The 72,089-nt window shown below is 28.1% G+C and overlaps 2 protein-coding genes, 1 long non-coding RNA gene and 1 other non-coding gene across 4 annotated transcripts in view; 2 read left to right on the top strand and 2 right to left on the bottom strand.

The window, feature by feature from the left end:
* The window catches only part of LOC100209283 (ribosomal RNA small subunit methyltransferase NEP1), a 30,291-nt gene extending 22,926 nt beyond the window's left edge, over positions 1-7,365 (top strand). The window contains exons 5-6 of the mRNA XM_065808077.1: positions 6,851-6,945; positions 7,019-7,365. Of these exons, the coding sequence (XP_065664149.1) occupies positions 6,851-6,945; positions 7,019-7,132 (209 nt within the window). The 3' untranslated portion in view covers positions 7,133-7,365. The remainder of the gene's footprint in view (positions 1-6,850; positions 6,946-7,018) is intronic.
* A 29,068-nt stretch (positions 7,366-36,433) lies between these two features.
* trnae-uuc (transfer RNA glutamic acid (anticodon UUC)) lies at positions 36,434-36,505 on the bottom strand. The gene has a single exon. It is a non-coding gene; the product is annotated as a tRNA-Glu (tRNA).
* Positions 36,506-50,043: 13,538 nt separating this feature from the next.
* Positions 50,044-55,942, top strand: LOC136085985 (uncharacterized). The gene is made up of 2 exons (XR_010641302.1): positions 50,044-50,411; positions 53,821-55,942. It is a non-coding gene; the product is annotated as an uncharacterized LOC136085985 (long non-coding RNA).
* LOC105850977 (uncharacterized) overlaps positions 51,412-72,089 on the bottom strand; it is a 28,657-nt gene continuing 7,979 nt past the window's right edge. Inside the window, exon 5 of the mRNA XM_065808076.1 lies at positions 51,412-51,841. Within this exon, the coding sequence (XP_065664148.1) occupies positions 51,658-51,841 (184 nt within the window). The 3' untranslated portion in view covers positions 51,412-51,657. The remainder of the gene's footprint in view (positions 51,842-72,089) is intronic.

Genomic DNA, 72,089 nt, shown 5'->3' with positions numbered 1-72,089 from the left:
ACATTAGGAGGTAATAAATTACAAGATAATTTTCTTATGTTTAGTTAATTAATTTTATAAAAATTTAGTTTTAATATATAAAACATTTAAATAAGTTAATTAAAAGTAAGATGTTCAAAATTATTAAACATCTAAAATTACTTTGACGTTGACAAAACTCACTTTTTAATCAAAACTCTGTTTTTAATCCGCGCACATGAGCTATTTTAGAATAACGGGAATTAAATAAACCAGTTAATTGAAGCTTTAGTTATTTACCTTAAAACTTTGCTGTGAGTTTTTGTTAAAAAAAAGCAATAATTTTATTTAAAAGTATGTCATAAGTAGTACTTCTACAAGTATTTTTTTATTTACAAAGTTTAGTAAATGTTATAGAACAAAAATTAAAACACCAAAATAAAATTTAATTGATCGACAATAAAAACTGTTGATGTGTGTGTGTGTGTGTGTGTGTATATATATATATATATATATATATATATATATATATATATATATATATATATATATATATATATATATATATATATATATAAATATATATATATATATATATAAATATATATATATATGTATATGTATATCAGGCCTTCCCAGGAGAGGCGTGCGGTCGCACGCCTTGAGTGAACACGGATATTTTTTTTTTTTGGATAACTCGGCCATGCTTTTTTAGCATACATTAAAAATAACGCATTTTTAAAAAGGCGCTGAAAAAATCAAATTAAATTCGTTGTATTATTTTGTAATGTTTTTAATAAATTTTTTAATTTATTCTTTTCATTAATAAGGAAATAATAACATAAAAATTATATATATTTTTTTTTTGAATTTTTTTTTCTTATAACAAAATTTTTTTTTTGAATTTTACATATTTTTTCTAATTTTAAATTTTTTTCGCATAAGTATGTCTTTCTACAAAAAATAACTTCTAAGTTCTAGAAGAATTATTATCTACAAGGTTCTTGATAAGGATATGAACGTTTAGCTTATTCGGTTAAGACATTACTTAGCGCCGCGGAGACCTGGGTTCGCATCCCGCGTCGGCAGAGCATTATTTTCAAAATAGATTAAAAAAGTTTTCGGTCACATTTTCTGTTTATTTTTTCGACTTGTCTCAAATATCGTTGCTGAAAAAATCAACACCTAAAAATATATTATAAATAATTATAATATAAATAAATAAAAAATAAATATAAATATATAAATTTTTTTTTTATGTTTACTAGACATTAAAAAAAAAAATTGTAATAAGAAAAATTTTTTTTTTTAAATAAGTATAAATATATATATATATATATATATATTTCATTTTTATGTTCATATTTTTATATTAATAATAAGAATAAATTATGAATAAAAATAATAAAATAATACGACAATTTAGTTAGGTTTTTTCAGCGCCTTTTTAAAAATGCGTCATTAATATATGCTAAAAAACCGTGGCCAAACTCTCAAAAAATATATATATATGCGTGGTCACTCAAAGCGACCGACCGCACGCCTCTCCTGGGAAGGCCTGTATATATATATATATGTATATATATATATATGTATATATATATATGTGTATATATATATTATATATATTATATATATATAATATATGTTATATATATATTATATATATTATATATATATATATAATGTCCGACATAATGAGACATTAGTCTCGTTATGTCGCATATGAAGAAAATGGGTTCCAAAAAATTTTCGTTTTTGGGGCCAAGACCCATGGTGTCAAACTTATTAGAGTCAACAAAAAAAATAATCGTAAATTTAAAAAATATATATGTGATACAAAAGAGCTTGTCAAGCAAAACAAAAATTATGTAGAAACCATATGCTGAAAATGTTTTCTTCCCAAGATATAACACCTGCAGAGTATATAGATTGGGCACAATAAGACAAAAAAAATAGATTTTTCATTCCAATTTTGATATATCTAGATGAATTTTACTTAGAGAATTTTTATTAATGTAAATTTATATTCAAAGCAATTATCTAATAAATATATGCATGAAGTTTTAATGGAATTTGAAGTTGTTTAATTTGTTTGATATTTTATATTGATTAATGTCATTTTAAATGCTTTTTATAAGCAAGGTAAAATTGTATATATCTTTTTTAAATAAAACTCATGGCATCACTTTTATATATTTGTCAAAAAAGGAAAGCCATGTCCTCCCCAAATTCAGGCAAAAAGTGGTTTGAAAGAATTTGTCCAGTAAAACAAAAAAATTTGAACATCTTTACAACTTATTAGATATAGATAAGACTATTTTTTACAAAAAGATCATTTAAATAACACAACACACACTATTAGCGATAAGTAAACTAATAAAGTTTGATAAAAATATGCTAATAAATATTAGTCTTCTATATTGGCTGTATCAGATTCTATCTCTAGCTTCTCGTCCCTTCAATCGTGAATATCATTTACACATATCCGTCCGGGAAAAATTGTTTTTATAAACCTTGTATCTCTTTGTACTGCAATCACTACTGCATCTACAAACACTCAATTCATTTAAACCCAATGGAGCAGGAAAATAATTTGTTAATATTGGATCAAGGGGTTCATCATTGATCTCCCAGCCAAATCCTTCAGGAGACAGAAAATAGGTGTAACTGTGCAACATCTTGATGATACTTTGAGAAGAGAAACCATTATAGTTTAACCAAGTTTGATATATTACTGGGCATATTTTTTATCCATATGTGTTGTAGTAAGCAACCGGGGCCCCTGCCCTGGATAAAAATGACACTTTTTGCAAACCCAGCTCTGGCAAAATTATAAGATTTAGCAGGGGTTGATATTAGGGGCTAGAAAGTTTATAATACTATATAACAATTATAATAATTATTATATAGTATTATAATTTTTACTAAATACTAGCATAAATTTATATATTTTAAACTTTAATTTATTTCCAGCAAGATTGCAAGTAACCACTATTAAGTTATGAGTTACTTTAAAGTAGAGAATAAGTTAAAATACTAGGAAATGGTTAACTGAAGACTTAAAAAGTTGTAGGTTGTATATAAAAAGAAAACATGAAGGTGGGTAGGAATTATAAGGTTTTTTTGATGTGCAAGGATAAAAACTGGATTAATAAAAGTTTTTCTAGCTTGAAGGGACAAATACAGTAAAAGGATGTAACTTGTTGAACAAGAAACAAGCGAGATTGTGTTTTGGTTTATCGTAATAGAGAGGATAGCTCGTTTGAGCATTGATCATGATAATAATTGTAGAAAAAAGAAAAAATTACAATCTTACAACAATAGGAGAGTGGCTCAAGCTTGGCATATAAAGCAATGTACTTTTAGACTTTGTCTGAGAATAAGAAGGTTGTTATTCGTCAATAAAGGAATGGCAACATTGCAATTTTTTTTTGCAGTAAATAAATGAGTTTTGTTGTCTAAAAAAAATTGTGAAGTCCAGAATATAAATCCATAAGCCACTGCAAGGCTTAGTTTGTTACAGAAAAGAGATCAGATTTAAAATTGGCTGCTTGTTCTAAGCAATTAACAAGTGAAGATTTTTAGTCAAGACAAGAGTATAAAGTTGAGTCGTCAGCAAATAGAGCCACTTAAGATTTCATGAAGATTGTTATTATAGATAAGAAACAATACAGGAACAAAGACAGAGCCTTGTAGTACCCTTAAACTTACTTGAAATAAAGTAGAGGATAGGCCTTCAAGAATAACTTTACTACTTCAGTTAGAAAGAAATAATTTAATAAGCTTAAAACCTTTATATAAAGAAACAGAGTGAAGACTAACCATTGGATAGTTAGTGAGGTGAAAGTGTTTTCTAGAGTTTTGAAAAAGTTTTTCTAGAGGCTTGACTTAAAATTGAAGAGAAGTCATAAATGCTTTCAAACTTTTATTCCAGAAGTAATAAAAATTTCCAAGATGCACTTTATACATACATATTATGAATTTATACATATATGTTTGCAATTTATTTAGATGCTGTCATACAAAATCCTTTCATTGTTATATAAACTTCAGTATTTATATGGTGTAGTATTTGCCAAAAGAGAAGATGATCAGATGGGTGTGTGGTGTAACTCTAGTAAGACAAAAAAAAGAGGCATAATCTTAGACAGATTAGTAAAAAAGGTATCGAACAACGTTTGTTAGAAAAGAATAAAGTAATTTAGGTATCAGTATGTAGAGAGGTAGCAGCTTTAGTAGAAAATGGTAGTAGTAGAAGTAAGAAAACTTGAAGATAGTGCCTTACATATTGTATGAATGAGCTTTAGTTAAGGAAAAAAATGCTCTAGATTGTTTATATTAGAGAAAAAGCACAAAAGAGGAAGGCTAAAGCCTGATGATGATGATAATGATGATGATGATGATGATGATGATGATGATGATGATGATGATGATGATGATGATGATGATGATGATGATGATGATGATGATGATGATGATGATGATGAGGCTTAAGCCTTCCTCTTTTATGCTGTTGATGATGATTTGGATCATCATGTTGATCATAATAGTGTTTATATATGCATATTTATACAAAATATAACATGAGTTTTGGATTAAAAAATATATACTTTCGGATGTATAAATGTTTATGCAGCCCCAGTCACAAACCCGGTCCCAGCTTTATTTTATCAAACCCGGCCCCGGCTATATTTTATCAAACTCGGCCCCAGTCAAATATCAACTGCGGTCACTTACTAATGTGTTGACTACTAAATGTTCAATACCTTGAAGAGTAACCTGATTCGGCAATGGCTCCGTATCGTCCAACATTGGTAATGCATACCGAATCTTGTCATCCACAACCATGAATGACTTCCACCATGTAATTTGGATTTTCCCATAGATGCGGCTGGTCTGGTCACATCCTGTTAGCACAAGTAAAGTTTTTAAACGTTTGGAACTAAGTGCCTCAAAACAATTCTTGATACTGATGTCACGTTTTTCCTTTTCCAGGAAAAGTACATCTGTATCTGGGGAGAAAACAACATTTTAAAAACGGGTTACGTCTCACAATATCAATGGCAAGGAGTACAAGAAGAGTGTCCGCCTTTTCTCTTAGCAACTTTATATTAAAACTGGAGATATTTGTAGCTGCTTTTAATTCATATGTAATTGAAAAGTATATTCTTTGATCTTATAGTGCATCATAAGTATATTCTGAAAGGTTTAAAGTTGTAGCGCTAAGTTTCTATATTTGATAACAAATCTTTTAAGGACAAACTGCTAATATCTCCTTTATCAGAAACCTTCTACTTTATATTGTTTCCAGATGTTTGCTTCAATCTTGTTCTTGTTTTAAAAGACTGACTGATACAGCAATCAAATACAAGTCTAATTTCGTTGTAACCATTTGCAATTTTCAATAATGATATAACAAAATGTTTGGCGAAGTCTTAAAAAAATAACTATAATGACCACTCTTCCTTTTAATGTTTAAATCTTAAATAATTCTTTTATGTTTTATTAAGTAATATGTCTTTTTTTAATAATGTTACTTTTAGAATAAAAAGGGTTTGCCTTCCACGTTTTTATTTCAGCACCTATGTGAACTCTGTTTACCGATGCTACTCCTTCAATAATGATTACTCTCTGGGTATTGCTTGTCATATTGTGGTTAGGTGCTACTGAATGCTTTTTTTTTGATAACGGTGCAGTATTTTGTATTAATCTGTGGTAGGCAGGGGCTTAAAATCTTCCTATCGGTTTTTTACCTTATATATTATTTATATAATTCCAAAATAATCAGATAATGATGCAAAATAAACTTGCTTCATTAAAAAAAAAAATTATTCGCTTTTTGAGGAAAGTTACATAAAACATTCGTAATGAAAAACATGCCAACAAAACAACTTAAATTCCCGTAGAACAAACTTTTATTCATTGTATACAATAGATAATTGCAACCCTCGTAATTAGGGTTGGCATTCGGCAATGCCGACCAAACTGCCGACCTAGAAGTGTTTAAGGTCAACAAAAAATCGAGGGCTGTAGTTGCTTTTTATAGAAAATTCATATCAATAACAACTCTTTTAACAAAATGCATCATTGATATAAAGCAAACCTGGAATGAAAAAACCATTTTTTTAATCTTTTTATGCGATTCTGTAAACTCTGAGTCTGTGTTTTATACATTCTTAAAAGTGATATATCTTGGGAAGGAAATGTTTTCAGCATATGGTTTTTACATATTTTTTGTTTTACGTGACAAGCTCTTTCGTATAAGATAAATATTTTTTAAATTTACGATACATTTTTTTTGTTGACTGTAAAAAGTTTTGACGTCATAGGTTCCAGCTCCAAATGTAAAAATTATTTGGCACCCGTTTTTTTTCTTAGTTTTAACCTAAAGAACAAGTTAAAAGCAAAAAGTTGCTTTTAACGCGTCTGTGCACACGAAAGTCTTAATCTTAACATAGCAGCCCTCACTATTTCTTTTATTTCAATTTAATTGTTTTTTTTATCTTTTATTCAATTTTTTAGAAATTAAGGCAAGTTAGGAAAAATAATATTAGGGGTCCTCCATAAAGAACGTCATTCAGAATTTAAATACTAACGAGAAGTAGAAGTTTATTGGCTCCCTTCCGCGGAGATTTTTAATAAACATAAGGCTCTATAATACTCTAAAAATCTCAACGCACGAGACCCAACATTCTCCGAATTCTTGCCATTAGTTAAACTTGGCGTGACGTCCTTTATGGATGACCCCTTAAGAGTCTTTATATTATAGATATATTATATTATAAAAGTCTTTATATTAAAAGCCCTCACTAGAACTAAAAATATTTACTTTATGAAAGTTTTTAATTTAAGTTAATATTTTAGCAGCATTTTATATTTTTACTTTCAGTTGCCACTTTCCAAGCTAAAAAATGTGTAAATGTACGAGACATTCCTAAAGATGAATCGGTCGTAATTGTAATTGGTGCAATGGCTCATGGAAAGGTTATAGAATAGTTTTTATTTAAGGATCTTTGCATAATTTTAAAAAATAAGTTTTTATTTTTGCTGTACTTAGGTGGAAGTAAATTACGGTGAAGAGGAGATAGCTATCTCTGAATATCCGTTATCAGCAGCTTTGACTTGTGCCAAAATTTGCTCTGGTTTTGAAGAAGTTTGGGGCATAACCTAGTACAATATGTTTCGTATGGCTGGTTTTATTATAGAACATCCTTATGCGGATATTAGTGGATTGTCGTTATTACTTTCACGTATAAGTAACGACCTATATAAAACTTATGTTACTAACTTCCTAATTTTTTAGGCTTGTTATATAAAATACTCAAATTTTTTGAGTGAAGAAGTTTCGTCTAATAATTTGTTATTATTAAATTTACATAGAAAAGTTTGCTGAACAACCTGATAGTTTTTGTAGATAATTAGCAGTGTCAGCTCAAGGGTATAGCGTCGCAATCGCTGGAAAACTACATTTAGGTTCTTTATAAGTTAGTAGTTTTTTATTGCAATCTAGTTCCAGTATTTTTGGGGTATAAACGTGAACTAGGTGATCTAGACTTTTATCAGGAATTTTCCAAAGCGTATCGGGTTCTTTGTTGTTATTCAAACTCGTTCCTATAATTTCACCTAACTCCTCGGGCATACTTTTTTTGTGACAATTTAAACGCATTATAGCGTTTTTAAAACCTTCGCGATGAGATTTAGTAGCGCATCTGTTTGCGTCTGTCTGGCGATTATCAGCAATAATTGACTTTACATGTATTACAGGGAACGATTGAACAGCGATTTTGGTATTATTCAGTTGCTGAAACCATTCTGTTAACAATAATAATGCGGTTTTCTTTCTTGTTTGAAGTTTACGGTGTTTTATTTTCCATTCAGCGCACTTTTCAGAGTGCTTCTTTATCAAAGTTTCTATGTGGTTATTGAAATTTGACAGTAAAGACTTTTCTATATCTTTCATATCTCTCTTCATTTGTTGAATTTTTGTAAACGAAACGTATTGAGTGACAAGTTCTATAAACTGTTCGTTAGTTATATCTTGTATATAATCGATAATATCGTTAGCAATACTAGCTTCAGAATTAGCGATCTGATGGTTTTCAAAAAAGTCAAGCATTTTATATTTAAGTTCTTGTGACGATTGACTCGGTATTTCTTGCGCAAAAATTGGTTTGGCGTCTTTGTGATTAATTAAATCGTTTGTTATCTTATAAAAACTTGTATTACTAATGTGTTGTAAAGATTCTGAGACATGAGAGGGGTTCTCTAAATAAAGCAGTTCTTTAAGTACTTTTTTGTATTCCTCACTTAGCATTGTATTTTTAATTTCAACATCTTTTGCAAATTCTTGTTGTACAGAGAACGCTTCGATTATTTGTTTTAAGTACGAGCGATGATGCTGCAGATCTTTGGAAAACTGTAGTTTATCGGAATTGGCGTTTTGGACAGATTGATTTTTTTTTAAAATCAAATTACAAATCTTGCGTTCTAAATCCACCAAAATTTCAACGGCTGTTTTAGATTCGTGGCCATATTTAGTTTCGCATTCAATACTTTGATCATATTGAAATATATCTGATGTGTCGTCATATAAAATCTTGTAATCCTCGTCGCTAGAGTCTGTTAGTCGATTGATAATGTGCTGAAAATGAACGAGTGCTTGAATTATTCTTGAGTTGACGTTTTTTAATTGATCAATTTTAACATTGTGTTCTAAGTTCGTTTTTCGCAAAAGAGCTTCGAATCGATACTGTTCGTTAACGATAAAGTTCCTTAATGTTTGAAGCTTTTTTTCGTACTGTAATTTAGTCTGAATAATATTACGATCAAATTGCTCAGCAGCTAATGTTTGGTCGTGCTTTTCTTTTATTAAATCTATATGCTCATTGGAGTTGGAATAAATATATGTTACATTAGCTTGTCCAAATATTTTCTTTTTACGCTTACGAATTTTATTTTTTAAATCTTTTTGCTTTTTTTCACTCCCATCCTTAACTGTATTATGATGTTTTGAATTTATTTTTTCTATTCTCTGTCTAGAAGTATTAGATAGTAATGTTATATTTGGTTTTGAACTAGAGTGTAAAACTATGTTAGTTTTACTGTTGGATAACTCCGTTTCATGTTCTGATTTTATTTTACTGACTGATTCGGTTTTTTTTTCTTCGTTATATATTTCTTTAGGTGTTTCAATTTCTTTTTTTAATAAATTTGAAGTAGACCTATTGGCAATGTCTTGACTTAAGATTTTTATATTTTGTAAACTTTTCGAGGGTGTACTTGAAGGAATTAGTAATTTTTGATATGACGCAGATGGAAGTTCTTCTGTAACTCGATTTTCTATCACAGATATTCGATTTTCGACCATATTATTTGTGGTGGTTTGACCAAAAAGTTGTTTATTTGACGGTTTTGTTTTTAAAGCCGTTTCTTCTCCTACGATTTGATTCAAAACTACGTTTGGAGGGCTTCTTAGTCTATATTCTGATAAAACATTTTTTCGATCAGACAATCTTATTTGGTTTTCTAATGAATCTATTCTGTCTTTATGGTCGTTAATTTCATTCTGTAAATCATTTATTAGAAGCAAATCTTTTTTTGACTGTTCATGAAGTGAATTAATAATGGATTCTTCGACTGTAGCCAGCTTCAATTTTTCTATTAGTTCTTCATTATGTTTCTTTTTTTGTTCCAAATGGCTAGAAACATAGTTAAATTGCTTTGAACAATATGTGAAGTTATTTTTAGCGTGCTTAGTAGATGAAGTAGAAATAGCGTTATCTAATACAGCATTTATTGTTTTTATAGCCACTTCTAAGTTCTTAGAAAACGCCAGTTCTTTCTCATTATATATCCTTTTAGGGACTTTGATTGTGTCAATTGTGCCATGCTCTAAAGAGTTAGATGACTTTGATATTTCTATTGTTGTTTCGGCTAAAAGTTCATTTTCTGCATTTCTGTTATCTTTCATAAAAATACCATTTTGGATAAGTTTACTTAAACGGTTCATTTTTGAAATGGAATTTCTAAAAGCTTTGTTAAGCTTTTCAAAGCTTTCTTCTGCTATTTCTTCTTCGTCAAACGTATTTTCACTGAGTAGATTTACTTCCTCTTGAAACGTCGCGAACCAGTTTTGTAGATCATTTATTATCACGTTTCTTGACAGCCTCGAGTTTTCCAAAAATCCAAATATCTCTGACAGAGTTTGGCGCTCATCTTGTTTACTTTTTTCTTTTTCGATGCTAAAAAAGGTTTCCTTTTTTATGGCATTATCTTCAAACCTTATATTGGAATGTTCTAAAGCAATTTCTACTCGATTCATTATTTCGTCAATTTTTTCTTGCTTAAGTTGACTTTCTCTTATCTTTTCGGCGGCATGAAGGTTTTGTGTTACTGCGTAAATTGCATCAGAATCATCAATAAGTTTATAGCTATCCAATGGATCTTTTGTGAATATGCGATTGCAATACATGCATTTTTGGATCGGCGAATCGTCATTTAAATGCAACATTTAAGTAAATTAATAAATTTGCAATTGTCTAATTTATTATTAACTATTATGACACGTAAAAAAATTTTATCTTTATAAAAAGATATACTTTGTTTGAGTAAAAACTGTTTGTTTTTTAATAAAAAGTATTTGACGTCAAATATAAATTAACTTACTAATTATGAAAAAACGTAACGTTTCAGAACTTTACATTACAGTGAACAGCGGTTTCTACCGTTGTTCCTTACAACCACCCCCCACCCCCACCCCCACCACCCTACAACAAATAAAAAGGTGATTTTCATGTTATAGTCAGTTTTTTTACGAATTTAGTCGGCTAGTCGGGTATTTGACACAATCCAGTTGGGTAAATTTTAGTTAAGAGGACTTTTTTTTTTATTTTTTTTTATTATTAGAAGCCAATCGAGTACTTTTTACGGATTATTTTATTCCCCTTATTCCCCCCTTATTTTATTCGTAGAATAAAAATTCGTAGAGGGGTAGAAAATCCGTGAAAAGGGGTCGCCTTCGATTGCATTAAAAAGTTTATTACTCTAATTAACATACCTTTACACTATAAACAATAAAAAAGATATAGACTCAAATACAAAAGAATTTGCAAACAGTTTTAAAAATCGATTAAAAACTAAAGCATTCACACATAACTTTACAAATTTTAAAGCTCCACCGTATACAAAATTTAACGAGGTAGCAATATCAGATGAAAATATAAAAACGACTTTTTCTCACCTAAAATTAAACAAGTCCAAGGACGTCTTTGGAATTTTAGAAGAACACTTAAAGAATGCGAGTTGTGAAACACTTACAGAATGGTTCAGAAAATTCTTTAACTTTTCAATCATGGACAAACCCCAAAATTAATGTCTACATGACTTATTATACCACTAAATCATATAAAAAGTCATTAGTTGATCTAAATAACATAAGCATCATCATAAGCATCATACTTATCTTTACAAAGTTAATTAAATATCTTATTTTAATAATCTTCCCAGAAATGAAAAAGCTGAAAAAACTGTTTGATGAAAAAACTGTCATGGACTAAATCTAGCCAAGATAATGCAAAGCAAAAAAAAAATTAAAATTTTCGTCTTTAAAAAAATAATTCCCGAAAAGAATTTTCAAGTTTTAAAATCTGCAATTAAGTGCTGGAACTCAAAGGAACAAAGAAAAGTCATCAATCATATTCAAGAAAATATTCCAAGATGGTTATATGATGTTTATCTTTAATGTAACTTTATTTACTATACTTGTATTATATAGTGGGTGTTTAACAAATATTACAGTATAATAATAATGATAATAATAATAAATTTTCTTGCCTACACCGAAGTATAGCACAGAACAGAAATTAAATATTTTTTAAAACAAGCTGAATAAATATGTGTGCTTAAATAAAATGTATAAACAAATACTTAGAAATGTAATCTTAACAAAGATTTTGATTTTATATAAAGTTAAGAAGTTAAGTTATATTATTTAAGCTAGAAATTGACAAATATATTTTGACGTTGCATCAAACATAAAACATAAAAATAAAATATCCCGAAGGAATACAAGAATATTCTGATGTAATACACAACTTCGATGCTCTTTAACTTGAAGTAAAAATAAGATTTTTGTCGTAAAATAAATACTATATTTTACAAAAACAAACAAACAAGGCTTTTGAAGGAAAATCATAATGATTTTATAATTAGAACTTTTATAAGTTTAAAATCAAAATAGTATAATAAATCATACTTTAAAACAATAAATCATACTATAAAAACTGAAAATTATTTTTTTAATACCAAAACGTCGATATTTATAAAGTTTTGTCAAAAAACTCAAAAAAAGTTTAAATTTTTTAAAAACTAAAAAAAAAATTATAGGATACAACGTAGAGACCTAGATGACTGTTAAGGTACCCGAGAGCTCTTCTGTGGAACAAAATAGTTTTAACAAATTTAGATTTTTACCAGAGTTGGAATTTTTCTACTTTCAAAAATAAAGTAAAAAAAAATTATTTTATCAAAAGATAATATATTCAAGTTCTTTTGATCTCGTTTCTCTTTAATAAGTGTTTTCTAAACGTAATTTAAAATATTTAATTATATATTTTTTGTATTATAAACGGTGTTTTATATTTGAGATACCAAATTTTATTGTATTGTTTTCTTAATCGGTATTTACTTTTCATTTTATATTTTTTTGAAATAATTGGTTTATTATTATTGTATTGTTAAACGGTTTTGGGAACTGGATCTTATAACCCCCTTCGAGTTTCCGTGTTATATACTTATATACTATTTACAACGACATTTCACCAGAAATACTGTTAAAAGTGGTCTGATACAAAAAATATATTTTATATGAATCGAACAAGTTTGAGTTCTATAAAACGGGCTCCTCAGGTGAGACTGTCCCCTATTAAATCTCTTGCATAGATAATAACTACTTTAAATCTAACTGTAGAATATTGTGCACCAGGCCATAACCATTTAAGAAATTCAACCAAAAAACATTTTTTTGAATTATTTTTGTTTTAGAAAAAAAAGTATTTACAAGGACTACTCTATAGCCGTTTTTCAAAACGCCTTAAGGTAAAAAAAAATCAAAGTTGACATTTTTACAAAATAAGCTAATCTTAATGTCTACAACCATTACTGAATCAATATTTTTAAAGAATTATAAAATATTCAATTAAACCGTTAGTTTCAAAAAATGTTTAAAAAAGAGTTTCTCCTATTAAATTTAAATGAATTACTATTATGGGTTTGTGTATTATATTAAATGTATTATTATAATAATACATTTAATATAATAAATAATTATTTATATAAAAAAAGTTGCTCATTTTTTAATATGTAAACGGATTTAGTTGTCCAGAACCACCCTCCAAACATGTGACAGATACCACCCGATCATACCTAATTCACAAATAATAGTTTTAAAACCAGTGAATTAAAGTAAACAAATTTTTTTAATAACTAGTTTAAATAAAAATAAAAAAAATAAAAATTAAAAGTTTAAATAAAAACCTTAACAAAATGTTATTAGCTTAGATAAAGGTATAATAATATGGGAATCAAATTTGATGATACATCGTTCTTCTGGTGGTGGGAAACAATATCTTGCAATCCGAGTCAATCGCTTCGGTATATTATGATAGATATTTTGCAAATGCAATATTTTCACTCAAAGCATGTTTTTATAGTATTTAAAGTAACATAGCTTCTTTAGTTTAAGCTGTACATCAAGTGTCCGGAGTTACCCGCCGTCCGGGACTACCCGACTTTCCCCTATGCACTCTATAAAAAATCCTTTAAGTATCAATGGAATAACTCTGTTGACAGTAAATCCGTCAAACTCCTGTAAAGTTTTCGGATGAAATTGTTACAAAATAAGAAAATAAAACAACGAACTACACCGCACAGTGGGACAAAATCGGGTTTTTTGTGCCAAAATTATTTTCATAGTTTTTTTATTAAAATAGCTTTACTTATATATAAAATGCATAAATAAAGTAATAAACATGTAATTATATAATATAAAAAAATATATGAAAAAAATTAATTATTTTGGTGAAAAATACGAAATATTTTTAATGGACATGACAACTTTTATCAGTGTAAACATTAAAAATATTACTTTTTAATGCATGTATTTGTCATAAAATATCTTTTTTAGATTTATATTTACAAAATTTATATATTATAACAGTAATGAAAGATTTTGTAGGTATTCTTTGTGTACAAACATCTTTTTTACGTGTTCAGTATTTCTCATCAACTGACCATTAACCGAAGACCAATCTTTTGTTATAACTTTTTTTATTGCAAAAAGTTGTAAAAGATCTATGATTCAGGCTATTTACATACATTTAGCATGAGATTTACATAGTCAAATGTTTGGAGGATATTGGAGAATAGTTTATCTGATACCTAATAGTAAAGGTTAGTAGCAAAAAAAATATCGAAAACTGTCTGTTTTCGATGCATAAAAACTAATGATTACATTTACGTTAAATTGTTTTTAAAAGCCTGAGCGAAAAAAACATTCTTAATTAAAATAATATATTTTAAAATGAAAGTTAATAAAGTTAATTTAAAACAATAGTAGCGTAAGAAAGTTGATAAATAAAAAATGCAAAATAGCGTTTAGGAACACAAGTCAAATTAACGTGTAAATAACCGTATAAAATTACGCTTAAATTAATATTTAATATTTTTTTAACTAGATATTTCTTCTAATGAAGATGTCTTAACCATTAGGACAAGTTTTCACCGTGTAATGCTGATATTGATTTTTTGGTATTTTGGCACACTCTTACTCACTGCGCACCGTTAGCTATAATATAACAGAAAACCTTTGTTAAGTTAACGGAGTTCAGGCGTGTAAAAGAGTTCACAATGTTAATTTCTTTGAACACCTAATATTAATTTAAAGCTTAAAAATTATTTAAAAAGTGTTTTGAATTTTAATTAGTGAATATTATCATGTGTGTTTAAGGTTAGTTGTTTTCATTATTAATGTCATTTCTTCATTAAGTTAAAATTTAAGTTACATTAATTAATTAATTGTATAATTTAACGTTTTATACATTTACAGAATGTTTGTGCTGATCAAAGTATGGTCTTCTGATCGAATTATTAATTAAGTTAATATTAAGTTAGTTGCCATCAACAGTAGTGAAGGTTTTGCTGCTAAAGGTGACAATACTATAAAAGCATTTTAAAATAAACATGGAATTTTTTAAATACTCAAATTATTTTGCAGATTTATTAGATCTTTTTGGCCATTTTCGAAATTTTCATGGCTTAGCTACGAGAGGATCTGAATTACGCTGTATGTTTAATAACTGTCCAAGAGTATTCCTTAGCTTTAGTAAGTTAAAAAAGCATTTTGAGCACCATCATTTTGTTGTGCCAGATCAAACTTTAGGCTTCAACAATAATGGTAGTTGCAATAACAACTTACAAAGTGAGACACAGGAAGATGCATTTGACACAAATTTTCCAAGTGACCCACACGAAGATTGTAATAATGCCACAATTGTTAACTTTAGTTCTATAACAAGAGACATTATTGAAGTATCTGTTATGAAGTTTGTATCGAATCAATTTGTTTATGATGCGATAAATGATGTCATTAGTATGTTTAGTATTTTCAATAAAACTGACACTGTATATAGAAGAAACAAATGTCTAAAAGAACCTGAGTACTATATTGAGGCAACAGAAATATCACTAGGTATACATAAAGAGCAACAATACTCTATGGCATTGCAATCAATGCATTCTGTTTTAGTAGAGGTCAAATGCTATGTTGTGCCTATTGATATCCTACTTGCCAAAATAAATGAAACAAGCTTCATCAAGGATTACTTTCCCACAGTGCACACCACGTTCACTTCCAAATAAAGTACAAGATTTTGTTGATACACGTACTTTTAATTATCATTCATTCCTTCAACGGTACCAAAAAACATTTTTGCTTTACTTTTTTATTGATGCGTTTTGAAGTAACAAATGTGTTTGGGAGCCATACACATGCACATAAACTTGAAGCTTTATATATGATGATATGCAATATTGCTCGTGAGTATCAGTCTAAGACTGATAGCATTTTTTTAGTTGGTTTACACAAATAAATACTCATATTATCCAGTCCTTCATAGTGTTGTATCTTTATTGCAACAGTTGGAAAATGAACAGGGTGTTGTTGTCAAAGTTAATGGAGTGGTAGACACTATTCATACCATTTTAATTTTATTTTCTGCTGATAATTTAGGAGCACACACTTTGTTTGGGTTCATGGAAAGCTTTAATGGAAAATATATTTGCTCATTTTGCAAGTGTGCACATTGTGATATTTAAACTTTATTCAAGGCAAAAACCTTTGATAGGAGGACTCGAGCAGAATACGATATGTGTGTATCAGAAAGTAGAAGCAATAACTACAATGCTTCAGAATCTGGCATTAAGCATGGTTGTCCTTTCAATTGTTTGTCACAGTTTCACTGCATAGACCAGTGTGCAGTTGACTGCATGCATGATGTATTAGAAGGTGTTTTTCCTTTAGAAATATGCCTTGTTTTGCAATCACTGATAGAAAAAAAATATTTTCTACTTGCAGATGTCAACAATGCAATCAATAATTATAACTATTTATTGAGTGACAAAAACAGCAAACCCCCGGAAGTTAACTTTAAAAATATTCACATTCAAGCTGCTGAATTATGGTGTTTGATAAGAAATCTGCCTTAAATGATTGAAAACCTAATTCCAGAAGGTGATGCTCATTGGAGATTTTAACTAATGCTGCTTGATTGCATGGATGCAATATTTGCTCCAACTATAACTGTTGGCCTCATTTGTCAGCTTGAGTTTAATTTAGAGGAACATCATGCCCAATTTAAAACCATATATCCTGAAAAGAGACTTATTCCAAACATCATTTTATGCTACATTATCCAGAATTTATGGTAAAGTATGGGCCCTTTAAGCAGATACTGGTGTATGCGTTTTGAGGCAAAACATCAATTTGCTAAAGAACTTGCTTCTGGTGTTCTCAATCTCATCTGCAAAACTATTATGCATTGCAGTCAACTCAAATAGCAAACACATTAGTTTAGTGGGTTTTTGTATACAGAATATGTACAAATCGGCATGTGTGATACAGTAATTGTAGGCAATTTACAATCAGCAGTATCGAATAGTTTGCGCACAGTTTTAAATGTGGAAAATTGAGATGAAATATATGTTGCTCATTCAGTTAGATTTGGGTGTTATGAAATCAAACCGGATTGTGTTTTGTGTCATGACATTGTGGACAAGTCATCCTCAGATGGGAGAGATAAAGTTTCTCTAGCAAAACAAATATATTTTGTATGCTATCCATTTGAAACATTGCATTTTCATAAACATTTTCATTCTTTTGAAGTGAAAAAATCTAGCAATCCAAATATACTGCTCGTTTTACATATAAATCAGCTCAAGAACAACTCAACGCCATTAATGCATGTACTGGAAAATACACGAATTTTGCGTTTTTATAAAAAAAATGTTTGTTATCAACAGAACAAACAAGACAAAAAAGTTTGAGAACTTGCATTAACGGCGTTAAGTATCATCCATACAATATCATATGTATTGCCGGAGAATACGGCAATACGGACACTTTGTAAATCTGAGATACACGAGTTTTTAGAATAAAAATTTAAATTAGAAACATTGATTTTTTTTTTACATTTATGCATTACAAACTGAAAAATATATAAATCTTAATAGTTATTAAATATGTATAATTGTTTAATTGTATATGAAGTTGGTACTGTGTATTCATACTTATTCACTTTAACTAGTCTGCATTTTTGTCGTGTATACAAAAAGCTAAATGACTCTGTATTGTTTTTCCAGTGCGTTGCAAGTTTGGTTTAACATCAGATAAAGTTGGCTTTGTCTACAAAAATGATGGCACAAAGGTCGATGAAGTTGATTTTGAAATAATAAAGCATTTAGCAGAATCAAATTCTCGTTCTCCTCATAAATGGTCAGCAGTGGACCAATTTGGTAAATTAATTTAAATTACTACTAAAGACGGCTATTCAGTAGCTGTCTTTATTTGTAATATAAATGAATTTACCAAATACTGTTTACTCTTCAAACACATTAGTAATGTGTAAATTGTTTATTAAACCTTTTTTTTATCATAAATTCTATCTAATATTTTGAAGTTAGCATTTATTTGTGTGTTTTAACTTTATAAACTGTTTTAATATATAAATTATTTTTTATATTATTATATATGTATTATTTTTTTTTTAATACAGCCAATATCAAATTCACCATTAGTATTGCCTTCGTTGCAGCCAAATCAAAGTACTTTACTTTCCAGTATTACGTTTTCGGAATCTAGTGTTCACACCCTGTAAATATTGGACGTTAATACTTTTGGAGAGCACCAAAAAAACCCTTTTGGGGTCTTGTTATATACACATAGGTGACTTACCTGGCAAATTTTCAAAATCTTTTACCGACGTCCAAGGGAAAAAAAGCAATTTGAAGTTTTTAGTAAAAATATCCAAAAAAGAACCAAAAATGTCAAAAATCATTTTTGTTTATTGGCATTAATTTTCTTTAAAAGTGAAATTTTCTTGTACAATGATACCAAATATTACAAACACAATTAATTAAAATAGTTTTACAATTTTGTGCCAATAATTTCAAATATTGCTTCTATCAGAGTTAAGAACTCATTGTTTTTAACACTTGGAAACAAAATTCTCTGAAAATTCTTTTAAACATTTTTCTGAAAATATTTCTTCTAACTTTTAAGCATGTTTGCTGTTAAATTCCACAACACAGTAGAAGCTGAGTTCCATACTCAGGATGTGAAGGGCTTCGCTTGAATCTTTGCCAGTGAGTCTTAAACTTTGAATGCATTGCTTCAGTTGCTTGTTCATTGAACAATCCAAGTGCAAACCCATGTCAATCAATGAACTCGGAAATGTGATAAAAAACTGCATGTGGCTTTGGAGTCACTTTAACTGGCAGAGAGAGAAAAGAATCTTTGAACTTTTAAAATTTTTCTTTGAAGTCACCCTCAAGTGACTTTCCAAAGCAGGAAAAAACAACATCTCTAAAATTGCGAAATGTTTCAATGAAACCCCGAGCTTCATAAGCACAAGCTTTTTCAGCCAGTCTTTGAAGAATGTCAACATTTTGCAAAAGTTCGTGACATTCATTTCCAGCAAATTGTCCCCCGTGGTATGGCTGAAGTTGAATGTGCAACAGAGCAGGCCATTGTTTTGCTTCTGACCAAAGTTCTGAAAGATTTTTGAAAAGATAATTGACAATTCCTAGTAGCAAATGTAGTTCTATTGGTTGAATGATGTCCAAAATATGTCTTAAATCCTCCATGTTGATCAAAGGAGGATGAATTGTGTTGTCAAAATCTTTAGCCATTTTGAATTTGGAGCCAGCAGATACAAATGCTCTGTAGCTCTCTTGTATTGAACCAAAACTTCTGGAAACTCCACATTCTGAGAGGTTGTCTGAATCGATGTTACACCAACAGCAGGGGTGTTTACATGAATGAGACTGAATTCCACATAAGATGTTAGTAATTTTGAGATCACAAGAGATAACAAAAGAGACGTCTTCAACATGGATTTAGTCCATCATCACCTTGACAGTCGCATATGTTTCAGGCACATCTTTCACAGTTGCAACAATGAGTTGACGCTTCACACCTGTATCACGAGCAATTGAGTTTGTGAATAGGCGTAAACTTTTTTGTTGAGGACTTTTTGACTCACCAACTTCTTCTGTGCTTATAATGCCAAGACTAATTTTCAGAAATAAACCACCACCATCTGTTCCCAGCTTGACTAAATGCTGAGGGGAGTAATCTCTTGAATGCAAAACATGATTTGTTAGGTCTTGCAGGTTTTTGCAGTGAACCATTGATCGTTTTTCTTCTTTTCCCTTTTCCATGGTAAAATTTGAAGCTGACAAATTTGAAATCTGCAAGAGTTTGTCCAGCAGCAGCAAATTTTTGCTCAAAATATGGCTCAACTAGTCGAATCCCAGTGGATTTGTTTAGCGTTGATGCTAGAAGTCTCATTCCTGTATTGGAAAGTCCAGTGTTTAGTTGAACATTCACTAAACTTTGTGTTGTAAGAGGTGTGCTGTTTACTTTGTGAGCAATGGAAGAGCCTGAATAAAAAAAAAACAAACAAGTTCATCTCTTTCAAAATAATTTCACAACAAAATCTAATTTTTCTAGATTATCGATATAAAATTCAGACCATTGTATTGGATGGTTCTCTATTGGTTAAACAAAATTCAAAGAAGTTACAATAATAGAACTATTAAACACCTAGTTTGGCCACAATTTTTATTGCTCTAAATCAAAACTATGTTATTTTATAGTATTTCATTGTATTGTAACAAGTAATGTGGTATAAATAAAAAACAGCAATGCAAAATTAATTTAAACGGTATTATTTTTTAATGTGTTTACCTTGCATAGCGGACAAAAAAATACTAAAAACCAGAGGAAACATATAATACAAATCACTGCATATTTTTGATATGTAAAGAAAAAAATGCCTCAAATCTAAATGTGTACATGACAGTTTCCAGTAGACCAATTTGAAATGTATGCTATTAACATTGCCATTTTGCATATTGCCATTTCAAGAAGTTTTAGTGCATATGTATAATATATTATAGTATACAGCAGCAAATTTAATGTGCAGGGGGTCAAAATGATGTGTCTATGAGATGAACTTCTTTATTCAAATGTTACCTGGTGTAACTGGAAACAATTTTCCACCAGTTCCTTGACTGAGTTTAACTGCTCCATGATAAGAAGCTTATTTGTTGCCAATGACAGATACTGCAATTTGCTCTGCCTCTTTAATGTCATCTTACACCAATTGCTGTAAATTACTGTGTCTTATTCCAGGTGTGCAAAAATGTCTGTGACCTCGAGCTATGACTGACAAACATTGTATGCACCTTTTTTCTGCAGATGGAGGTTGTTGATTTGCACTTGATGTCCCTGGTGTTGCAATAGTTTGTTCCTTAGTTTGTTGCTTAGATGAGGATTGAACGAAGATTGGATGCTGTTGATTTAAATTGAGCCTACTGATTTGGCAAATGAGACATTCACACCTATATGCTGTTCTTGTAAGAGGCTTTATAACAATGGAGTCAAAATTGTAAAGTGGTGGTAGTGGACTGTTCAAACCACCATTGCCTCTTTTTTGCAGAAGAATACGGCAAGTGTTGCAAATTCCTCTTCGAACTCTTTTATCCTCAAATTTCAAATCACTTTTTACAAATTTCAGCACTCGTGCAATCATAAAGTCAGTTAAATCTCTGTCACATTTTCTCATGCACAAAAAGCAAACAGTCTTTCTACAAAAATTCATAAGTTCTGCCTTTGTTTGGCATTTTGATTTGTAACAAAAACGTTTTTCACCACCGTAAACAAAAAACTTGATATTTATATTTTCCTCAGAGTTGTTTACTTTCTACTTTTTATATTCTTTGGAACCTAAAAAGAATTTTTCGGGAACTAAATTACTAAATATTTTTTAAAGTTCAGCTAGACTTCTTATAATTTTATTCAATTGATAAATACATTTACTTTTAGCACTTTTAGCCACATAATCTCCACATAAAATATATTTTATAGAAAATGGTGAAATTTAATTTAAGAGGTTGAATTCCTTGCTTTTACACTCAAATACTGATTAAGAGCAATTAAAATAACAAAATTACAAAAAGAAACAAAACAGGAACTAAATTTTTCCAGACACTAAGCAAAGTACAAAAAAATTAGCAGTAACTAAATTTAGTTCTACCATAAATAAGTTCCAATCCTAATTTTCAGGTATTGTTTTTTTGTGTAAGGGTGGTAGAGGGAATTCTTTTTAAAAGTGAGGTTATCCCTATTTTAGAAAATTTCAAAATATTTTAAACTTAATTTTTACAAAGCAGGAATTAAAAATATATCACATTATTTGTGCTAGTCATTTTATTCATAATAATATGGGTAAAATAATATTTCGATGAAATTACTGTAAGATAAAAGTAAAACTATTCTAATTAGTTGTGTTTTGTAGTATTTTAGTATCATTGTACAAGAACATTTCACTTTTGAAGAAAATTAATGCCAATAAACAGAAATGATTTTTGACAATTTTTGGTTCTTTTTGGATATTTTTAAAACTTAAAACTTCAAATTGCTTTTTCTCCCTTGGACGTCGGTAAAAGATTTTGAAAATTTATAAAAGGGTTTATTATAATTATATAAGGGTTTATTAAAGTTATAAAAGGGTTTTTTCGGTGCTCTCCAAAAGTATTAACGCCCAATATATACAGGGTGTGTGTTTCTGTTAACAACAGTCATCTAATGAAAGCTGCAAATGAGGAGTTTGTTTCAGCTTATTCGATTAAAGCATTTCTTGCACAGCACCCTGTAAATAGAATACTTAAGTGATTTTTACTTGCTTTTATATAGTTGCAGTTTACTTGATTTTTAAGTAATGATTTTTGAAGTAATAACTTTACTTTACTTGGTTTTTCAGCGATAAAAGTTTTTAAGGTTTTGTGAACAGTAATTTTTTAATAAACAACAATATCATATATTACTTTATAGAGTACTTGTCAATGTACTGAAGAGGTTGATTCTGGTAAAGTTTCAATCTCTACTAGACAGCACATTCGAATTGTTATGCACAAATGATAAGTGCTTATGGTAATTATCCTGATTGGTATCAAAAGATTTTGGTGGCAGCGGTGCTAAGTGAGGCACTTGTACTTCCAGCATGCATTTTTTATGATTCTACTAATCATCATGGCTTCCTGGAGAGAGGATTGGAAAATGCTAGAAGAAAGTTACCTGGTGTTTATTAAAATTATTTAAATTAATTGAATATAAATTTTACTGTAGATGCTTACTAACTTTTTTTTATATTACCAACATGCATTGTATTTCCCTTGTTGTGTGTCATTGCATAAAATCATTCGGATATGCAGTGTAAAAAAATATTTTTTAGTTGATTTACAGTGCGCGTAAGTTTAAAATTGAAAACAGCAAAAAATTATAATTTATAAATATATAAATAAAATTTATAATAATATTATGACGGATATAACAACTAGTTTCATTGCAAATTTAAGCTGAGCATGGATTGTAAGATGTTGCAGAAAAGTTGGAGTCCCCTTATCCGGTGATATTAATACAGGGGGTCGAGGGAGAAAAAATTCTTTCCATAAAGATTGCAAATGAAAAAATTTTGCTTGAAGCCGGCACATCTATTGTAGAAGACATCGATCGTTTATTCAAGCTTTTTGGTGCTTTAACATCGAATACCAGCCATCAACAATCATGTTTCGGCAGTTTCTGCAAGGTATTTATGGGCTGCAGTACGGTTCGTTGTCTAATGGAGTGGTTGAGCTGCGATCAACACTCACTAAATATGTTTAATTTTTACTTAAAAGTGTCTTTTACTTATCACAATTTTTCATAATCGTTATTTTTTATCTATTTCTACAAAAGGTTTTATTGCTGTTGACGCCGTCTAAAACCCTTGCATTAATTAACCGTCTAAACACCGTATAAAATATCTAGAACTGTTTTATTTCAGCAATTTCTCAAGATAAACAAAATAGTTTTTCATATATTACGTATTATTTTGTTACTTCAACAAACTATCTGGTAAATTTACGGATTCATTTGTTTTAATTATAATTTGACTAGATATAAAAGTTATTTTATCAATAACACCTATTGTTTTAAAAATGGGAAGTATATCAAAAAAACAGAAAAGCAACAATAGTGTATTTTCCTAACTTTTGTTTATGTTATTCATAAAAAATGACATTAAAAAAATTTAAAAAACATAAAATACACCTTTGTTACTTAAAATACACATAAAATATGGATAAGGGGCTGTTCAAATAATACGTGACAGTCTTAGTGGTGGAAGAGGGTATTGAAAAGTGTCACTAAACCATATGTGAGAGGGGGTGGTTTGCTACAGTGTGCTACGTGATAAAAATATTGCCAAAGGTATAATTAAGTAGTGTTTGCTTATTATTACAAAACGGTATTTGTTGTAATAAAAATACAAACATATGCATATAAATTTTATATACATATTTATTTTTATACTGATTATAAATAATATATTTTTGTAAAAATAAGCAAACACCCCTTAATTATCGCGTTTGCAATATTTAATATTACTAAGTACATTATATACATACATAAAATATATTTTATGTATTTGCTTTATATTTTACTGAATATAATATTAACTGAATCTAAAAGCTATTTTATGATTTGTGTTCTTAAAGTTTAAATAATATTTTTTAAGAGTTTATTAATAAATCACAACATAAAAATCTTTCTCGTATTATATATAACAAAATTGTAGTACATCCTAAGATCTTTTAAATATAATTTTTAAATTTAACTGAATTAAAATTTTTTTTAATATGTCAAAAAAAAAAAATGGCAGTTTTAAAATGTTTTTTGATTTATTGTAATAATTGCAGGAAAAGCATTAGTTTTTTTGAGATCAATTTTGTAATGTCAATGAAACAGGTATCAAACAAACTATCTAATGTCTTTGCTACTCATGGAAATTTTGTGCCACCATCTTTTGCTTTCCTGGGAGTTCACATAAATCCTGAACTAACAGATGCTGCACCACCTAGTTCAATAACTGTTTGTCATCCATCAGGTTGGGTGCAAAGTGATATATTTGTTAATTGGTTCAAGTACTTTGTAAAGCATGCTCACCCAACAGAGCATAAATCTGTTTGTCTAATTTTAGATAAAATATAGGGTCATTTCGGATAAAGCGAGCCATCGGATAAAGCGAGCCGGTCGCCTAAATATTGCAATTTTACAAAATCAAATTATGCTTTCGATTTATAACAATTTATTTAATATTAGTTATTCATTTTAAAGTCTAATGAATATTTTAAAAACAGTTGCTAAGCAATTATTTTCGCGGTGGTATAATTATAATCATTCGAGTAGTAACAAAACGTTTTTTCGCTTTAAGACCTTATATTTTGTTTAGCTTCAATTAAGAAAAGCGAGTATTTCATATTTGACACTATTTATAGTAAATATGATTGTAATATTAGTAATATGAGAAACTATTTCAAAAAATACAGTGTTGATATGTATTTTAGCGATGATAAAGTTTTTTAATCGAATTTTCAACCTGGCTCGGTTTTGCATAACTGTTAGATAAACCGAGCCAAGGGCATTCAGGTAAACCGAGTCATTGGATTCTCAGCCCAATATGTTGTCAAATATTGAAGATTTTTGTTTGCCACTGTGATCGAGTATTGAACAGCCACCTGTACCTAATGCAGCTATGAATTTGCAGTTGATTTCTGTGACCGAATCCGTTGACATAATTAATCTGAATGAAATGCAATTGCCAGATATTTCAAATAGTTCTAGTGCTAAACTTGTTGATACAGCTAATAAAGATAATATTAATGCATCTAATTCTAATACTCGCCTATACTGATATTGCTGGTAGTACTTGTTTACCTACCACTGATGAAAATGCAATTGTGTCAATTGAACAAGCAGACCTCGATGTGTCTTTCGAAAACTTGATGCCAGTGCCACACAGAGATCGACCACAAAGCAGTCGGCCACGTAAGAAACCACCATCTTATGAATTGACATCAGAAGAAAATGTAGCATTTATTCAAGAAAGAACCAAACCAATAACAAAAAAAGCAGCTAAAGAGAAAGAGACCAGCAAAGAAAAGAAACAGAAGAAAACTGTTAAACAGAAGGTTATAAAGAAAAAGAAAGAATCCAAAAAAGAAAAGAAACAAAAAGAAGAGGACATTTGCAAATATTGTGGGTTTGCATATGGTGAAGCAACTGATCCTCTCATTGATGATGAATGGATTGAGTGTGACGCGTGCCGTGATTGGTTACATGAGAGCTGTATCGAAATAACCGTGCGTGGACAACTATGTGTTGATTGTGTTCAAACAACAACTAAGTAAATTAACTCTAGTTAAGACTTGATATTTTGCATTTTGTACTGCATCATTTATCTGCAGCTTTAGCAGTATTATTTTTATTAGACTAGTCGCTGACATTTTTATATTGCTTTTGTTCTTTAAATTTTTTGCATTGTATGCATTTGAGGTTAATGTTTGCAAACTTTTAATACCAGTTTACTATATCGTAGGTAATAAAGTTAATATTAATATAGTAAATATTATTTGTAATAATACTTCCAATTTTGTAAATTTTTGTCTGAAGTAAAAGCTAAATGGCTCACTTTAGAATAATCATATAAGCTATTGGCTCGCTTTACCAATAATGGTGGCTCACTTTATAAATTTGTTAATATAAAGCGAGCCTTTCCTATGTATCATATATAGTTTACTTGGCTCACATTATATTAATGTGGCTCACTTTACATTATATCATAGTTTAGGTATCTGTTATAGAGTTTTCTAGTACAAGAAGTATTAAGATATCTCACATAGTTATTAATACACACTGATTTTAGTTTTATTGGCTCGCTTTATCCGAAATGACCCTAACTCATAAAACTCACACTTCAAACCTAGAAGTAATTAATCTAGCTTGTCAAAGCCATGTTGTTTATTGTGTCTTCCACCGTATTGTAGTCATAGACTTCACTTTTAAAAAGGGTTGCTTGCGGACAGTATCTGCTATCAATGCAATTAATGGTTTTAAGAAATTTGGATTTGTACCACTGAATCAAAATGTTTTCACAGACAGTGATTTTACTTCTGCTCTTATACTTGATACTCCACTGCCGATGCATCTAAATAAAAAACAACGATAAACGAGCTAACTAATTTCTATTACTACAGAAAACTTAGGTATTAAATAAAACTCATGTTTCATTTTAAAAAATTTTCATAACTGGTTGGGTGACACGGGTTCATATGGCCAAAGTTTAACTTAACTGCAGTAAGCAGGGGTAAAGACGTTCATGTCACCCTGTTAACTGCAGGGTGAAAGGAGTGCATACAATTCAAAGCATCTCTTTGTTAGATAGTTGTTTTTAACGCAAAGCATGCATACACCGTAAATTTTTAGATGTTAAATTGAAGAGCATAGATTGAATTTATTGAAAAACGTATCGTTTGTAAATTTGGGTTATGTATATAGATTGTTAAGGGTCCCATTTAGATCACTCTTCCCTAGTATTTTGATTCACAAAGGAACTTCCAAAAATAAAAAAAATCTAGGAAACTTAACAATGTACCTCCATTAAACTAAAAATCTTTAATTAATGTTTAACATAAATTGCCTACGTACAATTTATTACGTACTTACAATACATTGCAGTGCATTGTTACGTACATTGTTACGTATTAAAATAAAAATTACGCACATTGTTACGTATTAAATTACGTATTAAAATAATAAATTACGTATTAAAATAATAAATTACGTATTAAAATAATAAATTACGTATTAAAATAATAAATTACGTATTAAAATAATAAATTACGTATTAAAATAATAAACACTAAATTACGTATTAAATAACGTATTAAAATAAAAATTAAGTACATTGTAACGTATTAAAATAAATTGTCTACGTACAATTTATTACGAACGTACAATACATTGCAGACCCCTCTTTAACATTTAGTACTAATTCAAAGTTGTTTAGAAAATATGCATTGTTTAAGCTAAAGCTTGATTTCCAATAGTTGTAGAAATGTTGTGCAACAGTTGTGCGTTTTTGTTGTACAACAATTGTTGCCGAGATTGGTTTGATTCTATTTCCGCAACCTTTGTTTTACAACATAAATTTTGTTGTACAACCGATGTTAAGTTGTGCAACTTACGCAAGAAAATGTTTCCATTAGAAAGCATTATTGTTGTACAACTGTTGTACGACATTTCTACAACTATTGGAAACCAAGCTTAAGTTTCACTAAAAAATTTCTAAGATTTATCAAAAATTCATCTTAAACTTTTTTAAGATTTGTTAGAAATTGCTGAAATTTTTATTTACTAAATAAATTTTCGACAATTTTTGATGAATTGATTGATTTAAATTTATTAGAACAGCAATGCATGTTCTAAAGGACACGCAGGTTTAAAAAATAAATAGGACTCAGACAGTGTGCCTTACAACAATAAAACAATTATACAAAAAAGGTTACAAAATTAGAAATACAGAATGACAAAAAACTGTTACACGAAACAGCAGTATTTTTCAAAATTGATAGAGTTGATTTTTGTTTTAAAACTCTTGATATTAATGGCATACAACATCATACGGCAAGTTATTCCAAATATTAACAAATCTGAGAGAGAAACAATATTTACGAACAATCGACACTTTAATTTGCCTAACTTGAGTTAATAATTTCGAGTATAAATATAATTGTTAACTAAAAAGAAACTCGGTACATAGAGACAAACTAAGTTGTTCAGAAATTTGTAACATGAAATTAAGTCCAATCATAAAGCGAGATCCATTTGACATCAGAATGATATCAAAACTTTCCATGTTCTGATATCAAATAATGATATCTTTATGATAACATAGTGATATCACAACTTTAGTTGGACTAAGTAGGGAGTTTAGGCAATATCTATAGCGAATGTAAATATTTTTTATATTAAATGCATTATATTCCTTATTATATTTCATTTTCAAAATGGTTTCAACCACCTCTGTAGCTTATTTAGTTCCAAAGATATACGTGTTTAAATATTTTCAATTCATAGACTTTTTATGAAATATTTTCTTAAAGTATCTCGTTAAATTTTTGGGATCCAAAAAAAAACGTTTTTATCTTTTTTTTTCTTGCATAAAAAGTTGCGTAAACTAACTTATAATAAAATTTTGTTAGAAATTAAATTGTAAATCCAAATTATTTGAACAATTTATAAGTAGAAATTTTTGGAGGGTTAACGCAGACGTACCATGAAATAGTCAATTAACAGTATAATATGTTTGAATATGTTTTAAATTTTTTTGTACAAAATAAATTTTCAAATGTTTCAATTTATAATACGTTAAGCGTAACAAAACTTTGATGATAAATATTAACTTAAATTATTTTTATTAAAATAAATTAATTTTATTTTTCTTTAATAAATTATCAATTGAACAACATGGACCCAAATAAAACAGGCCGAAAACGTCAAAATACGTACAAAATAAACATAAATTTATTTTTACACAAACAAAAAAGATTTTAGTCAACTACTTGTTAATAATTTCAGTATTATTATAAATTCAAAAAGAGATTTAACCGCTTATAGTTTACTGTTTCGACTAATTTATTGTTTTCAGCACCTACGATAATATTTTATGGATAAATTTATCGTAGATAAAAGATCTACTATAAAATTTCTATTTTTTAATGGGGTTAGGGCTTTTAACTTTTTTAAAATTTTGAAAACAATGAATGAAAAACTCGTTGAATTGTTCTATTTTATTGTGTTTGGCTTTATTTGATTGTGTACTCTCGAGTCCATAATTGAGGGAGGGGGGGGGGCGGAGGGCGTTTAATAATTTTTAAGAAACTTTGCCACCCACCCTAAGCTTATTAAGACCCTCTCCCGTTTATTAATTTTTACTTGTTATTAACAAAAAAATGATATCTAAAAACTAAATAAAAAAAATCAGTGAAAATCAGCTTTAAGATAAGTAATAAAACTTTCAGAGTAAATCCTGACCCCCCCCCGGTTTATTAAATCTCGACTTAACTCCCCACCCCCACCCACACTTTTATTACCCCCCTCCCTCTTGTATTAGGAAATTGAGAGTACATAGATTAACAGATATGGAATTAACATAGATTAACAGTCATGGAAATAAACAGTCATAATAACATAAATTAACAATCATGGAAATACTTATACGGATTATATTATCTATCTATTTGTCTTAAATATTTTAAAGATGTCTTAAATCGTTTTTTCTTCTAAATAAATTATCGCACTATTAATGTACCCAAGTTTGACTATATGTTGCAAATTATTTGAACACAGAAATTTCAATTTTCAAAATTCATTCAAATCTTTGCAGACATCATATCTGTAAATTTATGCAATTTTATACATAATTTGCCTTAGCTATTCCGTTCATAAATTAGACAAAATTGTCTAACTTACTTAACGAAGTGCACCAACGAGAAGGTAAGCCATAGGACTTTGCACTCCATCAGTGAGCTGTCATGTTGCCTAAGGTTAGCCCTCCATTTCTGGATTCTTTCCTTTACTTGATAGACAGTTCATGTAAAAGTAATAGTATTTTTGCATAAACTTTTTTTTTTTTTTTAATAATAAAATGTAGTTAAGCTGCAAATAAACAACAACAAATAAACAAAATTGGTACAGATAAACATATCAGATATGATTCATACTATTTATAAAGATAAAAACCACTGAACTCAAATGCAGTAAAAACACTTTATTGGAACATAACAATAAAATAAATAAGATTAATATATACTATAACATTATTCTAAATTTACATTAAATAAAATTACCTTGCAATCCTAGCTACAAAGAATAAGATCACCTTTTTCAAAATCAATTAATAAAGGAAATGACCATACTTCATCAGGTTCGTTATCATACTTAACAAGGTATGTAGTTCGCCTACCGTTTAATTGATCAATTTGAACCACTTGCGCACGTTCCCAAGATACTTCATGAGCATTTTCTTCTCTAACACGATGTTGTATAGAAAAATCTACAAAATCAGATAGATTGTTAATAAATTTTGATAAGGAGTGCTTTTTTTGTTGCTCTATTAATTTGTTTAGTCTTGCATCTTGAATTTGTTCCATTTATTCTTTTTTTTTTGTTTTCAACAGCTGCATCACATATTTTAAGAGGCTTTAAATTATTACTTATATTAGTTAAAGATTGTTTGGTGTTAAATTTGCTTGAATAACAATAAGAAGATTTTGATATAATTCCTCTGAAGACAAGTTTATTCTTTTGCTTCCTTCTACCTTTGTTTTACAAAAAACAATTTTGTCACAATCGACATCTAAGATTATGCGATAAAAATTAAGTTGAGCAAGGAGTACTTTTGATTTCAATGGCTCTTCTATATTAGAAACTGTTTCCTCTGCTTCCTCTAATGATATCCATGCCCTTACATTTAAATTTATCAAATCATTACAAGCTGCAACTTTTTTATGTTGTAGTTTAATTTCTTCTCGATTTTTTTCTTCTTGCTTTGCTAGAAGGTGCATAGCTTTATCTTTTTTAAGAGCTTCTTTTCTTTCATCATATTTGCTTTTCATTAATGTTACTTTAGTTCTTGAATATTCAAGTAATTGTTTTCTTTCTTCATCTGTTTTACCATTAAGCCATTCTAATGTTTGGTTCTGAGACCACATTGTCAAAGTCTGGATAGTTTGAACATTAGCATTTAATTTTGTGCGAACCATTAAATCCAAAATGGCAAAGTCACTTTCTGATGCTTTGTTAGTGACAGGGACATTAGAAGCAGCTTCAGAAACTGAGTTAGATGGATTCCAATATTTACCACCTAGTAACTGATCAGCACACTGATGTTCCAAAATAGCAAGAATTGCATGGAAAATAATTTCAAGTGATTGCACAGTTAAAGAATTAAACTCATCATTTTGAGTGTATTCAAACAGTTTTGTGTAAACCACATCTTGATGAAGAAGATTAGTATCCTCAAAAATTTTTCCATTAGCAAATAATAAATAAGATGCATCCATACAAAGTGATGAAAGTCTTATTTTTAAGCGAAGTATGTAGGGGTTTAAAAATAAAATACTATCAAGTGATTCGATAGTTCGCCACATTGGACCAGTAAGTAGTTTGTCAACAATACCTAATGCACGAACTTCAGCAATGAATACAAGATTTGTGATGTCTTCTTTAATTGCTTTTAATAAATTATTAGGGTTATGCCAAGCATTAAGAAATTCTGTTATAGCATCCTTATGATAGTTGCATAGGGCAGTTGCATTGTAACATAAAATATTAAAACGATTTCCAATAAATGGAACAAAAAAAGATTTATCATTACGAGAAGAAAGAAAAGAATTAAACCATGATGAACACCAGCTTCCTCACTAACCCTTGAATGAAATGCCTTACATGTGGTATGAACTAACCTTACAGCACCACATTCTTTACCACTAAAAGTAAAAACATTTTTAAAATCATTTTGAAGCAGAATTTTTTCAAAAGAATTCAAAACCTTATCAGTTGCAGATGCAAAATTAGCGAGCAAATGAATTTACAGAAAAAATTACTCATGTCCTTCATATTGTCTTTGACATCTGAAGAAAGTAAATACCATTTATTAATTGCAATCGGCAAAAGTTGTTCTCAATGTTTTTAACTGTGAGTTAAAAAGAGGAAGAACTGAAGATAGATCAGACATTGTTGATTTAATTGAGGTTATTAACTTAGCAAAATTATTTTCTTTTTCGGTGGCTGAGTTGCTAACAATGTCACAAATGTCATCTAATATATTAGTAAAGTTTTGCAAGACAGTTGCCGCATCATTTCCAACCACTTCTGACAAACCAAAAGATAAAGTTTTCCCACTGGTTGTAGTAATTTGAAAATTTTGATAATGCTTATGGTATTTCTGAGTACCATCACCATGCAAACAATTGCCTAAATTAGAGTTTTTATTTGTCAAATTATTTTCAAGCTTTGCTTCAGCAACTTGAAATTGACCTAAAATTGAAGCTTCCTGCATTAACCTACATTTTACAGCGGCTGATGGTAGCCAAGATATGTTATTTTTTGCTAGTTTGTTTAATACTACTTTTATGACTCCATTGAAACTATTCATACTCACGTTCATTGAAAGAAGTTTCATGATAGTTTCTCGAATGTCATCGCTGTATCTGCCATCTTCAAATGTGATTACTTCCTCGTCATCTAACAAAGAAACCAATTTTTGAAGTTCTTGATTCTCCTTGTTTAAAATGTTTGGCTTATTACATAACGAAACAACTTCATCCTCTAAACTTATAACATCTTTCATATTGCAGTCATTAATATAGTTGGTTTTATTTTGCAAAATAATTTTTAAATGACTTTTTTTTGCAGCTTTATTTTATCGTTTTTTAATTCAGAAATGTTTATATCGGAATTTTCAAGAACTGAAGTAATATCTTCTATTTTTTTTTTTAATTGCGATATTTTATATTTTGTTTCATTTTTTAATGAATTTATTTCATTTTTTTTTAATTTCCAGTTGAGTATTACGATATTTTATTTTTTTATTCAAATTTCTAACATTAAATGATTTATTTTTGGACTTTAATAGTTCTAATTTGTTTTCAATAATATTGAGCTTTTCTTCTTTTTCACAATAAAGTCTTTTAACATTGTTTAGTTCACTTTCAATTAAAGAGTTTTTTGAAATAAGTATTTGCAGATTGCTTGACATATCTTCAAAATCCTTTAGATGCTTAAAATAATCAAATTCTAAATCCATCATTGATTCAAGTTTCCTTTTTAAATTTTTATTTTCTTTTTTGAGCATTTTGTTTTCACTGATAAGGATTGTTTCTTTACTAACTTCAGAACTAATAGATGTATTATTAGGAATATTTGTCACAGGTGGAATAAAGGCTTCACTTAATAACAAATCCAACTTTTTATTTTTGCGTTGTTTCTTTAATTTTTTGACATTATCAACTAATCTTTGCAGCTAATTATTTTTCATAGCAGAGGAGCTGATCATTAAAATCACTGCAAAATTTACAATATAATGCATTGTTAGAGGTATCTTTTAACGTTAAATACCAATTATAAATTTCTTCATTAAACATTTTATCTAAACTATTTTTTCATAAATCAAGTCAAGAAAATATATAAATTTAAATCAATCTAAACATCATACCTAAATTGATATCCAAAAATTTAATGAACTATAAGGTTATTTATTTATCAATACAATCATTGTTTTGATAAATAAATAACCCTATAGTTAATTAAATTTATTGATATCAATTTAGGTATGATGTTAAGATTCACTGTTACAGTGAAAGTAAGTTTTAAATAATATATACAATGTTATATATAAAACTTACAGGTTAGTTAAAATAATAAAAAATTTAATGATAAATATACAGGTGATTTAATTAACAACACTTTAAAACTTTTTATCTACTTATCAGTAAATAAATAGTTTTATTTATTTACTGACTAGAAATTTTTACCTAAATATAAAATTAGAAACGAATTACTTCATTGAAGTAATTTGTTTAATAAGACTTCAGTCTTCAGTAAATGATTTAATAAATCTTGTTTTGAAAGTTAATAATAAATACTTATCAAAAAAGTTCAGCTAGATATATCAACCAAAATCATACTATATCAATATCAGCATTAATGCACAAAAATGTATGCATAATAATGTTCAATAAAAATAACAAATCTTTTTTTCCATATGGAAGATAGAATGATAGAGTAACTAAGAAAACCGCAGAGAGTTATCACTTAGTTAAGCGCATTGCGCAGTGCGCTTAATAAAACAGGGGTATTTCTAAAAATCACTTTAAAGAAAACAAAAAACCTACCCTATATAAATTTTTTTCTTTAAATCAAAAAGTTATTTACATAACAAATAAATAGCTGCGGAGCCTATTTTCACGTGATTCCAGATGAACTATCTTAATTTACTGGTATTTACACAAAATTGAATTTCAAGATAAAACTGTCGGCATCACATAAAAAAATGTTCTACGTTCTTTTCTGAAAAATAATACATCAATATATATATATATATATATATGTATATAACTAATTTTCATGGGTGGGTTTTTATTCTTCGACACCTACATAAAATCATTTCTTCGTATTTTGGACGAAGTTTTTCAATATCAAACCGAAAGTTTTTTTTCCGTGATAAAAAATCACGTGACTAAACTTCCGAGACTAAGTTAATTTATATTGGAGTTTTATAAATGCAGAGCCGAGAATCTTATATTATATCATAATACTTACATATATGTAAATAGTAAAGTCTTTTACGAGAACACGTTAGATATGTGCGTATCTGTGTGTAACGGTGCCGATTTCTTCAATTGGATTCCGGTATTTGGTTGGGTATTATGTTAATATAATCAATAACTGTTGCAATCATTTCAAAATATGCCGTTGACCGAACGGAACATTTTGAGTTTTCTTATGGACTCCTTGTTGTCAAATTTTGTTACATAAATGCACATAACATTTTGTAGAATAATTCAATTTCTATGTAATTTTCACTTATTTAATATTAAGTTTATGCACTTTTTAATGATAAATAATAATGTAATGTTTGAACAATATAAAATTTTTACACATACGCTTGGATCACTTTAAAAACACTTTAGTATTAAATATGTTCGGATGTTTGCTACACGGATAACATTTGAGACACGATTTCTGTAATTTAATAAAGAGTAATTTAGATGAAGCTTGTAATTTAGATAAATCTTGTAATTAAGATAAAAAAAAGATTTTATGCAATGTGTCATGACACTTTTCCTTAATTTGAAATGTGAAAAGCGTTGAGTTTTCGTGTAAATTTATCAAATGTTGCGGTATATTAGATAAATAAAATAGAAATTTATAAATCATATTATAATGTAATACAATTTTATAAAATATATTATAATTTATAATTGTTAAATTTGATTAAAACGGCTGCGTATAAACATTTTGTTTTAAATATATTTCGATGTAATTATATATTTATTTACACAATATTTCGCTGACCTTTTGCGGTCAGCATCATCAGGTGTAATAAAAAACGTTACAAAATTGTTACAAAACTACATAAATCAAACCGTCAAAAAAAAGAAGACATTACAGGCGTAAAATAAAAATAGAATCACAAAAAAACGAATCACAAAAAAACGAATAAAAATAGAATCACAAAAAAACGAAGAAAAAAACAAAAAACAAAAAACATGAAGATACGAAAAGCAAACGAAAAATCTTCTTCAAAAAAGAATAGAAAATTGAAAGGTGAAAATAAAATGAATAAAAACAAGAGAACTTGGAGACCATTTATTTTGTTCAAAAAAAAAAAAAAAAAAAAAAAATTTTAAACTGACGCCATCATACCATTTAATAAAAACTATTTTTATTTTACGCCTGTAATGTCTTCTTTTTTGACGGTTTGATTTATGTAGTTTTGTAACAATTTTGTAACGTTTTTTATTACACCTGATGATGCTGACCGCAAAAGGTCAGCGAAATATTGTGTAAATAAATATATAATTACATCGAAATATATTTAAAACAAAATGTTTATACGCAGCCGTTTTAATCAAATTTAACAATTATAAATATCGTATAACAAGAATATGATTTTAAAAGATTATAATTTATATATTATATAAATAAAATTTGCGAAAACAAATCGTAAAATTATATCGAAAAGTAAAACTACTCCCGCACGGGGAATCGAACCCCGGCCGCCTGGGTGAAAACCAGAAATCCTAGCCACTAGACCATGCGGGATATGCTACCTTCAGAGGTACTATTGATTATATATATGTTATATTAAAGCAAACAATCATAGTTATATCAATTACATCCAAGTAGGCACGGAAAAAAATCTTAGAAATAGTTAAACTTCTTTTTTTTTTTAGGAGCCGCAAATTTGTTTTCTTAAAGACAGGACTAATATAACAAATTACAGATCTATTTCTGTTCTTCCGGTTTTTTCAAAAATATTAGAAATAATGTATATCAAAGTGTACTCATACCTAATTACCAATAATCTCCTTAATGAAAATCAGTTCGGTTTTAAAAAAAAAAACTCAACAAAACATGCTATTCTTCAATTAACACGTTGGTGTTTTCAATGACTCGTCGAGACGATGTTTCGTCTGACTTTTTTTTTCCCGTGAACTTTTGGAAGTCCTCCCGAACGCATATTTTGAAACCCTATACAGGCTCAGAATAGACAGAAATATGAGCAATCTGATTCGCTGGTTTTGAAAGAGAGGCAAGTGCGTATTTGTTGAAAAATATATTTTATATCTAGGCAGATTATTGAAATAAATTACATAGTTATGATTAACTAAGTTTATCAAAACAAGTTTTGTATTAGGAAATTTGTTTTATTTTAGTACTCTTCAGAGTATTTAAAAGGTATCAAAATCTAATTGTACAAGTGAATTTTCACTTGTAAAAATCTCAAAATTTCAATAAAGTTTACCTTGATGATGGAGGTTTTGATGGATGGAGGATGATGTCGTTAATTTAAAGAAATGAAAAAAAAATTTATGTGTTGAAGTAAATTCGAAAAGATTTATAAATGTATTTTTCGTAAAATATGTTCTTGGCCTTGAAGCATGCTCAAATACAAAATTTATATACAGATGTACGAGACTACTTGTGAAGTACTTTTGCCTATAAAGGTTTTATGCTGTTTTACCAGACTACTGGTGAAGAACTTTATTTATAAATTGATTTATATGTTAATTATAAAGAGTTGAATATTAGAGTTTTTAAATAAAGAAAATTTTTACTGATTTCAAAACTAGCTTACATGTTCCATGTCAATATATGAGTTCTGAGGAGATTTTGTTTTCGTGTTTTGTTTCAACCATAGTTTTGAGGAGACAGATTTATTTTTTTTATTACATAACTCTAATAAAACATCGTTTTAAACCATTCAACACTTTTTGAAAATTGAAAATTTAACTTGAATTTGCATGTGTGCAATTTTGCAAGATTTCTAAATGTGTTTCTCGTCAAATGTAATGTCCATGTTCTATAAAACATGATCAATACAAAGTTTATATGCGTATGCAGTCCAGACTACTGGTAAAGTACTTAAATTATGCAAAGTTTAAATTTTAAGCTGAGATGGAGGTTGTTCTAAGCTCTTTACTGCTTCTTTATACCAACTTGTTAATTATAAATATTTAAACATTTAAATTTTTGGAAAAAGAAAATTTTTACAGATGTTTTATCAAACTAGCTTACATGTTCCATGTAAATCTACAAACTCTGAAGAAGTTACTGTTTAACCTAAATTTTGAAAAGGCTGATAAGGTGTATGTTAATATTTTTATTCACTTAACTTTAATAAAACATCATTTTTAAACCTTCAAACACTTTGTGAAAAATTAAAAAAAGTTGCGTATTTTAACTTATATAAAAGTAGGATAAAAATTGTATATTAATAATCTATTAGAAAATTTAACAAAAAAAGTGATATTTATTTGTTTTTCTACTGAACAGTTCTTTTGTACAGTTATATATAAGCGTTCATATTACAAGCTAGCAAAGAGTATTGAAGTTAAAAAACTTAACCAAATGAAGGTGAGTTATAGCAATTATTATAATGAAATAAACTTCATCAAAACAAGCTTTATCATTTGAAGAAGTAAGTTTTCAAAAAAAGTTTAATTATATTACTTCAAGATAAAACATGACACATCTCTATTTTTATATTATTATACAATAGGTATTCACAGAAATTCAAAAAATGCACACTCGATTATATTGGTTATACCAAAGATTACATAATAAAACTATTCATACAATTTGGAAATATAAAAGATAAATAGTTTTTTACTTTCATTTTTTTTTCCCTCAGGAGTATATAGTGTTAAATAAATTGATAGCATAATAAATGTAAAATTTATCAAACTTTGTTGCTTTATTTGATATTATTTACCATCAGTTGCTATCAAAGGTAAACATTTTTTACCTATTATAGAATACAATAACCAAGATATATATATATATATATATATATTTCTATTTTTTTTTTACACTTAGTTTTTCATAAAGGTGTGGTAAGTAAAGAGTTATTCCTTTTTGCAAACAGTTTACTATATCAAAACACACTTGTGGACATCAGGTTATAAATTTTTTCTTATTGCTTATTATGCTAATCTTTTACTACTATACATTACCAAAGACAATCTAAATCAGCTCTTGCTCACAATTGCTTTTATTTTGAGAGTGTTGTAAATTATCTGGGCTAGTTAAATCAAAATTTTCAAACTTAAAATGTTTCAGTGATGTATACAATTTATATATGGGAATAATAAGGGTGAAAATCTGAAAAGAAATAAGGTTCTTTTTAAAAATAGTTTTCTTGTTATATAATAGAATTAATGGGAACTTAATTTGAAAAAACTTATATCAAGTTAATAATATTCAATTGATATTACTAGGTAAATTTTAAAACTATTTCATTCTAAGGAATCACAGCATAGTCAAGTTTTACCATCTAGTTTATAGTTTGTGACAATGGTTGTTATTTTTAAATTAGAGTTAGAGATAAAAACCATTAGGAAAACAAACTAAATTTTTTAAACCTTTATTTTTAAGAAAATATTATGAAAATCACGGATGTTTTGAGTTGTGAAGTTTTGTAAAAATATAAGTACTATATTGTACAAAATCGGATAAAAAAATTATATTTTTTTTCTTATTATTAGGCAATTACTCAGTTTCACTTTCATTAATCAATATGTTTTTTTGACGTTTGTTTTGATTTACACTTACGCGCAAAAGCCTCTCTTTCAAAATCAGCGAATCAGATTGCGCATATCTCTGCCTATTCTGAGCCTGTATAGGGTTTCAAAATATGCCTCCCGAACTTCACGAAGTTCACAAAGAAAATTCCCGAAGTTCACGGGAAAAAAAGTCAGACGAATTATCGTCTATGACTCGTCAAATGCTTTTGACACGGCCGATCATAATATTTTGCTTAAAAAACTTGAATGCTATGGCAGAGCAGGTAAAACTCTAAGTTGATTCAAAAGTTATCTCTCCAACCAAAAGCAATTTGTTTTTAACAAAGATTCCCAATCTCAAGCATTAACGAACATAACGTATGGTGTCCCACAAGGATCCATACTTGGATCACTTTTTTTCATTATATATATTAAAGACTATGATTTTTGCAGATTAATATATTAAAGTCACATGAAAATATAAACATACTTTTTAATAATATAAATAGAGAATTTGAAAAAATTTCTTAAATATAATCTTAAATAAAATCTTTAAATATTGAAAAAACATAATGGATACTTTTCTATCAAAACTATAAAGAAAAGATATAGCCTGTAAATATGCCTGATCTCTTTATCGACAATGTCATCCTAAAAAGAGAAAAAAAGACAAAGTTTTTAGGAGTTTCTATTGAAGATAATCTGTCTTCGAGATCACACATCAATAATATTTCAAATAAAGTTGGAAAAAGCATTGGAATCCTATACAAATCTAGAGTAATTTTAAACAAAAACCATTTAACACAATTATACTAAAACTCTTTATCAGCATCAGAAACACGCAGCTTGCATAATAAATTTTAAAAATCGCTATTCGAACTCTGAACCGCTATTTAATAAAATGGACACCTTAAAATGTTTATTAAATAAATGTATTTAGTGTTTTGTATTTTATATACAGATGTAAAGAATTTATGTCCCCTGATGTTTTTGTAAACCTTTACAAAAATAAACCCCTAATAATAGTAGCCCCAAAGAAAATTCCCGAAGTTCCTCCTCCTCCTTTGAACATTTTTTCAGAAATATTCTTTTGTATATTGACTATTATACTGAATTAGACTAATTATACTGACGAATGAAATTGACTATTATACGTAACTATACGTATATGAACTTGATTATTACACTAAAGTACAAAAAGTTATAAAAGAAAGATATGATATTTTTTTAATTCAGAGTCTCCTTTCTTTTATAATTGACCCACTGCCCTCCCATCTCATATACGCCATTTGCAGACCCCCTAATCTCCACCGAGCGTACGTACTTTATGGATGATCCCTTATCAAAATCATATTTGCCCGTATACTTATACGCATTGTTTTTATTTTAATTATTCAAGTTAATTATGTTAACAACCAATTTAAAGTTATTGGATTATTGATTTTTTTAGTGTTTTTATCTAGAAGAGCTTTCGTTCTATGAGATTTTTTTGAGAGATTTATTTTTGGAAGATATTGTTAGAAGAATACTAAGTTTTCATTTATAGGCTTTAAAATTTAAAACTTGTGTGACAGACGCCACTGTAGTTGTAATATGTTTTAATTATAGTTTTCGGGAATTATTTTAATGCAATCTAATTTCAAAACCAATTGGTAGTTATATTTCTCTGGCGAAAATTAAAAAAAAATTGTTGATCTGTGAAGATTATTCTTCAAAGTTTCTTAAAAAAGAAGCTATAAGTTTTTTCAAGTCGTTTTCTCCATAGTTTATTTTATTAACACTTTTTGAGAAGTACATATACTGACAAGTACATATACTGACAAGTACATATACTGACAAGTGCATATACTGACAAGTACATAATACTGTTTTAAATTGCTTTGTTTAGGTTCTAGCACACAAAAAAAGATTATTTATCAAATAACAATATTTGATATTTTTTTATAATGATTTGTTTTTTATGTCTGGACTTAACAATTAAAAAAAAAACACTTTTCATTATTTTTCGATATTTTTCTTGACGCTATTATGGTATTCCGTATTAAAAATCTTTAATGCAGGCTTGTATAAATAGGGTTATAAAAAATACAAACCATCAGAAATTATGCCGTCTATCAAGTTGGTCATTCTCCTTCTTTCTGTGTATATATATGATGGTTTGTATTTTTTATGCACTTTTCTATCATTTATAACAACTATAGTTGTGCTGCAGCACACAGCCTTTGTGAAGACATTAAATTATAATTTATCTTCAATTTGTATTGTATTTGGCAGTTTAAGAAGTTTTTTAAATGTTTTGAATACTTATGGCCTCTCAAGAGTAGGGGACCCAGAATGTTCGTATTTATTGCAATACTTGTTGCTACATTATGCTGCTTAACAACATATTTGACTTTAAGTTAATAACATATTTTAGTAACATCAGACTAGTTTTTCAACCTCAGTACAAATGGCATGACCTTGGCCTTATTTATTTGTTTTGCTTTGTTATTTTCTTATTAGTTGCATATATAAGATAACAATGTGGATAGGTTAGAAAGTCTTTGTAAACCTTGGATAATAAACTTTGCTGTCATTCCAGTGACAGTGTCACTATAAAAATACTCTAAAAATGTTTACGTTAATAAATTTGTAGGAAGGGTGTTCAGTTTTGAAACTTTGCTTCATATTCTCCATAATGTCATTTTACCGAAAATAATATTATAGAAAACCATAGAGGTCTTTATGTTACAATCTAAACCATTTGTATATGCAAAACAAAAGTACATGTATATGATTGTAATGTAAGAGTAAATGTATATGATATAACCATAGAAACATAAACATTTATTTTTTGACAGTCATAACCATTATATAATTAAATTTTAACGGTGTTTTTTTACACTTTACTTTAGAATTTGAAAAAAATAATAAAACTAAAAAATAGAAAATTTAACAAAAATTGAAAAACAAAAGAAGCAAAAGTGGAAAACACCGTTTATCGAATGATGAATCAATCATAACAGCAACTAAAGCTGTTAAAAATAGAGTTTCACATCAAGCAGCATGTAAAGCTTTTGACATTCCAAGATGTTCATTATAAGTTTGACTTTCAGGAGTAACGGAAATGGGAGCCAAACCTGGACATCCAACTATTTTAGATGAAGAAGAAGAAAAGAAATTAAATAATTTTACATATAATTGTGCAGCTTTAGGAATCAGATTTGGTTGAATCCATTTCCAAAATATGCTGAAAATTTTGGTTTAAAACATAAAAAATCATTCAAGAATGTAACTCCTACAGAAAAATGCTGGCGAGGGATCTGCAAAAGGCAAAAAGTTTAACTTTACGTCAACCTGAAGGTACAGCACAGCAGCTATTAGACATTAGTGTCTGAACATTTGTAAAGTGTCGAAATATTTTCCCATACTTAAAAACGTGTTAGCAGAAAGCAAACTACTTCAGAACCCGCAAAACATTTGGAATATGGACGAGACTGGGACGCAGTTTGGTCCCAGTCTCGTCCTGGAAAAATAGTTGCTAAAAAAGGAGTTAAGTATCTACGTCAATCAGGTAACCGGGAAACAATCAGAGTAATAGCTAGTGTCAATGTAATGGGTAACTCTTCCACCACATTTTATATATAAAGGAACAGTGGTTGACAAAGCAAGGCATTGCATTTCTATGGTTTACAAAGTTATTTCTTTTCGGAAAATTTGGATTTTTATAAATTTATATGAATTTGTTTACTCTTACAATATAAAAAAGCTCTCATTCTTTAACTAAAGTTTATTATTTTGGTTTTTACAGAAATTTAATTGCCTATGACCTAATTACCCCAAATACCAGGGGCCCCTGATATGAGAATAATAATTTGTAGATCTAAATGTTTTGATTCTTTAGTAAAAAAAAGAAAACAATATAAACAATTTAGCATAAGTTCAATGAAACTCTTTCTCATCAATAACATTCAATGAAACTCTTTCTCATCAATAACATTTGAAAAATAAATCTAATATCAAAATTTGATGCCATAAATCCTTAAGGAAAACTCAAAAAATCTTGACGCAAAATAGGCGTTATTGAGCCCAACATAAATTTTCATAACTTGGGATCCAGTAATTCAAATTTAAAAAACAAACTCATTCGAAAAACGTCTTTATTATCCGTGTTCTTTGGTATTAATTATAGCCAGAGATAATGATAATAGTAAAACCGTATTAAGTGTCTAGTTACATAGCAGCCATTGTGTATTGTCACAAACTTGATCCAGTTTAACGTATGATTTTGATTCTATTTGTACTGTTTTATCAGACCATTCAACCTTCCTTTAAAAAGCCATATTTTATTTTTGCTTTGAGCATTTAAATAGAGCGCGGACCCTAAGCGGAAGGCCTTAAAATCAATTTATCAAAATATCAAATTAACTAAAATTATGTACTGGGTTTTATTATAAAAGTAACACAAAATATTTTGATAGCCTAAAAATGCATTCAACATATTTTCATAATTTATTAAATGCATTTAATTATAGTCGTAAGAATAAATTTAATGACTATGATTTAATATACGATGTACAGCGGAGAAAATAGAATTAGCCTCACCTTTATTTTTTGTTCTAATTTAACAAAAATTGCAGGTAAACAATTATGAAATCTACTTTATTTCTTGTTACTTCTACTACAACTAAAAAGTTTATAAATTGGTATGCTTAATTAATTCCAAATGGAAAAAAAATTAAAAATATTCAATTTGTGGAGAAAATAGAATTAGCCTCATTAGCGTTATATACAAAAAATAAAGAAAATATTTTGTTTTTTCGCTCATTTAGTATTTAGTATAGCTTCCTGAATTTTTAATGACTTCAAATATGCGGTTTGACATACTAGTCACAAGATTTTGGATAGTTTCTATAGATATTTCATTCCAAACTTCTCTGATACGAGTTTTCAGCTCCAAAGTGCATTCAAATTGCTTACCATTTTCATAAACCTTTCTAGAAAGTATTCCCCATAGATTTTCAATTGGGTTAAGGTCTGGACTACGTGCGGGCCATTCCATTACGTGAATATTTTTTTCTCTAAACCAAGCTTTTGTAAGCTTTGAATTATGGATAGTAGCATTATCTTGTTGGAAAGTGAAAGTTTCACCCATCAATTCCTCACCATGTTCAAGTAAACTTATTTCTAATAAGTCAATGTAGTCCTGTGAATTCATTTTTGTTGAAATCCATGCCAGTGGAAGTTTTCCAGCAAAGGAAAAAGCCCCCCAAACCATAACATTTCCACCCCCAAAGTTACGACTCATCCGAGTTTCTTTCTCTTTTCGAAGATCGTGCCAGTAATATTGATAGCCATCAGGACCATCTAGATTGAACTTTCTTTCATCACTGAAGAGAACTTGATGCCACTCTTCTTGCCAAGACATGTGTTCTTTCGCAAATTGTAATCTAACTTTTTTATGACGAGCAGTAAGTTTTGGTTTTGGTTTACGCTTTTTCCAAACTGTGTTTGGATCTTCATGTAAGATTTGTCTCACACGTTGAACGGATACAGGTAATTGTAAATCAGCACGAATTTGAGATGCAGTCATGTGCTGAGCAGCAGCACGACGTACAATAACTCGTTTAGTACGATTATCAATTTTACGTTTGCCACCACTTCCCTTATAGGCTCCATAATTAACGCCAATCTTGAAGTAATTGTTAACCACTTTTGGAGATCTTTTAATTTTCTTTGCAATTTCCCGATTAGATAAGCCTGTATCTTTGTATGCTTTGATTACTGCTAATTCTTCATTCGTTAAACGCTTACCACGTCCCATTTCAAATAAAGGTATCAAAAGCCAAATGTTAAAAACTTTATGAGCACTGATTTCACAGTCTTTGTTTAACTTACAAATAATAATAAAAAACTAACTCACAAATGCGTATCACCAGATCAAAATATACAAGTAAACTGAAAATAATTATTGATGAGGCTAATTCTATTTGTTACCGCAAATATCAAGTATTATACATTTTATGGTTTTATCAAATGTTCCGCAATTTAATTATGCTATATTATAATCTAAAAAGTTGTTGTTTGTAACAGTAATTATATGTGTGTGGATACAAAAGTTGTACCGCACAAACTTGTTTACAGATTTACAAAATATTGGATCAGCACATGGTGAGGCTAATCCTATTTTCTCCGCTGTATTTCTGTTACGTAGTTTAAACGCAAGTTAAGAAGAAAAAAAAGCGGATTTCTGCGAAGGCAAATTCTGCGCTTTTTTTTTCGTTGGCATTTTTTTTCTATACAAAAAAATAAAATTCTTTAGAGGTGTTTTTTTTATCTCAGCGTAGCTATAAAAAAATGCTTTAAAAAAGCTTCAACCAACTGCAACAAAAAACCGTGCATGTAAAAAGTTACACCATTCAATTTCAAAAAGGATATATGAAATTTTTTATGTACTAAAAACTGACAATTTTCAAAATAAAATAGTATCATTCTATTCTAGATCCTTGTACGTCTTCAAGTTTTAAAAAATACTTATCATTTTCATTATTGATATGTTTTCAATTATAAATAATATTAAATAATATTAAATAAATTTGTTTGGTGACTAATGATTGTGAATCTTTAACGGTTGAGGTTATAAATAAAATCCACAAAAATGTAATTCTGAATGTTATATATTTTCTTAAACAATTTAAAAGTTTTATTAACAACAAAGATACTTGTGGGAAATGCACATACTTTGTGGGAGATTTTTTTTTGAACGTACTGGAATATGACGCAAATAAAACCGTTAGAATTTTCTACAATATTGTATATCAAAGTAGTTTTATTCCAACTATTAATAAACCTACTAGAATTACAAAAGATGGCTCCACTTCAATAGATCAAATTATAACTAACAATTTCTCTAACATAAAAATTAAAACTGGAATACTTGTAACAGAGATTTCAGACCATTTTCCGGTTTTTATAATATCAACAAAACAAAAAATCAATCAAATTTCCGAAAAAGTAAAAATTACTAAACGAATAATTAATGACGCTTCCATTGTTCATTTTAAAAGCCTTTTATCTTCCACAGATTGGGGACCGGTCCTGAAAACTACAAATGTTAATATTGCTTATAACAGTTTCAATCAAATATTTCAAAACAACTATAATGAAGCATTTCCAAAAATTATAAAACTTATTAAAAAAAATTTAGCATCAAAAATTAAACTTAATAAATCTGATTTTAAATCATACCTAACCGCTAATAATACCATAATGGAAAATAATAAATTAATTGAAAAAGAATTATTAAATACTGCCTCTAATTTAAAACCAAACAAAGATCTAGGCGTTGACGATGTTTGCAGTAAAATAATAATAAAATCAATTTCTTATTTAAAATCTCTACTCATGCATATTTTTACTTTGTCTCTTGAACAAGGAATCTTTCCTGATAAACTTAAACTTGCAAGGGTGGTACTAGTCTTTAAATCTGGAGATGATACCAGCATTTCCAATTACAGACCAATCTCAATACTACCATGCCTTTCAAAACTATTAGAATACATTATGTATCATAGACTATTTACCTTTCTAGAAAATAACAATATTCTTTATTACAAACATTTTGTAATAAAGAATATTGCAAACAATTTGGATTTAGAAAAAGTCACTCCACAGATCAAGCAATTATTTATCTCGTTCAAAATATTTTTCAGACATTTGATGAAAATAAATATACGCTAGGTGTATTTATTGATCTTAGCAAAGCGTTTGACACTGTTGATTATTATATTCTATTAAATAAACTAGAAAATTACTGGATTAAACATTCAAATTTTAAATGGTTTCAAAGCTATTTGTCAAATAGAAAACAATACATTTCATTTAGCTGCGGAAAAACTGATAATATGAATATAAAATGTGGTGTTCCACAAGGGTCAATTTTAGGACCATTCTTATTTTTAATTTATATTAATGATTTAAGCAAATCTTGTAAGTTACTAGACACTATTTTGCTTGCGGATGGTACAAATTTGTTTCACGCTTGTCACGATATTAAAACGTTGTTTAATTCATTTAACATGGAACTCACAGAATGGCTTAATGCAAATAAATTATCAATTAATTTAGATAAAACAAAGTATTCTTTTTTCCATCGCTTTCATGAACGCGATAAAATCCCTTTAAAACTTCCAAAACTTTATATTGGCAGTCAATTTATAAAAAGAGAACAATCATTAAAATTTTTAGGAGTACTCCTTGACGAAAACGTTACTTGGACAAATCATATACATTAACTTGAAAGTAAAATCTCAAGAAATATTGGCCTACTTTATAAAGCAAGGCCATTTTTAAATCAAACTAATTTAAAGTTGTTATATTTCTCCTTTGCTCATAGTTATCTGAATTATGCAAACATTGCTTGGTGTAGCACAAATCAAAACAAAATTAAAAAACTTTTTAAAAAACAAAAACATGCAATGAGAATAATATCTAATGTAGGCCGTTTTACTCACTCCAAAGAACTATTTATAAAGCTGAATATACTCAATATCTACCAAATAAATATTTTTCATCTTTTAATTTTCATGTATAAAGCTAATAAAAGAACAACACTAAACATTTTTAATTCGTTATTCAAACAACACCTATATTCAGCCCAAAAGTTTTTATGCCACAACTGAGTTTTCATTATCCATTAGAGGACCAAAAGTATGGAATAAAATCCTATCTAATAAACTTAAAACTCTTGAAACTCTCGACGAATTTAAAGTAAAATTGAAGCAAATGCTCCTAGTTAGCGATGGAGTGCTTGACATTTTCGGGTGACACAGATAAGTTTTTTCGATTTAGTTTAAAGATTATTTTTGTCAACCCTTTTAAGGATTTGGTTGAGGCATGCTTAAATACATATAAATATATGTATATATATATATATATATATATATATATATATATATATATATATATATATATATATATATATATATATATATATATATATATATATATATATATATATATTTTAATTGGAAAGGTTCCATTTCTTCTCAATTCTGTGTTTTATTAATAATTTTAATATTTAATCTTAATTTAAAAAAAAAAAAAAAAAAAAGTTGTTAAAAACCTTTTTTTTATAGCTTTCCATTCACTCACTGACGAGTCCGCATTTTTTTTTGTGGAGGCCAAAACTTCACAGCGCTTTTTGAAGCATTTCTTTTGATCGTACAGCCCTGAAATTTTACAAATAATTTTTTGCCGACTAACAATAACTATATTTGTTACATTTGATTCAATAAGTCTTTTAGATTTACGATGCCCCACCTCCCCGTTGGTTAGATCTGGAAGTCCGAAAAAAATATCGGAAACCGAGAGGGCATCAAAAAGTGTTAAGTATCAATATAAATTTCATTAAAAATTTTACAAATATTCCACTTGTTAATTTCAGACAAATAAAAATGCGTCCGAAAAAGAACAAATACATCAACCGAGAAGAAGACCCAACCAACATTTAAATTAATAATAAAAAAAATATGCTCCAAATATTTTTGTTAATTATTATATACAGAATTCAAAATAAATTTTTATTGAATATTAATCATAATCAATAAGTGTAATAATTCAATTTTATCAAGACTAAAAAGTAGAAAATAAAATAAATAAAAAAAAATTTTTTTAAATAGCTTTCTATTCAATCGACTAATTTATTGGCTTTACAAAAGTGATTATTATGATTTCCACGATTTACTAGAAATACCATGATTACAGATTTACCATTTACCATACATACAGATTTACAATGATTTCCACGAGTACCAGAAACAGAAAAAAGTTATTTTCTACTTTTTAGTCGATTGAATAGAAAGCTATTAAAAATTTTTTTTTTTTTATTTATTTTATTTATTTTTTTATTTTATTGCAAGTTTTACTTTGTGCAAATTTATATTAATCTTTATATACTTATTTATTTAATATTTATTTCTAAAAATTTTACTTTTACTGTTTTACTTTTTATTAATTATTTTATTACGTTAAAATAATTTTTTTTTAAATTTAAAAATATTTAAAAAAAAAAAAAAAAAATTCTTTATGATCTTGTAACTTTTTGTTTTTGTTTTATCTTTTTAAAAATAAAGTCTTATTTTATATATATTGGTAACATTTATATACACTATCTTGGGGCTTGGCGATAAGACAAATTGTGTCTTCTTCTTGCCCCAGCCATTTGTATATTTGAAATATTGATTGTATTCGTATTTTTATACGGCAAAAAATGGAGAAAAAAAAAAAAAAAATTAAAAAATGGTAAAAAAAAAAAAAAAAATTTAGTGAATAATGTATATTTGACAGAATTTGATTTTTCGTTTGTTTAAACTTTTTTTTTACAAGTTTAAAAAGAAATCTTTAAATTTTATTAAATAAATTAAGGTTTACTAAAAAATCCGTGTTTATAGTTGAAAATTAAAATAGAGCAAATTAATCTGTCTCGTTTTTTTATTGACATTTTTGCTTAAACCAATATAATAGTGTAAATAAAAGTCTTTGAATTGTTATTTTCAATGGATTGTGTTCCTAAGAAAAAAATAGTTCTTCTAGAACGTTCGAGTGACGTTGTAGATCGCAAATAAGTTTTAAATTCAATTCAAAAAAACTTTCTAGAACAAAAAGAATTATGTATAAATTTCAACTCGGAATAACTTTTTAGAATAAAAAGATTTATGTTTAAGTTTCATTTCGGAAAAACTTTCTTGAATAAAAGGAATCATATACAAATATGTATAGATATCTATATAAAGAACTTCACATAGTATTTTATCAATGTTAACACAAGTAACTGTATCCTTGATGAAGTAATTGTATCCTTAATGAAGCATTAACTGCTATTAGCTAACTATGGAACAGGATGAAATTGATGTCACCAGGGTCATCAAATAACAATAACATCAATATCAGATTTTGCATTCAGTGTAAGTTTGATTTTAAGATTTAATTAATTTTCTAAATTATCAACATTAGACAAAAGTTGTGTATCTTGTAAAATTATAAGTGATGGGTCAATTCGCTTCATGTAAAACTTTTATGTCGCTACATTTTTATATGGAGGAAACATAAATGTTTTAACATTCAAATTGCTCTCCTAGTTTCAAATAACATTTATGGTTTACTATTAATAAATTAGTTACTTTTATAAATTTGTTTAAAAAAACTTCCTGAATAAAATCTAAAATATCTTTTTATATTAAAACTATTTATGGCTTATGATTGTTTATGATTGATAAGTGTTATATGTAAAGTGATTGCTATTTGTTTACGCTTTATGAAAATATTTATGGCTTATAGAATATACCTTATTTCACTTCTTTTCTCCACATAATTTTGTTTGAAAAGCGATCAATATAATTTTAAGAAATATTATTTATATATATTATTTTTAATAGAAAAAAAAAATTGTTTGTTAGAAAACAATTATTAATAGTTGATAAATATACCAAAAACCATTAAGCATTAAAAAGACGTCAATAAAAAAAACATAATGAAGCGGATATGAAAACTTTTATTATCCGTACCATTTACATTTGTCTGAGAAGTATACCTGTAAAATTATTTTTTTTAGAAGCTATTTTGTATTTTGTATTTATTTTTTTAATGATCAAAATCTGATTAAACCGTTTAATAAAGAAGTTTAGAAAGTTTTAATATGCAATTAAAAAGTTTCTTTACAATTCGAAAACATTTTCTACACATTCTTTTCATATTTTTAAATAAAAAAATATAAAAGATACTTTAAAGTTGTAACAAAATGTTACATAAATTTGTTTATATTGCGGCGTATGTGCTACGAATACGCCACAACAAGAATTAATGTTATCATGCTGTTTTGCAATTGAAATTATTTTGGTTCGCCTATAACCTTCATTAAATAAGTTTTTCTGACAAAAAAAAATTAATTGCATTAAGTGAAACTAATTGAAATTTTATATTAATATTTACTTATTAATAATATACAAATATAATATGTTAATATGAATTATAGAAAGTAAAAAAGTATTATTAGCAATACATAATAGTTAAAGTGTTAAACAAAAAGATAATTTTATTTTCACAAAAAGTCAACAGTAAAAAATAAAAACACAAAAACAACGAGAATGAGATGCTTTACACTAATCTATAAAACTAAAAACTGTTTGAATGCTTTTTTTGATAACATCAACTTTAAAATATAGAAGCCAAATATTTGTTTGATATAGGATTGGATAATGTTCCGTCTGGTAACTGAACTGCCAGCGAAATATTGTTAGGATAGCATTCGACGTTCGGTACACAGTCGCGAAGAGTCGCTAATACTTCTAAGAGCTTTTTAATGTCTTGTTTCAAATATACTTCAAAGCTTGTATCTCTGAAAAATTTAAAAATCTTTTAAGAGCGCTAATATAAGGGTATATATTACAAGGCCGTAGACAACTTTTTTTGATGTTTGAGCTAAGCATCTTTGAAACATGAAGAAAACTCCATATTTATGTATGTTCATATATATATAAGGAATGGGGATGTTATGCAAAAAATTGCGGTGATTGGAGACTGGGAACAACAAAAAACCCAAAATGTTAGCCTTCCCAGCCTCAAATTAGTATTAGTACGTAACAGAAATTCATGATAATGCATGATTGTATAATTTTTCAAATCAGAATTTTGGTTTTTAGACCCTGTCATTTGTTATCAGTAGATTTAAAACAAACTAATATATAGTTATATATGCAGAATAAGAAGTATATATGTTATATAGGAAATATACACAGTTATATATTTCAAATTAGAAAACTTAAAACATTTTTGGATAATTAAAATATTTTTCTATTATTTCAAATTTGAAAGATCATCTAATTATTTACTTTACTATATTTGCAACTCATAATAGTTTAATATTTAACAATAATTTAACAAATAACAAAAAATTTAATATTTTTTATAGTTATCAAATGATAAATTTTCATATTTTTTATTCATTTGAAAATTAAATGAATAAAATTGAAACTAATTAAATTCATAACTCCAACCACCCTATAATGAGGAGGTTGTAAATTTGGCATGGTCATAACTTTTGAACTTAACGATATTTATGAATAAAATTTAAAACCTGATAATGAATTTAAATTTAGTATAAGATAGTAAAATTGAAAATTTGATTACATCACTGCTCTCGCGTTTAGGTAAAGAGGACAAATGTTTTGGGGTATTTTAGTTCCCAGGCCTCTAACATTGCAATTTATTACAAAACGTCCTCAATTGGTACAGGGATGAACATACTTAAGTTTGGAGTTTACACAAAGCGTGAAGTGTCATATCTAAAACATCAAAAAATCCTGCGGGCGCCCATGCCCTGGCATAAAGGCAAAACTAGAATGCCGTGATCATTACTAAAAGAAAATTGAAACGCGGCTGCAAACTGCGAAAGAAAATAAGACCTGTATAAATTTTTTTTAAAAAAAAACCTGTAGAAGGTAGAAAGCAATCTTCAGATCAAGGATTGTTTTTTTACATAATTTTTGTTGAAGTTACTTATGATAATATTATTAATAAGTGTATATTTATTGTATTAATAGTAGTAATAATATTATTTCTTTTTCATACAAACAATCGTGTGGTGGTATAGTATGGGCAACTACCCATAGATCTAACCTTGAGGCACTTTATAGACATCAAAAACATGCCACAAAAATAGTCCTTAATAAAGATCTCTCATGCTAACATTTGCTAAACCCAGCAAATATTCTTCAGCGGATTTTCAGTGCACCTATAAAGGCATTTTGAGCGGTTCGAGATATGACACTCGAGGAATAGGAAATTTTAATATAGCATATAAAAAACAAAAACTATCACGTTTCTCTATGTCGTATCGTCGCCCTTATCTTTGCAACAAATTAATATTCAAAAAAATTTTATAAAATTAGATAACCTAAGCTCTCTAAAAATATTGTTAAAAAAACCCATTCTAAACATAAAAAATATATATGTATTGAAATGTAAACTAAAAAACTCTAATATTAATTTCAAAACAAAGTAAATGTTATATTATTTAATCCTACTTTAATATCAATAGATTTTATTAGATTATTATAATGTAATTTGATTAATATTAACTTAATATTATTATCATGGGCGCTTAGAGTATTTATGACGCCTGGGACAGCAACCTTAATCGGCGCCCCCTATTTTTCTAAATTTTATAATAATATCTCGGCGCCCATGCATGTAATTATATACTTATCTGAACCAAATAATTTTTTTTTTATCTGATTTTGATTTTCTTATAGCTTATTAAATATGATTCTAATGCTACTATGAAACTTTGTTAAACTGGAATTTTTTGTAAATTAGGTATTCAAAAAAATCTCAACTAAGAGCGGTTACTTGATGACAAAAACAAATGGCAAGTTTCCGCATTCTTTTAACTTTTTATCATTATTATTTGTACTAAATTTAATATTTGTACTGAATAGTTCTCATTATATATACGATATTTTATTTTATACATTGTAAACGAATCAGTTTATATTTACGATAACGAATTTGTAAAGTTTTGATAAAAAATAAAATAAATAAAAAACAACAACCGTCTAAATATTTCGAAAAAATTCCGATAACCTAAAGGAAATGACGACAAAAAAAATTAGCATTACTACTTATGAATAGCATTACTAATTACGAAACTTAATGAGGTGTTTTTAAAAAGTTTAAGAAATATTTCTCTTCAGAGTAATTAATCAATCATAAACATGATCGACATAATATTAGAGGCATTATTAAGGAAGTAATTGGTAAAAAAACAAACAGAAATAATTTTACCCATTAAAAATAAGCTAATTCAAATAAGCTTTTAGTTGCCGAAACACCTAACCAATATTTTATAAGTATATGTTGCTTGACCTCTGTGTCAAAAAAGAAAACAACTGAAGTATCACATTTATCATATCTAACCTAATAAGGCCTTAGAAGCCATGATGGGTAAATATGGGATTGCTAAAACTGCTCTTAGTTTGCAGTATATATATTTTAAAACAAAACTAAAGTGTAGATAATAATAGTAGTAAAGTAATAAAAACTTATTTCATTAACAATTAACACTCGAGAATCCCTCTTTTACATGTTTATATTCTCTCTTTAAAATAAGGTGTTTACCCTGAGAAACCTAAAATTGCAAGGATTGTACCTATTTATAATCAAGTGAAATTTCTAATTCTGAAAACTAAAAACAAACTTTGATTCGCTCTTGTTTTTCTAAAATATTAGAGTGAATTATGTATAATTAAATTTTAACTTTACAAAACATAAATAATTTTCTATATAAACAACTTGGAATTCACTTAGGTAATTAAACTGACTATGTCATTATTAATATTGTTCACGATATATTTAAAACATTTGAAAAAAAGATTGCCCTTTAAGGTTGTTTAGATTTTAGCAAAGGTTTTCGTAAAGTAGATCATAATATTCTTATAAAAAGCTTGAAAATTATGCTACTTTGAACGCATACTTATACTGGCTAAACTTATCGAAACAGTAGGAAACGATACATATTAATGAAGGAGGAAAGTCGAACGACATGACTATAATTTGTAGTGTTCCCCACAGGCTGATTCTGGGTCAAATTTTATTTCTTCTTTATGTATAATATTTCTTTAAGTTTTTGAATATTCAAACTCAGTTCTATTTGCAGATGACACGAATTTTCATTCTAATAGAGATGTCAACATTCATTCTAATAGAGATGTCAACTTTTATTTAAAATAGTAGACAGTTTTTAAATTTAATGGTTTAAGGCAGACTTAGTCGGTAATTACGTGCGAATGCACGCTATACCAGACCACGCTTATAATATTTTGTTGCGACAACTTGACCACAGCTTGTCATAAGTTTTGAGAACCGTCAAGATTAATTATGTTTTCATGTATGTGCAAACAAAAATTTCATATAAACGCAAAAAGAATTAACTTAGTAGTAAAGTAAACTTAATCAAGTTTTTTTATATTAGCAAAACGCTTTTTAACAAAGAGACAATTTTTCATTGTATTTATAAAGTATGTTTTTGTTTTAACGAGAAATGTAGGGGAGAGTGAGGTATTGGCGAACACCTTTGCGGAAATGCAAAATAAAGACACCCTTTATACAAAACCTATCATATTTATTGCTTATCAATTAATTTAACTATTCAGTCACAAATCCTCAAAAGCAATTTTTACAAATCTTATTATAAAATAGAAGTTTAAGGCAAAAATAAAACCATTGGTATTCGGAATTTCCCAACATACGTGGGATAATTCCGAACACACCGAGGGGCATTCACAAACACTGTGTAATTACGAATAAAATGCTAATTGTAATAACTAAGTGCAAAAATTATACTATGCAACAACAACAAAAAAAAGGAGTGGTTTTATATCCATAGAAGCGACAACAGATTGTTACTAAAAAAAAAAGTTGCATAAAATTATCCGAAAAAGTTAAAATCAAATCATAGTGAACAACAATCGCAGCTTCTGGAACTGAGCATGGGATCCCCTCTCGCAGGTAAAAAGAAATTGTAAAATTTATTTTTCTATAACGCTGTTTTGACCATGTTCGGAGTTACCCTGCGTTCGCCATTACCCCACTATCCCCGAAAAAAAACTTTTTTTGTAAGTTTTAAAAGATCATTAATCACTAACAATAACAAAACACACAAAAAAACTTTTTTGTATGATTGTATGAAGTTAATAAAACTAATAATTAAATAAACAGTCATGAACTTACGAGCGACTGAACACTACGTCAGAGGTTCAAGCAGAACACAACATACATTTATATATAGTAACTTACGGGTGAATTAAGACCGCGAATTTGTGAATTAGACAAATTTTTTTGATGTTTGAGCTAAACATCTTTGAAACAATAAGAAAACTCTATATTTAAGTTCATATATATGAGGAATTAGGATGCTATGCAAAAAATTGCGATGATTGGAGACTGGGAACAACAAAAACCATAAAAAGTTAGCCCCTCCCAGCCCCAAATAGGAGGGCAATATATGAAATAAAGTTTATACTTCCCTCAAATTGAGGGGCTGTAAACTTTATAAGGTAATAAATGCGAACAACAAGAGATAATTGAATCAAATTTGAAATTCGTCGACGAATATGAATTAAGTTTAAGATTAAAAAATACTAACAAATTTGATTAATTGCCCTCCTATTTGGGGCTGGGGGGGGGGGGGAGGGGCTAACGTTTTGGGATTTTGTTGTTTCCAGTCTTCAATCACCGCAATTTGTTGCATAGCATCCTCATTCCTCATATATATGAAGCGTATCTCTTTTCCCCTTCGAATCCGTCACTGAAACTAAAGAAAAATCTGTTCGACTTAACGGTTGTCCGACTTATGGGAGGTAAAACAATTGTTTTTGCTTTCAAGGGGTTATAGAAAACAGTTCGAGATAACAAAAATTCGAGTTAACCGGTGTTCGACTTGCTGGGAATTAACTGTAGTTCTAAACCTAATCTATTAAAATTTTCTTAAAGATTTTTTTTAACATTGTTTTGTTTTATTTTTATTTTTTACTTTTGTAGAGTTTTATATTTTTAACTATTTTTTTCTGTTAAAATTTCTTCCCTTTTTTTAGCAAAGTTTTTTTTTATAATAGTCTCTTAGATTTATGAAATGGTCTTAAAAAAATCTAAAAAAAATTGCTTGAAGAAAATAATATATGCGTGGTCAAGAATAACGTGCGATCGCACGCTAAGCCTGGTCTAAAGCGATTAAATTGTTCTTGTATTTAAATAAATCAACGTATAACTTTTCTTTATAGACTTCATATTATAAAAAATTAAATTTTCATTAAACTTCCTGATCTTAATGTTATTATATATTGGCAACTCTAACATAATTAAAGAGCCATATACAAAAACAAAGCAGTTATTAAATCAAAAATCTTATGTTTTTTCCTCATGCAATGTTACATAAACTATGATAATATGGTTTTGATAATAATGCATAGTGCAGTTAATAATGATGCAATGATAGTATGATAATAATTGCGCAACTCTAATTTAAGTAAGACTCGAAAACTGCTAAGTAAACATAATCGTGCTGTCGAAATTATTTTGAGCGTAGGTTAATTAACACATTCTGAAGAACTATTCAATAATCATCAGATAAATATTTTTCAGTTAAACCTTTTTCAGTTTTTATTATTGTGTATAAATTTCATTGTGTAAATTATTGTGTACAAATTTCATAACAATAGAGCTCCTATTATATTTTAAACATTTTTCAATAGAATTAATAACATTAATCCTACAATATTTTCAAATTATAATTAAAAGTAATCTAAAATGAAATGCATTATTTTGCCACCAAATTTTTGGAGAATGTATACTTGAGGCAACTACTGTTAGTAAATCCGTAAAAATCGAGCCTTATGCAAAAGGAATATTATTAAAACCATACCGTTTTTACGGACTTACTAAAGGGAGTGACTGAAAATCACGTTCGCAAAACTTTTTATTGCCATCATAGGTTTTAAATTATGGAACACTTAATTAAATAGCAAATTAAAAATCTGTTTTTCTCTTTCTCTATTTAAACAAAAACTCAAACAAAACTTGTCAATAATGTTATAACTTATATTTTTCAAGTTTGAACAAAATATTCTAATTAGATATAATATTATTTAGGTAATCTTAACAAAACTTAGTTTTAACTTTAAAATGGTATTAAATAATTGTATTTTTTACCTTTTGAAAACATGCGTTAGATTGCGGAGCGTGGCGATATTGCAAACATCGCCTAGTTTTTGTCCCAGTCATGTAGATATTTTTTATATAACACAATATTGTATGCATTTATTTTTACTGACAAAAAAAAGTAAACAAAAGTTTCGTAATACTTTATCAAAAAAAACTGGTGCAGATAGTTTTAAACGCGATGACGATAAAATAAATACAACAGCATTATAAAAGCGGGTTCTCAAATGAACGTTTTTATAAAGTAAGACTCGCGCAGTTAAGTAAATACAGTGAAATTTATTTTAAGTAAATCCACTGAAATATATTTTAAGGAGTTGAATACAGTAAACACAGCATAAAGTGCAAAGTGTAAATAATTTTTTCACGGAATAATCGAATTAAAAAACAAACAAACATTTCTTTCGCATTTCTCCCCAACAGATATAGGTGTTTATGATGCATTACCCAGCTTTAATACCAAAGCGAATGCATCTAACGATGTTTTCAAGCTACTGGATATGGAACCAGGTTTTCATACAATTAGAGGTTGTAAGATATTAAATGATCAAATAATAAAAAAGAAAAAGTTAAAAATGAACCCTAATAAAAAGTTAAGTCGGCATTTAAAATGTGTCAAAAAGTTGATATCACTTGACAAAATAATTGAAAAAGAAAGTAATTAGTGTGAATCTGGTAAATTTTAGATTTTTTTTGTGTATGCATTTAATGGATAATGTAATTCTGCATTTAAGGTTGTTCACTTAAAAAATATTGGAGTCAAAATTTATTTGACTAACACTGCTTTTTCTAAATGATAGGGAAGAGTGGGGAGAAGTGGGACGCAGGAGAAGTGGGACAGCCTGAAATTTTTAATTAAGAGTGATGTCTGAATACTGTTATTTAATGTAAACAATGAAATTTCTTCCCTCTATTTTGCAGAAACTGCTTTGTTTCCCTGCATGTGCTAGAAGCCCTAATTTTGAAATGTACCTTAAAAAAGTGTTTACATTTAGGTGAGGTGGGACAGAAAAAAAAATTTATTCCCCGCTTCTTCCTTTTGAATTTGATTATTTCGATTGGCGAAAGCTCTTGAACATTTTTATGTCGATTAGGTGATTTTATGATTTTATCAGTTTCTATTTAATAATTTGTGTTAAAATTTTGTTTTAAATTTATTTGTCCCAATTCTACTCACACTTGTCCCACTTTACCCCAATGGCACGTTTTCTTTCAAAGCGAAACTTTAAATGCTTAGTTATAGTTAGCTGGAAACCTAAGTGGATTGATTCGGTGCCTAAAAAGAAGGTTTATTCCTAAAAACTAGTTTGGCTTAGTTTATACATCAAATAAAAAAGATATTACAATTACCTTAAAAAAAAGTTTACGTTTCCCACTCCCCACTCTCCAGTAAAATTAATAAAAAGGAAAAACAAAATTGGAACTTAATTTGCCTAAATTACCCGTACATTTTTCTGTAAGAAAAAAAATAAAAAAATAAAACATAATGACACGACTACTAAAAAAGTTTACAACAAATGCTACTAAAAATTTGTATACTGTTTCTAAACTACAATATCTCTTTTAAATGCTATGCCTTTAAAAAAATATAGAATTTAGTTACATTTTTCTGTTATTTTCCATGATAAATATATTTTCAATGAATCTCATAAACATAATGAACAAACTTTGAAAATTTAAGGTCAATTAACATTATGGCAATTACAACAGATAATAAACTGAAAGTTAAGTAGTTTTTAACTTTTAAAAAGTTTCAAAAATAATCAAGTTAAATAGCCTATCATATATATTTATTTAAATTTAGACAATTACAATACATATCAAAAACCTTATACATATTAAAAATCCATAGCTTTGTATCCCAGTTTTTTTTTGGCTTTGTTTCCCAGTTGTTTTTTGGCTTTGTTTCCCAGTTGGTTTTTTGACTTTGTTTCCCAGTTGGCTTCTAAGATCAAGATATCTTTATTGTTCATAAATTTTTTTTATTATTTAGCAAATAATGGTTTTAAATATTTATTACACTAGCGCGAAAGAATTAAAAAAAAAAAAGATAAATTTTCTATTTCACATGCAAAAATAGCTTCAAAGTCACTTTGCCCTCATGCATTTTCGTTTGAACATTTCTGTGATTAATTTGCCAATGAAATCTGACATCCTAAACGCTATTTTTATTAATGACATTATAAAATAATTTGCCAAAGAGAAAGTTTGACGTTAAACTACCTAAGAAGAGCTTAACTTTAAAAAAAATTTATGATAAATATTTAAAAATAAAAACAAATAGATAGAAGGAGGTAGTTTAGAACAGGGCAAATTTAGGACAGTTAAATATATTAGTCAATTAGAAATACTTTCGCACGTAACCGTCGCAGGATTTTTCTCAGGAAAGCATTGAGATTTTTTACAAACGTTTTATGATTTTCGATAGTTTTTCTAATTTTTAAACGGTTAAGGATTTACTGAGGAAATTACTTCTCCAAGTAATTTATTTTTTTACATTTTTAGTGTTCGACGATATAAATAAAAAGTTTAATTACAAGAAAATAATTTTGTGCGCAATATATTCTGAAATCATGGTTGTGGCAGCTTGGACAATTTTCATGGTGCACATTTGGACGTACTGCACGTCCCTTAACAATTAATTAAAATATAAAAGTTAAACAATGTTTAAAAATGGTACATAACTATATAAAAAAAGTGAAGCATATATAAACGAAGAAATCTTAAAATTGCAGTAAAACATGTTTAAAACTGCAATAAAACATGTTGCAGTAAAACAATGAAGCTCAGAGAAGCTGCAGGAGTAGTTGGGTTCTCTAAATGTATATTGGCTTACACAATAAAAATACTTAGAAATAATAAAAATTTAAAAAGTTATAACTTTTCCACTAAGTATTCTATTTCCACATTCCAACTTGGTTAAATGTTATGACGTTTATTTTTCAATTGGGTTACAAGTTACGATACGTTCTTCTTTTGTTTATAGTGACTATAATTGCTTATTATTGTTTATAATTACCATTCAAAAGAAATATGAAATTTTAAGAAACATTTCTTGTCTTTTTATTATATTTCCTAACCTACCTCAATGTCTGCCTAAATACCCCTTCTTGAGAGATAGTTTTGGACAATGACTAAGCTTAGTTTTTAAGGAAAAAAAGCAGGGTTTTGCCTTTTTTAAAAATTAGTTATTAAATTAGCTTTTTCAGCAAAACCTTCAACTTTTTTATTAATCAGTACAAAAGCTGTGGTATCTTTTTCAAAAGTGTCCTAATGTACCCTTTTCTCCCCAAAAGTAAAAAAACAAAAATATCGGTTATAAATAAAGAATAAATTTATACCTTATGCAAAATTTTAGTTTTTCATTTAATTAATTTTAGTATTTATTTTTAAGTTGTAAAAATTCGAGTATAACTAGCTAAAAAGTTGGATGAAATAAAGTTAGGTTTATAAAATATATGCAATGGTGGATTTAAGCAAACACTGCAGTTAGGCAGAGGCAAATTTTTCTTACCTAACCCTGTGATTTCAATTGATGTACTCTTGAATCCTTAAAACAAGGGGGAGGGATGTGGGAATATAAAGTTAGAGGGTTTAATTTTAGTCCATATCTAATGAACGAGGGAGTTTTAATATAGGGGGGTGGGGGAGGGAGTTTTATATGTTAAAGTATAAGTATTTTTTATTATTTTATATTTTATAAAAATTTCGGTTTATAAATCCAAACTAATACTTTTAACAAAACACGCACAAAACTATTTAACTCTAGCGTGACGGTCGGTCTAGACGTGCGGTCAAATGCGTATTTTCTAACAGCTGTTTTATAATTTTAATTGGACTTAATATGCTGATATAAGTTTTATACTTTGGTGAAAAAAAAACCAAAAGTTAATTTTCGTCAAATCAAGATTTACTAGGTCGGCGATTTTTAAAGCCTGTTTACACTGAAAGTTTTTGTTTTTATCAGTTTTGTTTTTGTTTTTTTAGTTTTTAGATATAAAGTTTTTGTTAATAACAAGAGAAATTAATAAACGATGGGGGGGGGGGGGGTTGTGTTTCCTAATAAGCTTGAGGTGGGTGGAAAATTTTTGCAAAAATTAATAAACGTCCCCCCTTCCTCTTATTAAGGACTCGAGAGTATGAACTTTTTTTTAAGGATATATCATATTTAGGTATATATATATATACCCAATACATTTGTAAATAAGCCGTACCCTTAAATTAAACTACATGTACCAATTGATATCACAGGGTTATGTAAAAAAAATTTGCCGTTCCTAAAAGTTTGGCGCCCTGTGGTTAAGTCCATTTAGTCTACGCATAAATCCGTATAAGGTTCTATTTGTGTGATTTGTTTGTGTGTTTGGGTGAGCTTGGTAGATTTTAGATAATGTATCACAATCTTTATACTTAGACGTTTATAAAAAAATAAATAAAGTTTAAATGAAACTCGAAACAACGACAAATCACAGTTTAAAGTTTTAAAGCTTTATGTTAATGACGTGTTTTTGTTAGATTAAAACATGACAAAACGTTTTCGTAATTTGCATAAGGAATATGTACAACATTCGTCAACATTCGTATTTTGTCATCAACACTAACTTCTACAAGCAGGTACTTAACTTTTCTCAACTTTCTCAACTTTATAGTTGAGAAAATTAAATTTTACAAGGCTTTTATTTTTGAAGATAACTTCAACAAACAAAATACTAAACAAGCAAAAAAAGTTTCAAAACTATTATTATACCACAAAAAATGGCGAGTTAAGCTGCGTTGCTGATCACAAAAAAGAGTCGCGCTGTGTTGCACACATAGTTTTATCTACTATAACTAGATAAAACCATGTGCAAGTAGTTATCATTACTTTCAATGCTGATATCGTTCATTTTAAGGACCTTTTTAGGGCCTTAGCATAATACAATCAATATAGGGTAATCACAATTTTAGCAGTATTTACGATGTTTTGGTAGTTTAATATTACAGCTGTCGCAACGTTGTATGTTAATTATTAAAAATAATTCTAAATGTACTATGTTACGTTAAGTAAAGGTACAATGCTACGACGTTACCAACGTTACCAGACTTCAACATAATACTTATTATTTTGGTAATTTCTTACATCTTTTTTTTAAATATGTTCAAAATTTTTAAAGTTGTTTAAAATTAATTAATTATTTCTTCTTTTTTTAATATTTTTATTATCAGTAAAGTTCGTTATTGTTTTCTGACAATTTTATCTTCATGTGGTATGTTGTTATAGAATGTATAGCAGTCAAATCGAAAAAAAGGTTTTAGGTCTTAAAGACCCGAAAACTTGTCTTTTTTGATTTTTACTGAAACCCTTGTTAAGTTTGGGAAAATCACTTATTTTTCTTAAACAATGTTTTCTTTTTAATTAGCTTTTCTTTTTATTGGTATGCCTTTAAACTTTACATCAAAGTTCTTCTAATTCAAATCTTCTAGTTGATTGCCTTATATGAGCAATACTGTAGAACTCGAATATCAATAACTACTGGGTCCCTAGCCTTAGAGTCAGAAGAAATTTAGTCGAAAGTCTAAATAGAGATATCAGTTTTTTTTGCTTTATAGAAAAGGCTTTTGTTTAACAACTTTTAAAACTGGTACAAATTAAGATGGAAAACATACATCCGTGTATTTGAAGCCACCTTTTACTGCCCTATGTATATGATGTACTCCATATGGTATTTCTAAGTAATAATATTGTTATTCGAAACCTCTCGATGTAGTGAGGCGTTAAATAAAATGGAGTTCCGATTTTGAGGCATACATCCATCCAAGAACAAAATTAATTACTTATAAATTGAGCCAACAGCACTTCAAAATACTCAATAACACATAAATACTCAATAACACGTAAACATAACACATAAACGTTAGAAAGACGAACTCAGTTTTGAAGCAGTAGATCTAGTTCTCATTTTTAAATTAAAAATAGAAAAGTTGTAAACACAAAGTTTTTATTTATAATACGTAGTATTTGCTCCAACTAGTAAGAGAATTAGGGCAGCCATCAGTTGTATCAGATAATAAGTGTCATTTTAAATTGCTTCTACTTTATCATTTAGCTCTTTTTAATCCTGACAAATTCTTTTGTGGCTATATGTTAACTGTTTTCTCTCACCGATAAACTTACATTATTAAACATGTAACAAAGATTGTACAAATTTTTTCGTGAATTATTATTATACCAAGGTTTTCCTGCATAAATAGACTTTTAAACATCATTAAGAAAAAAGGAGTTCTTGCTAGGTCGACAGCGATTCACAAAAAGGTTATATAAATGAGTTAAATACAATTAAGTTAATGATATGTTGCTAAGTAACGTCTTTTAACTACATATTATAAGATTTTGATTAAAAACAAAAAAAGGTAAAATTAATTTTTTAAACACTTTTTTTTACCATAAGTAAGTTGAATAAAAATTGTATAAAAATAATCTAAAATGCAAAAAAAAAAAAGTTTATATATATTTTTGTTTGTTTTAGATTATCTGATTTTTTTCAAGTATGCATTTATATACTTAATGAAATTATAGAATAAATTTTATTCATTCTATTAAAAAAATTCATTGTAACGAAAAACTAAAAAAAATCTATTTACTAAAAAGTCATTGTGGTGGTAAAAAATCTGGTCCACTTATTTCATTACCCTGTCTTATGACAATACTATGGTTAAATTTTATGGTAAAAATGTACAAACATTTTGTATTTTAATGAGCCTTAACTCATAAAGTCGTAATTCTAAGAGTTAAAAAGAAAACAAAAAAGGTTACTATTTTGTTACCAAAGTAAGATTAATATTAGCTTTTAAAAGTATATTTAGTGGATTTCTTTAGGCTTATCGCCAATATTCACAATTGGTGAAAATATTAAAATCTAATACATAAGAGTGTGACTGCTTACAATGAGAGATGAGCAATTTTTTGAAACTTTTTTATATCTTCAAATTAAAATATTTTAAGTAAAATTATTAGCAAGGTTATATTGAGAATATTTAGCTAGGTAACATTTAATTTGTTACTTTATTATTATTATCATTATTATTATTATTATATATATATATATACATATATATATGTATATAAATATATATGTATATATATATATATATATATTTATATTTATATATATTTGTGTGTGTGTGTGTATATATATATATATATATATATATATATATATATATATATATATATATATATATATATATATATATATATATATATATATATATATATATATATATATATATATATATATATTTATCATTGTTTTGCTGCAGCTACTAATAAAAAAAAGAAATTGAAAAAAATCAATTTTAAAATTAAAAAATCATGTACACTACTCAGATAAATCATCAAAAATCACCAGCACAAAAATCTTTTGGAGTATTATTATAATTATTATTATATTATAAAAAAATGTTTACTATTGAATTCAACAAGTTTCAATGTCTAAATAACATTTTTTCAAATTTTTCAATTTTCAACAAAATAATGCCAGGATACCACTTATGAAAAAAAAGATATTTCTTCAGTTAAATACCAACAACAACAACAACAACAACAACAAAAAGCAATATATTTACCAGAAATATAGATGTTTTACATAAGAATGTTATACGTTATAAAAATTATTTGTACAGTCTACATTCTGGATGGTTCACTCTCATATAGCTAGGCTAAATCGAGGAGAGCGACCATGAACAAAACAAAACAAAACAAAAGAAAGAAAAGAAAAAAAAGAAGCAAATAAAATAAATAATACACTCACAGAAGGTTGCAATTAGTCTACATTCATATTTGTATCTTATATAATTTATATGGTGATTTATCTATTATCACCAGTGATACTATTGCTGTTTCTATTTATTTTGATGTAGCAAGTAGTATTTTAATTTGGTTTTGAGAACATATTTTTTAATATTGCTAAAAGGGATTGATTTTAATTTATTTTGAATTTGATTCCAGTCCATTAATGCAGAGTATTTAAAGGAATGTTTGCCGTAGGATTTTGTATTTTATTTTTGCACACTCAGTGCACCTCTGCAAGAATTTCTTGTAAGTTGGCAGCTAATTGTACTGCGTAGAGTAAACCATTTATTAAATATAGGAGGTAGTTTTTTGTTAAGGCAGCTGTGAATAAATAAACAATTTTCAATTTTGATAATATCATGCAGTTTTAAAATTTGTAGTGTGTTAAAAGATGGGAATGTATGTGCATTGTTTGGTAGAAATTCAATAACCCTGACTGCTTTTTTCTGCATGATAAATAGGCGATTTACAGTACGTATGTTTTGACTCCATGATAAAAGGCAATATGTGAGATGAGAGTGAAACAAAGCATAGTAAATAGATTTTAAAGTTTTTTGTTGTATAAAATGTCTTAGCTTTGACAGGATGGCAAGGGATCTATTCAACTTATTAGATAAATCGTTATAATGGTAAGTCCAGGCTAAGTTTTCGTCTAGCTTTATACCCAAGTAGTTTACACATTTTTTGCACCAAAGTTTTTTCCCATTTAACTTAATTTTGAGCTGCTGATCTAATTTTTTGTGACGACTTTTAAATAATATTAAATCAGTTTTTTTGGAGTTGAGGGAAATTTTGTTGGCATTTAGCCAGAGGCATAGTTTTTTAAGATCATAGTTAACATATTTGTTGATTTTTTTTATGGACTTATTAAAATAGAGAAGGTTTGTGTCATCTGCAAAGTGTTGGACTCTACAAAATTTTAAAGCTTTAGACATGTCATTTATATAAATAAGAAACAATAAAGGGCCAAGGACAGATCCCTGAGGAACACCTACTTTGATATCGTTTAGGTCTGAGCTCATCCCACTAATGGATACTAATTGAGTTCTATTAGTAAGGAAAGATTTGAACCAAGAGTTTGAGACTCCTCTAATACCATAGTACGATAGCTTATAAAGTAAAATGTCAATATCTACAGTGTCAAAAGCCTTTTGAAGGTCGATAAAAATGCCACATCCAAACATTCCTTCATCCAGAGAATCTTTAACTTTTTCTGTTAGACTTAATAAAGCAAGTGATGTAGTTTGTTCGAAAACCAAATTGTAATTCACAAAACAATTTATTTTCATTGAAGAATTTGTATAAGCGGTTAAACATTAGCCTTTCAAGAATTTTATCAATGTTGGAGAGGAGGGAAATTGGCCTATAGTTTGATATTAATAGTTTTGAATCAGTTTTAAAAATAGGTACAACTTTGGCAGTTTTTAAGTTTTCTGGGAAAATACCACTTGAGAACGAGATATTAAAAATGTTAGAAAGAATTCTTGAGAGTTCTGTTTTTAATAGTTTTAGAATTTTAACAGGCAGACCATTTGGTCCAGAAGCTTTATTTGCGTCTAAAGAGTTGATAACATTTGAAATTTCATGTTCGTCAGTAGGTTTTATAAAGAATGATTTTTGAAAAGGATTTGATAAGTAATATGTAAAATGATTCATGGATGAAGGAATTGTTGCCTGGACATCCTTACCAATGTTAGTAAAGTAGTTGTTGAAAGCATTACAAATATCAAAGGGGTTTGTTATTGTTTTATTGTTATGTATGATTACATTAGGAGTTGTTTGAGAGTTACTTTTAATATTAATAATGTTTTTAATGCCTTTCCAGGTTGCTTTTATATTCTTTATGTTTTCAGTAAAATAATTATCGTAGTATTTTTTTTTGCTTTCTTTGAGTTTAGATTGGAGGTTATTACGAAATGTTTTATACTCATTATGATATATGGTTTTATTTGTTTGATTTTTAGACCTAATATATTTTTTAAAGAGATTATTTTTGTGCTGTATAGAGTGCTTGAGTTCATCTGATATCCATGGTTTAGTCTTGAATTTAATGTTTTGTTTGTTAAGCTTTTTCAAAGGCGCATGAATATCGAGCAGTTGATTAATGTTGGAAATAATATTCTCAAGAGACTGAGTACAATTATCAGGGTATATTTTTGGTTCTCTGTCTAAACTAAGATTGTGAAAATCGTTTCTAAATGCAACTTCATTGAACCTTTTCCAGTTTCTTTCCTGGATTAAGAGCTTTTTATTAGGTGGTGGTTTAAGAATATTATAGGCTATCAGAAATTGTGGAAGATGATCTGAGATTGTGGTGGTAAGATTCCCTGCTTTATATTTATTTGATTTAAGATTTGAAAAGATGTTGTCTATTAGTGTTTTTGATGTTTTACAGATACGAGTAGGGTGGACAATGTGAGGTAGAAAGTAATTTGAGGTGAGTGAATCTAAAAAGTCTCTAGTATATGAATCTGTGTCATACTTTAACAGATCAATGTTGAAATCCCCTAAAATGAATACAGTTTTATTTTCTTTTGTTAGGTTTTTGAGTAACGGATTAAGATAGAATGATAGGAAGTTGTCTAAAGACATTTTTGGATGCCTGTAAACACAACCAACGATAATATTTGATTTTTTAGGATTTATAATTTCAATAAAGATAGATTCTAGTTCTTTTGGTTTAAAGATGTGGAGATCGTTTCTGGGTTTATAGGCGAGCCTGTTATTTATATATAATAATGTACCACCTGCATGTGATTCAGATGGTGTGTGTTCATAGGAATACCCATTAAGTGTTAAGTTGCTAGTTTGTGGGCTTTTTTTATTCAATCTGGTTTCCGATATACCAATTATGTCAAACTCAAGTTTGGTTGATTGGAGTAGATTTTCAAGGTCATCAAAATGTTTCGAGAGTGATGATATATTGATATGAAAGACATTGAATGAGGATTTGTCAGCTGCTATACATTTTAAATCATCAACATTGGTGTAGTAACTGTTTATTGAGGTTTTTCGAGTTTTGTTGTTGTTATTAATATGTGTATTAAATGTGTTGAATACTGTGTGAAGACTCTCTATGGGAAAACCTGATACTTAATAATTTTTGTTTATTTTAGTGTCACCATTAGCAAGATTTTCATTGTCAGTTATAGTTTCGTTATTGAAGGGAAATATACTAGCTAAGCAATTTATACAAAACCATGAACAATTTTTTGAGGAGTTTTTTAGTAATTGGTAGTCAATATCATTGAGGTTGTTACATTTTAGGTGGACCCAATTGAGGCAGTTATCACAAAAAATAGCTTTCTGATTTTTATAGATATTAACTTTGCAAACAGCACATTCGCTATGTGTAGTTTTCATTACTGTGAATTGATATGGCGATAAAATATATAAGTAAGATTATTTATATGAATGTAAGTAACTGCAATCTAAACTGCAATCAAAAAATAATAATATTAAAAAAATAAAAAATAAAAAATAAAAAAAGTACCGATCAAAACAAAAAGAAACGCAAAAATAATAGAAACAAACAAACAAAAACAAAAAAATAAAAAAAAATAAAAAAATTACAAGGATTAAGACTTTTTTTTATTCAACGAAACCAACCAAGCGCACATTTTTTAACAAAGGAATTTCATGCTATTTATCGCTTGCAATGTCTTCAATTTAAAAACACCAGAAACGGAATAAAAATAAAAAGTAAAAATATAATAAACATCACAAAAATTATTACTATATCGCTAAATTTTATATAATATAAAAGGCTTGAAAAAGTTCAAATATAGTGCCGCAAATCAAAATAAAACAAAACAAACAAACCAATAAAAGAAAAAAAATGAAAAACAAGTGCAAATCAAAGGTACCATTGCTCGAACTCCAGAGCTATAAGCGATTTATGTCGACTCAAAAAGATTTTAGTAAAACATACCTGGGATCCTTTCTTTTTCTTAACTTTAAGTAGGGCTGGATATTCGAGGTACCCGCTTACTATTGACTTGTTTTCTATTAGGCGACGACGTTCTTTCATGGCCTCATTGCGGCGTCGAGTTAGTGATGGTGAATACATTTGTTCAACCCGTATATTGTTTTTGGACATAAAAAAGATATTTTTTGTATGTTCACTATCAGCCCATTTATGAAATTTAACAAAAATGTGGCTTGACTTAGTGCTGTTTTCGTTAACTTTTCCTCGATGACAGCGTTCGATCATGTCATGGGCATTTTTCGGGTCTATGTTAGCCGCTTTTGCGATGGTATCTGCAATAGTTAGTTTGGTATCAGACCAGGATTCCTTGGATCTGTTTGTGTTAATAGGAATGTTTTTAAAAATCAGTGTCTTTCTCAAATTTCTGTTTACTTGGTCATCTAATGCCGCACTAAGCTTAATAATGTCTTCCGAAAATGTTTTATTATCTGAGGTCAGATTGAGCAGTTGCTGTCGTATTTCATTAATATCATCAGTATTTTTTTGTACTGTAGATTTAATATTAGTGTATGCAATTTTTAGTTCAGCTATATCGCTTGTTATTTTAGAAAGACTTGTGTTTATTGCTTGTAGGATTTCTTTTTTTTGTGCATCTAATAGTGCTTTAATGTTTTTCATCGATATTTCTTGATTATTTGACATTGTGAATTTTAATTTTTATTTAGATAGATTGATTAATTGACTTCGATTCACTTTTTTTTATTTTTATTTCATAGCGGTAATATATTGGAAAGATTTATTTGGATATTATTTGACACGTGGCTTTAGCTAGTTTTAAAAATTTACGCCATCTTACCTCTACTATGCCGGTACACGAAAAAGATGCCGATTAAATGTTTCAAGGGCAGCAACTGCAACATCATTGTCAATTTTTTTTTATAAAGAAGCATTTCTTTGTAGAATTCCAAGTCATTAAATGGTGCATTGTGTTTGTACATAAAAGCCATATTTTTACATAAAATAGCATTGTTAGTTTACAAACCTGTAAAAGTTATATAGTTTCTCTTATAACTTTCTTTATACTGTGCCAGTTCAATAAAAGCAAACATTTTTGATGTATACAAAGTTGTACACATCCATCTAGCAAGATGGAAAGCCCTAGGTTTGCGCCACTGTACATTTTTTTGTTTTGCATTCAGTAATTGCAAAGCAAGTTAGCAACAAAAATAATCTCTTAATATTTTTAGAGTCTAAGTTCTAAGATATGGTGTCTGCAGGCATACCAAAAGTAACTTTTTAATGAAATGTTCATAAATTAACTTTGTAGCACCATTTATCCAACCTGAACTTGATGGAGTTGTGTCAAAAATCATCGTTTCAAGTGTTTTTCTTTTTAATTTCCAGGCCTTTACAACATCTATAGTTTTTGTTACCTGACTTTTCCCAGTTGTACCGGGAATCCTGGACACACACAACAAACCTTCAGGTGCACTTAATTTTCTTCTTACTAGAATAGTCAAGCTTTCGGTTTTACCATCTGCCTCAGATACTAGCTTTGAATCCCAGTGAATGGAAAAGTACGTGGGTGAAATAAATGATTTTCAAGTGTCATCGGAAATCTGCAGTTGAATTTTTTTTACCTGATTTGCTTGCTGTGCATTTTGAGATATTTCATCCAAATTGTGACATAATTTTTCAGCTACGGCTTAATTGATCCCAGATCTTTTTCTTTTAGATAGATTCAATCTATCAGCCATTATAGAAACTTTAGGGTCTTCTAATAACTTAATTTTTTTTTTCTGTCTAGTATTAGCTTTTTCTTCTTTTTTATTTAAAATTTTGTCTTCATCATCAAATTTTGGCAGTACATCGGATCTATTTTTTTTATATTTTCTTTTCTAGATTTCTCTTTTTCAAAAGTTTTTTTTTTCTGTGATTCTTTTTACTCTTTTTTTACTTGTATTTAATGAAATCTTTTTTTACTTGTATAACTTCTATTTAATGAAATCTTTTTTTACTTGTATAACTTCTATTTAATGAACCCAAATGGTGTTTTATTTATTGACGCTGATCTGAGAGAAAATCTAAATCTGATTTTTGGCTATTGATGTC

This window comes from Hydra vulgaris, chromosome 10 (genome assembly GCF_038396675.1).
Source record: "Hydra vulgaris chromosome 10, alternate assembly HydraT2T_AEP".
NCBI classification, from domain to species: Eukaryota; Metazoa; Cnidaria; class Hydrozoa; order Anthoathecata; family Hydridae; genus Hydra; species Hydra vulgaris.
This window is presented reverse-complemented; position numbering and strand designations above follow the sequence as displayed.